The sequence below is a fragment of the Coptis chinensis genome, chromosome 7, assembly GCF_015680905.1.
Source record: "Coptis chinensis isolate HL-2020 chromosome 7, ASM1568090v1, whole genome shotgun sequence".
Classification (NCBI taxonomy): Eukaryota; Viridiplantae; Streptophyta; class Magnoliopsida; order Ranunculales; family Ranunculaceae; genus Coptis; species Coptis chinensis.
Window position 1 is genome coordinate 42,377,817 of NC_141462.1, and position 72,089 is coordinate 42,449,905.

General features: G+C 37.7%; 2 protein-coding genes and 1 long non-coding RNA gene across 6 annotated transcripts; 1 reads left to right on the plus strand and 2 right to left on the minus strand.

Moving 5' to 3' along the window:
- The first annotated feature begins 24,510 nt into the window (after positions 1-24,510).
- Positions 24,511-39,029, plus strand: LOC147487598 (F-box protein At3g03040-like). 4 transcript variants are annotated; one of them, XM_086574896.1, is made up of 8 exons: positions 24,511-25,103; positions 25,155-25,715; positions 33,013-33,198; positions 37,273-37,320; positions 37,434-37,612; positions 38,332-38,639; positions 38,719-38,814; positions 38,929-39,029. In XM_086574896.1, the coding sequence occupies exons 1-3, from the start codon at positions 24,813-24,815 to the stop codon at positions 33,100-33,102; spliced, it is 942 nt and encodes a 313-aa protein (XP_086431022.1). In that variant the 5' UTR covers positions 24,511-24,812; the 3' UTR covers positions 33,103-33,198; positions 37,273-37,320; positions 37,434-37,612; positions 38,332-38,639; positions 38,719-38,814; positions 38,929-39,029. The 4 variants fall into 4 exon arrangements, with proteins under 4 accessions (XP_086431022.1, XP_086431020.1, XP_086431021.1 ...); XM_086574894.1 differs by lacking the exons at positions 37,273-37,320; positions 37,434-37,612; positions 38,332-38,639; positions 38,719-38,814; positions 38,929-39,029 and adding an exon at positions 36,258-36,338 and having other exon boundaries at positions 24,511-25,715; XM_086574895.1 differs by lacking the exons at positions 37,273-37,320; positions 37,434-37,612; positions 38,332-38,639; positions 38,719-38,814; positions 38,929-39,029 and adding an exon at positions 34,945-35,206 and having other exon boundaries at positions 24,511-25,715.
- Positions 39,030-48,835: 9,806 nt separating this feature from the next.
- On the minus strand, positions 48,836-49,342 carry LOC147487599 (uncharacterized). The gene is made up of 2 exons (XR_015202897.1): positions 49,224-49,342; positions 48,836-49,107 (listed from the first exon to the last, which is right to left on the minus strand). It is a non-coding gene; the product is annotated as an uncharacterized LOC147487599 (long non-coding RNA).
- Positions 49,343-52,119: 2,777 nt separating this feature from the next.
- Positions 52,120-52,614, minus strand: LOC147487600 (LEAF RUST 10 DISEASE-RESISTANCE LOCUS RECEPTOR-LIKE PROTEIN KINASE-like 2.1). The gene has a single exon (XM_086574074.1). The coding sequence runs from the start codon at positions 52,612-52,614 to the stop codon at positions 52,120-52,122; it is 495 nt and encodes a 164-aa protein (XP_086430200.1).
- Between the last annotated feature and the right edge of the window lie 19,475 nt (positions 52,615-72,089).

Here is a 72,089-nt window from a genome sequence, read left to right on the forward strand (position 1 = left end):
ACCGCAACACGAACATTATTGAGTCACAAAGGGTAACCGTGAATTTCTTTTCGTTTATTTCCCTCGTATACCAAGCCTTCTGCAACAATATTTGTTCGGCTAACCGCAGCCAAATAACATTCTTTTTCCTATATAAATGTCTAAGTATCATAATAAGCACACAACATTATATTTTAATAACATATTACGTGTAAACTACAATTTACCTCCCCTAGACCAAATGTTTGACCCCGTGTTTTCTTATTTGCCTTGTTCACATGATCAAATTGAGCCAAATTACACTCTAGGCCCTACAATTGAAGTATAAATCTTAAAACCATTTTAAAATTATATATATAACGTGTAAAACACTACTTACCTCTCCTAGACTAGATGTTGGACCCTGAAATGATGTTTGACCCCGTGTTTTATTCTTATTTACCTTGTTCACACAATCAGATTGAGCCAAATTACACTCTAGGCCCTACAATTGAAGTATAAATCTTAGAACCACACAACATTATTAAAATTATATATATCACGTGTAAAATGCTACTTGCCTATCCTAGACCAGATGTTGGCCTCGAAAATGGTGTTTGACCTTCTTGTGTTTTCTTATTTGCTTTGTTACCATGATCTGCCTTGGGCTTTGATGGAGGTTGGGCTGCCTTCCCATTTTTTTTAACTATTAGTCAAAAAATAAAATTTGTAGTTAGAAGGTCGGAATGCATAAAATGGTTGGGTCAAACTGTTGTTGCACAAACACTAGATGCAACGATGAATGATGCACAAATAGATGGCAGGTTACCAATAAAAAAAAATAAAAGAAACATTCACAGTAGTAACTTACTTGCTGAGCATTTTTTACTAGTCTACCAGATTGATGTTTGCCAGATGAGTGTATCGTCTGATCAATATTAACACTCGCATTGCTGTTTGAAGAGATTTTTTCAGATGGTAAGGAGTTATCTTTGTCCTCCAACCTTTTGACTCTATCTAACAGCAACCTAACGTCTTCCTGAAGACGATAGGTTTGGTCCCGTTGCTCTTGAATTGTTGATTCCAACTTTGTAACATGTTCCTTTGAGCCACGTTTGTTAATGGGGATCCCCTTTCCAACTGCTTGAGTGCGACCAGGATGCTCAGGTGTGCCCAATGCTAGAGTTAAGATGTCTTTACTTCCTTCAATAACTACCTTTCCCTCCTCTACTTCCTTAGTCAGCACATCCTTCAATTAAGTTTTGAAGTAAACAAGGATTTAGCAAATCCAAATCACAACAAGCATTCATGTCTAACATTAAAACATAATAATAAACGATTAGAAAACTTACAATCTTTTCAGCCACTCTTTCCATAGCTACTTCAATATATTTTCCTTTTTGTGAGTAAGCTCTTTTCCATATTAAAGGCATTCGATTTTTTCCATTAAAGGATGGTCCCAACTCTTTTTTCTATGGTTACAAAATAATCATGCAAACGACAGGGTTAATACGATGCATGTCTTCGAAACTCTTGGTTGAAGGTTTATCATGCCCAAACAAATTAACAAAGTGCCTACATGTATAAATGTTGAGACAGACAATGTACTCACCAATTGTTCTCCAATATCAGCAAATCCCATCTTGCCCGTCCTGTGGTTATATACTTTTGCTGCTCGCCATTGTGAATTAAGTTTGCTAATTTCCTGGAAAACATGGAATTAGTCGTCTTTAGGAATAAAAAAACAATATATGGGTTTAATGTGATTGGATGCCTTTAATAGTCAAGGAATTAATTATCACAGCACACGTCAAAGGCAATTTGGGGAGGTCACATTCCTATTAACAACCTAGGTTGGCACACAATCCTAGACTATCAAAGGGGGCTGCCCGAGTTCAGATGTGCGAAAATACCGCTTGTAGATGACATCCTATGACAGCAGGAATTTGGGGAGGTCACATTCCTATTAACAGACAAGTAATGAATTTTTAGAGGACCAACTATTTAAAGGTGCTTACTGTGGTTCATGGGTTTGTGCGTACAGTGATTGCCATGTTGTTAGGGCCTATATTGACAACATTCATTGTGTTGACTGGATAACAAAAGAGTGAATGAGACATTTCGAGGCTTAGTCACATGATTTTCATGACTTAATGTTAGCGGCATATGCATTTTCTTTGGTGTAAGCAGTAGTGAAATATGGAGGACACCACTTTTTCGTTTCTGCCTTTTGTTCCGAGTCTATATTTTGCGTGTAACTCTGTTCCCTTCCCCTGTAAGTGTTGTCAGAGGCTAGACACATATAGGAACTCTCCTTAGCGGCTTCCTTATAAGAGGGGAACTTCCCATTTGGTCAACTTTAGTGTAGTTTCTGATTTGATGTCACTGTTAAGATTTTCTCTCGCGTAAGACCTGGAAAAGACAAGAAAGAAAGAACACATAATCAGACTAAAAGGCAGCAAATTAGCCTATATAGTCTGACCAGTTTGATTAATGGAACTAACCGATGCAGGAAGTCACTACTTAGCACTAGCAGCAGAAGGTTCTATTTACATAGCAGTAGTAGCTACCCTACAAGGAATGCATATATAAAGATAGCAGTCACTATCCATAGCTCCAACTCTAGCTCATCACTCAAGCTCTGACAAGACCTCAGCTTTAGCTTTGTTATCCTTGTTCCGAACATTTCCTGAAAGTCGACTACAAGTTATAAATCAGAGGGGGAAGGCAGGTGAAGTCCTTTCCTCTGAAACTGGCAATTCCTTGGATTTCATTGGAACTGGAAGGAGAATCAAAGGTAAGCCAAAGCTTTTCGCATAACGTCACTACCCGTTCCCTATAAGCCATAGCTCCTCACTCTTCACTGACGCAACTATAGCTCCTAACTCTCCTCTACCGAGCTCCAACTCTCACTCGTCATAATAGTTTCATTTCGTTCTCTGTTGTAAACAAAATTTTAGTGAGTTACACTTGGGGCCCTGTAGCTAATTAAAGCTTAGAATATAATGGAAGAGCGACTTCAGGGAAAAACATTACTGGAAGTAGCTGTAAACAGATGAGACCTACTAAAGTTCTAATTTTAAGGAAATATTTTGTACAACTTATATTTAACAACAGTTAGCAACATGAGTAATTCATGACTGATTTCAGGATGGAAGAGCGGTTTTCAAGGAAAATAATTTACTGAAAAGTGGTCGTAGACCAAATTAAACCTAAAATGTTCTCTATGAAAGGGAAATACTTACCCATGTAATTTAACAGTTAACTGACAGAGCCCTTAATAGCTAGGCATATCTGCACCTAGAGCTAAGATGATTTGGCCCAGACAGGATCATGAATTACTGAATTCTACTAGGTAGCATGAAAAGAGAGGTCTTAAAGGGCAATAAAGTTTCTAGTTGGCTATCCAAGGGTAGGATGCACACCGCCACGACAAACTTAAGAATACTAAGAAGACTTGATGTTGAATGGAAGGGCAGACTAAGAAGACTTGATGTTGAATGGACTTAAGGATACTAAGAAGACTTGATGTTGAGTAACGGACTTGATACTAAGAAGACTTCCTTTGGGTAATGTCATTAAATGCAAACCGATGGGTTGGCCCACGAGTCCTCGTGAGAAGGGTCTTTGGTATCATGTGAAAGGAAAGAAATTTGGCAGTGGTGGGAGTCTCGGTGACTAGACTTGGGCCGGGTTACTTCCTTTCAAGACGAAGTGTATTGCTATTGTTTTGGCGGTGAGAAATCTTGAGATGCTTTGGAATAGAATTTGGATAGAGGCAGATTCACATCAGTGATCAAAGCTTTTAATGGAAATGCCATTCCATGGACACTAAGAGCTAGATAGATGCAAGCAATTAGGAACATACAGGACTGGAAGTTATTTACTCGGCTTTTCTATAACTTTGCCCCTGTCATGTTCTCCATTTTGATTGTCTATAAAATTGCAGGCAAATCATTGTCACTTAAGTAGTACCATCCCTTCCACATCAACAAGAGCCTCTACTACCTTTACAAAGACTCTCTTTCTCTTTGGTCCATCTGGCCTGAAAGAGTGAAGGCCATTCTGAGCGACTCGAAGGATCACTCTGCTTGTCACGAAGGCTAACATCATCAACCCGACTCCACGAGGCTTAATTGTTCTTGAGCGATAAGTAGCTCTAGACCACGACCAAGAAGTTGTAATCAATCCAACTTTTAGCTGATGTCATAGTAGAAGAATTGGAGTTTATCCTTCATTCATGACATCCACTTTTGCATAAATGACCATTAAAAACACGAAAAGCTAAGTTTATTTGCATCTTCAATAGGAATTTCTGTTGTAGAACCACCTACCAAGTCCCTCAACTAACCCCTCGTTCTAGTACCAAACAAATATTCCAAATATGTAGTATACCAAAAAGGTAAACATAGCCCTAACAGGATTCTATTCTTCTCACTTTTTCCAATTGTAGGTTAAGAACTCAACCTCAGGAAAAGGAAGACTAAGAAAAAACAGAGTAGAGGTTCCACTACATTTTTAATTTCCTTTTTAGATAGAAAATTATTGGGTGATGTTCACAGCCGTCACAAGTTACACATACCAGCAGCGCCAAGAGCATTGACACTATCTGGATGAGTTTTTCAAGTAAACCCATTGCTATTAGGTTAATTAGCATAGACAAGTATCTGAGCCTCCGCTAAATGGTGTATGTGAACTGATACTAAAAGTACCACTACGCTTTGGCAGACTCGACTTGAATGGGAAGTTCTTCACAAAGAGCTTCTCATGTTAACCTATTCAGGAGTACAAACGTCAATGTCATTGCCGTATACGATGAAAATATCAAACATCAACGGCTTCTACAAATCAATCAGTCCAACTTCGGAAACTCCTATTGGTGGACTTAAAAGAAAATAACATTTAATGAAAGTCACAAGAAAGACCGCTTGACTTATACCAGAGTATGGTAGCAATTAGAATCCATTGCTCTAATACGACTTAAGAATCCAACTGAACTATTTCTTCTTCCTACCACTATAGCTTTTGATTTCCAGAATATTTAGCCCCATATTCTTTCTTGAGCGACTCCGAAATAGTAGGTCGGATACGGAATCTATTATATTTGGAACGAAGAGACAGAATATAAAAACTACTAATCATTAGTATGAAAATGAGAATGAAAAAAGCAAAAATGAATACCAAATTACTAAAGAAACTACCAAATTACTATGACTAAAGAGACTACCAAATTACTATGAATATCTGGCAAGCGTCTAGACTCGTGAGACTCGCCCCCAGACTATGACTAAAGAGACTACCAAATTACTACCCACACCCGCACCCAGTAGAAAATCAAGTAGAAAGTAAGAGCACATGGGCTGAGGTTTTAGGGAAGAAGGCAGTAGGAAGTATCCGAAGATAGAATGCTTGTTAACCATAAATGAATATAGTTATCCAAAACCAATCAAACTAACAAAAATAAGTTATCCTAACCTGAAATTTTGGTGTCAGTCTTGACTTCACAAATCTTTCCCAATCTTCCTGTCTAATATTTTTCTCGTGTTTTTTAGGCGGCTTCAAAAGCTTTTCAGGTTGGTCTTTGTATGGCACATAGTACCTAGTCAACCGACTCTTGAATTCTTTACATATCTCACCAATATCTGAGACAACACCCTTCTTTTCGTCTTCTGTCAAGTTGAATTTGGCCTATAAAAAAAAGAATAAGATATAAAGTTACAATAACCTAAGACTAATTAGACAATTAATAGTACAACTGGAGCTATTTACCTTTATAGTGTCCCATAACAAGTCTCTCACTTCATCTCCGACAGCATGCCAATTTTCATAATCAACAATAGAGATTCGGGACTCCACTAACAAACCTGAGTAGCTTGCCAAATCCTTTCCACCTTCCCCTATACGTTAACCATCTTCATTGTATTGAACATTCAATAGTTCACCCTCTCTCATTTTTGTTATCCTTTTGCATTGAACTGCTCCTCTTCTTATCCTTTCTATACTTGAATCTTGTGTATTGTTAACTTCTATTGGTGTATCGGAAGTCTCGTCAACTCCCATATCTGAATCAGAATCAGAATTCTCTCCTGGATCCATGCTGATTTCCTATATACCGAGTATAGACATGAAGACTTTAACCAATAACAACATATGAAATAAGCTAGGTATCAATAACTTGGACAATATTAATTAAACAATAATAAGACAAATGATCATCCATAACATGAATTAAAGTATTAAGGCAAATATAAATATCAAAGTAGGTATGAATTCACATTTAATAACAATATTCAATTGTCAAATAATAAAGGAACAAACTTGTTCAAACGTCCCCATAGAAAGAAAAAAAATCATAACATGCTCTAACTTAATCGTTAGAGGTAGGGTCGACATAAGTCCCCTCACAATCTACACGCATTAAGATGATTGATGCTTTTGAACTAAGGAAGTCGACATCTGGAAAGACTTTACTACTTGTATGATCTAGCCCATCCTCATTCCCTTCCTCAAGGTGGTCTCTTTCAGGAGTCCTCAAAGCTATTGACCATTTTGGATTGAGTTGGTCAGGTACATAAAAGACTTGCTTGGCCTGAGAGGCCACAACAAAAAGTGAAACCCAAATCGTCTACTTTGATGCCATTTCTGTTGTCAACCCAATCACACTTAAATCTTTGGGACTTTGAGTACCGGATAGTCGGCGACTATATCTCAGGTTATAACACCGTAGTAACCCATTTAAAACAACGGGGTTCTTATCCTTGGCACTAGAATTTTTGCTTTGTTGTCGCCATTAAACCCACACCACTGTTTTGGTTTACTAGTGAAGCTTCATGATCCTTCCAGATGAAAAGCGGTATCCACCAATAACATAGCCTGAACACTTTAGAGCGTCGGGCCGAGGTCCTTGAGCTATAACTTTCGTGGTGTTTGAAAGTTTGTTACCGTAACTTCTTTGCCTCCTCCTTAACACGATTATCCAAGTTATCCAAGAATCTTAGTCGAATTTAGAAAAGTTGTATTAGATGTAAAATAATTTCAGATAATCTTACCCTTTGACGAATCCAATAAATAAATGTGCGAGTGTACTCATCTTGATACCATTTGGCTGACTTACGAGGATAAGTAAGCTTTAGGTGTTCCATATGCTTCCTATCAAGTTGAGAAAAAAGCTTGGTCACCATTATCTGTCTAGGTGAAATAAGGAAAAACAAAATCCTATACTAACGTACTCGATATAAGGTTAAACGTCATTAGTGTTTGCCAAAACACATTGATGAGCTTGCTCCCAAGTCTTCTCGTCGACTTCAACAACATTCATACCACCAAGAAGCTTTCCCTTAGAAATTGTATTTACTTTCTCCGTATCATTAGTATCCATGTTTCTAACTGATGGGACTCCCACTGCATTCACTCCAGATAAGTACTCGCTAAGAAACTCAACAACTTCTTCAAGGATATAATTTTCAACAATGCATCCTTCTGGACGATTTCAATTCCGCACATAGCCCTTTAGTATTTTCATGAACCTAATATTCAAAAAGTAACAAAAAAAGAGAAAATACAAACAAACAAACAAACAAACAAACAAACAAACAAACAATCAAATTGATGAAGCTTTACTGAATTATTGAAAGTAGTTAATTCAATTTTCTGTGTACTTGCCTCTCAAATGGATACATCCAACGAAAGAATCTTTGGCCCACAAAGCTCAACCTCCCTTATAAGATGAGCAGGATAGATGCACCATGGCGTCAAAGAATGATGGTGGAAAGTACATTTCGATGAAACATAAAGTGAGGACCAAATTGTCTTGAATTTCCTTTAATTTGGACACATCCACTACTTTGGTGCAAAGAGAGTTGAAAAAGAAACACAACCGAGTGATGGTATACCTCCGTGCTTTGGCAACACCGATCATATTGCCCACGGGGAAGAAGTTGTTGCATCAATATGTGACAGTCATGAGACTTGAGACCATACACTTTTAGATCTTGCATCGACGCGGTGTCTAAAATGTGAAGAATATCCATCGGCACTTTGAGTTCCGCAAAGTGTTGAAAACTCATTACTTTATCAGCTCTAGATAGCGTATGACATCTTTGGTGGAAGATAAGTCCTATTTCCCCTTTTCTGCGGTGCTAGTTCCTTCCTCATGTCCATTTCTAAGAGGTCTAGGCGACTTTTGAGGTCATCTTTTGTCTTGTACTTAATGTTAAGTAGTGTGCCAATGATGCTATCACAAATATTTTCTCAATATGCATGACATCCAAGTTATGTCGCACAAGCAAGAATTCCCAATATTCAAGCTCAAAAAATATGGATCTCTTCTTCCAATATTTACCACTTTCATTCTCATCAGAAGTGCTAGGCTGCTTCTCTCGTGTTTGTGACTCTTCATTGGATGCCTTTGACTTCTTTCTTGATGTTTTTGGCTTTGGAATCACCAGCTTTGGTTTCCCCCATCTAACTTTCATCCCTTTGAGCTTTTCTGAAATCACCTCTCCAATTAACGGGTCTAGATGTGATCTTAACTCTTGCTGACCATTAAATGCCTTCCTTTGCCTTCGATAATGATGATTTTTTGGAAGGAACTTTCTATGGGACTGATATATGTTTTTATTCGAGTGTTTCAATCTTGTAGAATCAGTTTTCTCACCACATATTGGACAAGCAAGATATCCCTTGACACTACACCCGACTAAATTTCCAAGAGCGGGGAAAATCATTGACGCGCCCACGATTAGAACAGACCCTTAATGTAAAAGATTATTGCTTGTAGGCATCATAAACCTCCACACCAGGATTCCAAAGAGCCTGTAAATCTTCAATTAAAGGTTTAAGGTAAACATCAATATCATTACCAGGTTGCCTGGGACCTGATATCAACATTGTCAGCATCAGAAATTTTCTCTTCATACATAACCATGGCGGAAGATTGTAAGTGATCAACATAACCGGCCAGCAACTATGCCTAGAGCTGAGATTACTATGTGGATTGATCCCATCTATCGAAAGAGCAAGTCGCAGATTTCTTGGATCTTCAGCGAACTCTGGCCACCTTTTATCAACCTCTTTCCATCTTTGTAGAATCTCTTTGGATGACGATTTGACCATCAACTTCTACTCTTCTATCTGCATGCCATACCAAATCCTTTGATGTCCGAGCGGATTGAAACATCTTTGCAAACCTTGGGAGGCGAGAAAGTACCACAAAACTTTCGCGGTAGCTTTACCCTTCTTTTCACGATATCTCGGCGTTCCCAAGTTGGACAACTAGTTAAATCCTTGTACTCATCTCCTCTCGTAAAGTATGCAATCATTGGGACATGCATGTATTTTTTGAACTTCCATTCCAAAGGTAGACAAAATATTTCTAGCTTTGGTCATGGATTATGGCACTTCGTTATTATCCGGCAACATTTTTCCCAACACCTTCAATAGCTTGGTAAAACTCGTATCTGACCACCCACTACTGGCTTTCAAGTTGAACAATTCCACAAGGGATGATAACTTTGTATAGCTTTTGCAACCTTTGTACAAAGGTTTCTCAACATCTTCAAGCAATTTACAAAGCTTTTCAGGATTCCCCGTGAAACTCTCATATGCATCATTAACCATTCTAACCATGTCCCCAAAATCACATGGGGTTTCCATATCAAAGTCTTGACATGGAGGTTCATGCGTGTCAACACTTTGGGACTTTCCACTGTGAGGCTTTTCCCCATGCCATATCCACGTTCTGTAACTTTTTTCAAAACCAACATGAAACAGATGATCCCTGATATCGTCCAAACTCTAATGCAAATGGTTCCCACAATTAAGGCATGGGCATCTTATGAAATTAAGATTGTCTGGGCCTGCATGCTCTCCAGCACATTTTATAAAATACTTGACCCCTTCCTCGTATTCATCAGAAAGTCTATCCACAGTCATCCAAGGCTTATCCATACTCAATGTCAGAAATTCAATACACAAGTACTACATACACATGAAAAAAAAAGTGATTAAGCAAGATAAAATCATGCAATTCATAGATTTTGGCTCAATCTGGTGGTTGAAGCAAATACAAACATACAATATAACCTTGTACTAATCAACCTAAGGTGCCAAAAGTGTAGCGTGGGAATGGATTTAGGCGTATGAATGGGGAAATTCTTACTTTCCTTACATGTGCCCGGCCAGCCACCTAGATACTTGGTAGACTAAAATGAAATAGTTAAGTGTCCCATTAAGATTAGGGTCTTGATATTAGAAATTCCTAGCAATCATAATATTTAGTACCCTAACTTTGCAAAAGAAACACACACACACAATCAACAAATTGAAAGCTAGTAATTTTTTTACCGTTGAGTACGTGTTTATCTATTTGTCAGCTCAAATCACAATCAGCCAGGCGTTCCTGCCTAATATATCAATCAACAATAAGCAAACTTGCAAACTAATAGTAAAACAACAGGCATAAGAGCTTCTAAAATCAGTTTATGTACGAGAACAGTCTCCATCTCTTACTCATTCAGTCAAACACCTTAAGCCACTAACAAAAACCGTAAACATGAACTGCCAAGCCACTATACAAGCAACTACATGCCATCACTAGGCCAATATATCAATTAACAATAAGCAAACTTGCAAACTAAAAATAAAACAATAGGCATAAGTTTCTAAAACCAGTTTATGTACGAGAACAGTCTCCATATCTTATTCTTTTAGTCAAACACCGTAAGCCACTAAGAAAAATTGTAACTACCAGGCCACTATATAAGCAACTACATGCCATCACCAGGCCATTACAAGTTTTACCAGGCTACTAAAAGGCAAGTATTTGATGAGAGCTAAAACCTTGCTAAACCTTTCATTGGACCACATTTTGACGCATCGAGATAGTCTATAGGATTTCATATAATTTTGGGACCTCACATGGAATTCAATGAAAAATATCCCCAAGCAGTTCAGTGAATTATAATTTGAGGAATGCAAACACCTGATCAATGCACCTACTATATTGGGGGAAGAAAAGCACTAAACACACGGCAGGCAGTGTGATACAAAATCTATTCGAATGATTCGCTCAAATCCTTCTGGAGTTCTGACAAACAGTAACAATTTTCTTAAGGTGATTCAATTGAAAGTACTAGCCTACTAGGAATAACTTAGTGATTCTAATAGCTGAGTATATTTACATTCCCCCCACCCCACCTCTTTTACAAGTTTAGTATCAACCAAAGGATTTTTTGGTTAGCAAGATCCCCTAATTGTACAAGTTTTATCAGGCTCTGGTAAGAAGGAAAACAATGTCCGCTTTCATCTATCTGCTCAAGGCGATTACATGGGATGATGCTTGTTGTAGACCGATAATGATTTTGGTATAACCAAATGAGCACAAAGGTGGAAAATAGATAGAACAAATGGACTAGGCCATCAGTTCATCTACATTATATTCACAAGACTATACGTCCATTTAAGCCAAGTTACTCCTTCCGTACTTAGGTCTTTGATTATATTTTGAGTACTTGACCTACTGATGTTGGTAGACACACCTGTGAACTGTATGTAGTAATTTGGTGAGTATAGGTGGTCGTTACTGTACATTGTCATTGACTATCAAAAGAATCACCAGTTTATCATCTTCTTTGCATACCAAGTTACCTACATTCTACAAATGCTTTGAAGCCTTCATCTTTTCAACTAGAAAATTGGTGTAGCATACTGCATCCTGCATATAACCTCAAAACCACTGGGTTTATGTTTCACTTTTCAGTGCGTATAGAGACGACACATTACACATCTACTTAGTTAGATCCAGGTAAGTAGGTAACCACCATTGTATTCTGTTATACTTGCCATGAAAATTTAGAATGAAGCTCAGGAAGGCAAGACATGGGCTTTAGTCCAACAGTTATTGTTAAGGCTTGTTATTTCGGTTTGGGCTACACATTGGTTTTCAGTGAAATCCGAATGCTGTAAATATTTAGGTTACTTGTATGGATATGGGCTGAGAACTAAACTATGGACCTAGTCAAGTCTGTGAGACTGTGAGTACTGGGTAAGTACTAAGTGGAATTCAGCACCTCTAGAAAGACAATCCCTCGTAACCCATGTAAAGGGGATCGTGCCATGGCAGAGTGATCCGCACAAGCCCTCTGGGGATCAGCTATTCAAAGCATCAAAAAAGCTAGGACTACCACAAAAATCCTTTTCTTTGTATGTAGGATTCTTGGCCTCTAATAGAAGGGTCGAATATTGTCAGAAAAGCACATATATTGGAACCATTAAGACCATTCACTAGAGAAGTGCGGGGCTGGTCACTTAAGTTTTTCTCAGGTTTTGTACTGTTATCTGCAAGAAGAATTAAAAATTTCCTATAATAAAAGCATTGTCCTTTGAATTTTTGTTTTGATTTTGTGAAGCCTAGAAAACACTAAACAACTGGGAAAAGGCATTGCCACATAGACATTCCATCTTGGGGAAATCCTGTACAACACTCCCGAAACAATGGCTATCTCTTGACGATTGTCCAAGACAAGTCCATATATGCGGATCGCAAAACAATCTGGTATTATGATCTCCACGACTCCATCTAGACTAAATCACCCCCTACAACCCTTGTTTGATATCAACATGCATTTGTTGACGCTAGAAATACCGTGCAAAAAATATAACTAGGAACTTTAAACACCGTCCACAGTAAAGCGTTAAAGGTTAAATGATTCGATATACACGTAACCATATAAGAAATGAATGTCAAAAAGTATGTATAGGTTCTTATGGACATGATTTTGTTTTTGTTTGTTGTGTTTTTTTTTACAGTACTAGGATTCTGAGACACGATCGAACATACCCCTCTCCCCCTACGATCATGCTCCCTCTTTACAACATAAATAAAATTAAAAATATAAAATAAACATCAACTAAACAGGTGAAGAACAATAGCGAGGGAAATCTTTTTTTTTTAAAACATCAAAAGAAAAGATTAAGCAAAGTTAAACCTAAACCACAACAGAACATAACCTATCTACTGTCCGATTTTTTTCAAGTCCCATAACAAGTCTGCAATGTTTACACTAAAATCCCCAAATTTTAGAGTCCAAATTTTGCAAAGAAAAATTGGAAAGAAATATTTTTGTGAACCCTATCAACAGCTACCAATGATATAAAGCAAAAACAATTACTTTACAGCCAAAATTGAATTTAAATAGAGCAGAAAGCAATTACCTGATAGCTGAAATTGGAGAGAGCTATAGAATAAAATCACTACTATTCTGCTGCTTTACTGGCGATAGAAGTTGAAGAAGAACCCTAGTGGACGATAGAAAGTAAAGAAAAAAGAGAGATCGATAGAATTTTAGATAGAGTCTCGGAAGTTAGAAGTTTTGAGAGTCTTGGAAGTTGAAAAGAGTAAGTTTTAGCGCCAGACGGTTTTTGGCCACTTTTTAAATATTAATTTTTCTTTGGGCGTGGGGTTTTGGTAGACCGACTTTGTCCACGGTATGCTTATATTTTTGCACAACATTAGCCACTTTTTTGTTGAAATGGTGGGGTATATGAACATCAAAATACTTCCGTGGTATATGAGATACTATATACCACTGTTTTACAAGATTAGTGACATTTGCTTTGATCGTAATTAGAAAAGGTATTCCTACCGTGGCATATGACTATTAGCCACTGTTATTAGGGAAACAGTATTATATACGCTTTGACCTACCGTGGTTAATGAGCATTTATGTTGTAGTGCTACAACCTAATTGGGTTACCCCTTACACCCCATCCGACCAAGTGACAATTAACAAGTTAGCAAAGGTAGATGATAAATGGCGTAAGGCCTGACAAATTGTCATGGTGTGGCAGGATGCAAAGGAACCTCTCTTCTTCATAGAAGAGGAGGACAACGCTTAAATGAGGGATATGAGGTAAGTTTTACTTTTTGTTAGTGTTTGCTTATGTCCCAAGCAATTTAATTTTTGTTATTCCCATAACGAGTGAAACTCATATAGAGTTGTGTCTATTTTTATTTATCTATATTAGTATGTTCTAAATTTGTTTTGCAGGTGTTCTTAAATTTTCAAGCGTTTCCATGGTATTTCCTATCCTTTTTATTTCTATACTTTGAAGACAAAGCATTTTTTTTGTTTGGGGGTGGCATAGAAACACGTGTAATTTAAGGTACCTATTAAGATATATATATGTATAATATGCACTTGTTTTATAGTAAAAAAAATAAAAATATATATAAATAATAAGTATTTATACTATACACTTAGAAATATTTATATTGTTTCTTTCTCCATGATGATATTAATCTAGAAGTTTCATATTAGCTCTTAAATTAGAATAGTTTTTAGAAATTTAGGCTAATATGTAGGTAATAATCATTGCATCTTTTCATAAATATGTTGCATGAGCATCTATGTTTGTATTGGCAGTAAGTTTTTGAAATCTACGCTAAAGTATTTATTCTACAAATCCTGTAAGAATATAGCCTTAAAGTATTATATGAGTGAAATATTTGAGAAATGATACAAGAAAGAAGTAAATTCCAAATAGAGAAATCACGCGTCTACTTGCTTGATCACTATACCATATCCTAAGCGAGAATTTAGGCCCTTTTTGGATCGATATAGCCAGAAATCCAAACCTATATGAAATTATTTTTACTTATTCCTAGCATAATTAGTTAAGAGTAGGTAAAACATTAGTTTTTATAGTTATCACCTCTAAATCCCATTTTAATCGTGGAAATTTTTTATGTTTGGGGCATTGATTTTATGGGACCCTTCCCTATTTCTCAAGGTTTTCTCTACATTCTAGTCGCTGTGGACTATGTGTTTAAATGGATTGAGGCATTCGCATGTCGCTCAAATGACCATAAGACTGTCGTGAAATTTGTTAAAAAAAAAACATTTTCTCTCGTTTTGGTGTCCCCAAAGCTGTCATCAGTGATGGGGGTACACATTTTTGTAATAAAAATTTTGGGTTTTTAATGAAGAAATATGGAATTACTCACAAAGTTGCTACTCTGTATCACCCACAAGCGAGTGGCCAAGTGGAAGTCTCCAACAGAGAGATAAAGTCTATTCTGGAGAAAACTGTCAATCCCTTAAGGAAAGACTGGTCTCTCCGCTTATCGGATGCCTTGTGGGCATACCGAATGGCCTTTAAAACACTTATAGGGATGTCTCCTTACCGCATCATTTTTAGAAAACCTTGTCATCTGTCGGTTGAACTTGAGCATCGTGCTCTATGAGCCAGCAAAAGCCTCAATTATAATATCAACACAGCAGGCAAGAAGCAAAAACTACAATTAAATGAGCTTGAGGAAATTCAAAGTGATGGATATGATCTCTCGAAATCCTACAAAGCTAATATGAAAAGAGTGCACGACAATCACATTTTGCATAAAAAGTTCAAAATTGGCCAAAAAGTTTTACTTTACAACTCCATATTACACATTTTTCCAGGTAAATTGAAAACACGATGGTCTTGTGTCCTTTCATTGTGTCAGCTGGGACCCATTATGGGGCAATCTCTTTACTTAATCCACAAGATAACAATAAATTTCAAGTAAATGGCCAATGCCTCAAACATTACCACGATTTACGCTCCCCAACTGTTGATCAGACTCTTCTTTAGGATCTAGTCTACATAGACTAGATGTTTTGTTTGGTGTACTCAATCTTGTTTTTCTGTAGAGGGTACGTCATTTTGGTAGCCAAGGCCATCTTCTATTTTATGATCTCAAAATTACTTTGAAGTGTGTAATTGCAAGTGCCGGAGTCGTAGTCCACAAAAACTCTATTTTAGAAATGAGTATAAATGTCTTCTGAAATGTGAGCAAACGTTCCTACTTGGGAACAATGGGTTCTAAAAATTTCTCCTCCTTCTTTCTCCACTCTTTTCTACTCTCTTCATGCCCACGTTCAAATTGTCATTTGGACAAAGTCTCACCCCTCTCGAATTGGACAAGGTCGTAGTACTTTTGCTCGTCGATGACGTGCGCGCATAATGGGGTGGTGTATGCATTGTCAAACCCCTAACTGCCCTGGTCTTCAACTGCTTGGTGAAGGAGTTTATTATAATGTATACACTTGTTTGACACCAGCAGCTCGAGATCAACTTCGCCAGGTCGTTCCTCCCATAGGTTAGGATTCATCCTGAGGATCTGACGTTAGAAGACTCACCTTATATATATAAATATGTTGAGATCTTTTAAAATTCCCCTTGTATTAATACTGTGCACAAAGAGATTCATATTCAACCTCGGATGTTGCCTACTTGGCACACGAGCAATGGATTCCACCAGGCCAACCCCTAGATATTGGTTACTTTGAGTTCCCTTTGGGGCAGTTTGAGGCTAGCCATATGTAATAAGGGTAATATTATTAGACCGTAGTGCGCACGGTCAAGGATGGTATCATCCTGCACCCTAGACCCATAATACATAAAGATGAAGCCACAGTCTGGCTGGATTGGGTTCGCTCCAGAGCCGACATGACAGTTGCCTGAGAGTTTAGATGGAGAGTCTTTTGGCCATCCAGTATTGTTTACATTAATCTCCCTTGTATAGAAATAAAACCATATAAAAAAAACAAAAAAAATAAAAACAATTGTTTATAAATAAAACATCCCTCTTTCTTTTCAAAAATTCCTTTGGCCTTTGAGCATTCCACATCAAATTGGATGGCATTTTTCATGTCGTTCACTTCAATAGCTCATTTATCCAATTTGGAGTTCGAACGAGTCATGTGTGCGCGTTTAAATATTTTAGGTTTGATTTGGGCTTGAGAAAAAAATTGGGCCCGACCAAATCTCGTGATTCTCGACCCATTTATAACTCGAGACACCTCACCATGCGTCACCACTACCTCATTTCTTCTCCCACAAAAACCGGATCTCGTCCCCTCCCATTCGAGTCTTGCACGAGATAACCCCTAGTTCAAATCCAGTCTCCATAACCCAGTTTCGATTTATGTTCCACCACCAACTTCAAATTCTTCCTCTCATCTCAAAACAATCGCCATCCTCTCTTCCTCCGATCCTTAAATGGCTGGAAACAGACAAATTTTAGTAGAACGGAATTTTGGATCACTCTTTGAAAGTTGGATGTTTTCCCCATTTTTTGATACTGAAATTCAATCTAGAGGTTGGGAGTATATGTTGTATGCCAATGGCAGTCTGTATTCGACTGATTTGGTGTCGAAGTTCTACAACAATTGCAGTTTTAATGGCGACCATTTATGGGTCACCATCGACGACGTGCTCCACCAAGTCACACCTGCCTTGATCTCTGGGATTATTGGCATACCTTTGATCGACCATGTGCTGACTCAGCAGCAATCCGTGTATCCACAGACTTATGACCTCATGCTCAACACGCTAATCGAGGGTGATTATAATCTGGATGGGAAATGCGCTTATCAACATTCTCTATGTCGGAACCAACTTGTCGTGACTCAATGGCTGGGTCAGAATGTCATTGGCACCTCTAAGCCATCGACATTAACAAGACATTTCTCTACCTACTCTGGGTCCTCCAGGAGCGAAAGGGAAACTTCTGCATTGTGACCTTTCTATTCGACATCATTACTCATGCCACACTCATGTCAACTCCTCTTGTCGTTCTTGTCACGCAAGTTATGATAAATTTGGGTTTCCTGTCTGCTACACCTTTAGTCCTATGCTGCAATATGAGAATATACATGTTTTCAAGAAGTGCATACAATCCCCATGGGAACCCACATCTCGCATGACAGTGGAACACGATAACGTGACTCCACCTCCCCCATCCCCTCCACCTTTCTTTGATGAGGCTACTATGAGCCAGATGAGCCGTACTATAGATGCCCTATGCACTATGAACAGTGGCATGTGAGACATGTATACTCGCCAAGTATCGATGGAACATTACATGGGCGAATTTAGGGAGGATATGAGCACTCGCAACGATTCACTGACCGACACCATGGGCGAATTTCAACAAGAAATGTGCACTTCCATGAATGCATTTCAAGATCAGTTGACTACTCGCTAGAAATAGTTCTAGCGAATGCTCATGCCAAACCAGCACCAGGTTCAAGCCCAAGTGATGGATACTCTAGGCGATATCCAGGAGCAGTTAGTCTCCATGGGAGCTCGTACTGCACGTCGTCACAGGACTCCTAGTTCTTCTTCTGCAACCCCTGAGGATTCCCAATAGACGTTTTATTTTCCTGACCTTGTATTTTATTTATGTCGGATATTTTATTTACGTGTTTCCATTTTAATTTTCTACCTACGTATGTCTTATATTTCCTACATTTTCACAATATTCTACTTTGTCAAGTATTATATTAGGTCTTATATATCTCCAATATCTATGCTATAATATATATATATATATATAACAGTTGACGTCACACATAACGGCAAATTTTACCGTCAACTAACGATCTGGAACGGTCAGAAAATGATCATAAAATCGCCACCACAACAGTCAGAAAATGGTCATAAAACCGCCACCACAACGGTCAGAAAATGGCTCCATTTCCTTTCTATAAATAGAAAGTTCACCACATCCTTCACATTTACTCCTTTCATCTTCTTCCCTCTACATTTTTTCTTTAATTCCAATTACACTTTTTAAGTTCTTACCAATCTTCAGCTTCATGGATGCACTAGAAAAGTTTGAGCAGCAGCAAATTGAATATATTACTCATGTTTTCATGCTCGTTAGTTTTATTATCGTAATATTGTTGATGTGGCATATAGTCCTATCTAATATCTAGATCTGTATTTTGTTTTCCCATTATCATTATGGTGTGTTTTCACATCCCTGTACGTTGTTACAACTTATTGTGAGATTCTATTTACGTATTCCTTACACTACGTCTAGAGATCTTGTTAAAACAAAAATAGGGAAGAGTGCGCCACTCCTTGTAGTCGCATGCCCTATTCTTTCCCCACCACACTACATCCACTTTTGCACCTTGTTTAATTGATTTATGAATGTACAAGTTGGTCAAACTACCCTGTGCAACCTTCTCTCGTATATTCTATCTCTTCCCACGTCTGAGTCACAGTCTCAGGGATCTGACTTTAAACAATCTTTTGGGCAAGTACCTTGATAGAATTATTTTAGAAGATACACGTGGTCTAACTACCCTGTGACACCTCGATCCGTATTTTCTGAACTTTCGGATTGGTGCCTATTTATAGCTAGGCTAGACACCTCTAAAATCTAGTCATCCCTTTTTCATTGAATTATCATCAACACTCCATTCCTTCCATCTTCAATGGCCCTCACTCGAATTTCGTGCCCGAGCAAAACTTTATGGAAAATTTTCAGATCAATCTATTTCAACCATATTTTGACATTGAAATTTTACATCAAGGATGGTTCCCTCTATTACATCATAAGGAGGCACTTTATTCCAGAGAATTGGTTCTACATTTCTATACACACAGTTATTTCCAAAACGGGAAATTATTTGTCCGTCCAACAGATGCGAGAGCGAATTGAATCTGGAAATCATCTCCGAAGTCCTTCAAATTCCCATAACGAACCCTGGGGTACTCCTTCAGGATTCACCATTCGACAATATAAGGCATCATCTAATGTTTGCAACTATCTTTTATGGCAAATACAACCAGAAAAACCGCATTGTTTATCAGCGATCCTTGCAAAATAACCAATTATCTGTGATCCAATGGCTAGCCCATAATGTGCTCGGCACATCTAAGACTTCCAAAATAACAAAACCCCTCCTCCATCTACTCTGGGTCCTATAGACTAAAATCAATGATTTTTGCATAATTCAATTTCTCTGAAAGCGATCGCACGTGCCAGGAAAAAGTCAGCTCCTTTACCAACCATTGTGACACTTATTATGGTGCGTTGGGGTTTTCCTATTACTGCTCCTACTAGCTATCTCAAAATAGCTAACATTCTCACCATTCACTCAGTCTATATGAACGGTTTTTGAACTCCCGACATTGCAAAGAACCATGTCGATGCAGAAACCGGCGAAGCTTTTTCCTCTGCCAACATCTTCGCTGACAATGCAATACACAATGTATTTAATCCTATGGAAGGCCTTCATTTAATTCACCAAGGACTAATGACATTATACAAACATCACAACATTATCATCACTAATCTTCCTGAATTTTACGACCTTTAGACAATGCACGACGAGGAACAAGCACAATTCTTGCACAGCCACAACCAGTTATTGGCAAATCACAATCTTATAATGGACAACCAATCCGAGATTACCAGACACAGAGTGCCTTGTTGCACGGATTGACTTCATCAAGAATCTTATAAATGGATTTCTCCCACCTAAGGATTCTCGCCGTTACCTGGGCCATGACACAAATTAAATTTTGAAAATTTCCGTTAGAATTTTTGTTCTTTTTCGTTTTCCATTTTTTAGTTTTTCCTTTAGTAACCCTAATTAAGTGTAGTGTAATTTTCCTGTTGTAATCAATGTCATTTGTTTTTACTCAATCAGTTCCATCATATTCTAAAAATTGGTTTATCTTTGTCTACAGGTGGTGTCTTTCATCACACGTCTTCTGCATCTCCAATAATGGAACCTCCAAAGATCATCCCTGAACAAACCTTCCAGGCTTTGTTGGATTCTCCTTCGTATGGACTTCATTTCAGAGACTTTATCACCCAAGCCGGTTGGTCCTCCCTCGTTCTGCAACCTGAGCAGACATACTCTCCACGTTTAGCAGCTTATTTTTATGATCATATGGAGGATACAACAACATTTAATGGTGCACGTGGTTTCATTTTGAACGGATTTGTAATCCGTATGGGTAACACCAGACATCTCTTTTACGAGCCAACAGTTTCTATGACTTTGGACCTTCCCTATCACGAGCCCACCCCCACCATTCAATACATCATACATAACTCCTTTAACTACTTTTGGGAAGATTTCGCCGGCCTCTACGGCGATGGCCTCACACGTGTCTTTGAATGTAAAGAACCTGGCCGATGGCCGGACAAAATAATTCCCCTAGCAAGTATGACAATGAATGTTGGGACTACCATGTTGTTTATCCTGTATGCACAAAAATGTGTACCTATGTCTATGCAATTGATTTTAGAGTCGCCACTAACTTTATTAAGAAAAAGTTGAGTAAAACCTGTGTGAAGGACTATCCCTCAAAACTAGATGATTATTGGGTTTGGGAGTCAAGGTACGATGTGAGAAGGTGTTAGGCACCCACGCTCACCTGGTAAAACCAGCCTTTACTTCTATTGAGATGTAATGTTTGAGATAGGTGAATAAAGAAAGCTTGAAATTTTATTACCATGTTGGATGATCTTCGCTAAATTATTTAAAGCTAATAACTATATACTATAATAAGACTAAAAAATAATTCTAATATGCAATGCTAAATGAAGATAAAAGAGAGATATCACCTTGTTTGGAATGTTGCCTCATACTTGATTGTAGATTGATTGATTGCTTGTTGATGGATGATGATGATGAACTTGATCTTGAATTGACAACTTTGATGATTGAAACAGGTGATTTGGGAGAAGAAACAACTTTTGGTGAAATGGGGTTCCTACTCAGGATTGAACTAGGAGAAAATATGGCTAAAATGAAGAACTAGAAAGAAAAATGAAGAACATTGAAGAAAAGAAGACTACTATGCTATTAACTCTGAATAACTAGATGAAGATCTTTAGCTCTGAATAACTAGTTCCAAATTATTAGCTCTGAATAACTAGCTCTAGATCCTGAGCTCTGAAAAACTAGTTCCAGATTATTAGCTCCGAATAACTATCTCCAGATGTTTTTTTATGGGTGAATGAGACCCCTATTTATAGTGTTTGGGTGTGGATTTCAATATGGTAATGAGTTTGATCCAATGGCTGAGTATTGATCAAGAAAAATTTAATGGCTTGATATCTTTCTGGATGCACCTCCTAAATCTTGCCCTTGATTCAAGAGGTGGAAAGAGAGGTGTGATCTTGGCCCTTGATTTCTAGGTTTTGTAGATGGATTAGGGGAAAAAAACAAACCCTAGACGTCCTCAATATTCCCACAGTCTTGAGTTTCCAAACATGGCTCCAAAATGGCATATTCTCTAAAATATTTTTGATTTTAAGGATCAAATCAAACAAATAAGGAAGGTTCTCTAGGGTTTTGGAGGCTTGAGAATAGTCTAGAAACCTTAATGAAAAGTTCCAACACGAGCTTGATCCACAGCCCATGAGCACATGTCCAAATCCAACCAAAAAGGCCCATTTTGACCATTTTTTCAATGCTGCAAATTCCCTTTGACCGGGTCAAAATTAGGCAAACTCTTCTTCACAGAAATTGATCTTTAATCCATTAGGAAGGCCCATGAACTCTTAAAAATACCCTTGGGTAAAATATTACTCCAAATATATATTGCACTGAACAGTGCGCACAACGAGCTAAAACAGGATAAGCAAGATTAGGGTTTTTTAAATCCAAAAGAGATCTAGGCAAGCTTGTACTCATTTCGAAGGATTTTTCATGGGAAATTCAAATATGAAATAATCTCATCCAAAAAAAGAGTGGAAAATTTTAAATTTTGGCTCCAAAGGGTTATAGGGGCATTTTGGTCATTTTCAGCTTGAAATTCAGAATGCAACAAAACTTCATCCATAGCTAGAACATGATGAAAAGAGTCTAGAGACGCTAATAGAAGATGAAAAGAAAGAAGTTTGATGTAGAAATGAAGACTCTAGAATGCAAATTACCTTATATAATCAAATTTAATTCAAGGCAAAATCGTAAATGAATCATGCCTAGGGTGTAAAAATGGGGTGTCTACAATTACTTAAAAAAACCAAAAAAAACAAAAACAAAAACAACTTGTTAAAGTTAAGTGTAATGGTAAACGAAAATAACATGCAAAAATACAATGACATACATCAATTGACAAACAAATATATTAATATAGTCACATTAGGTCAACATTCAGTGCCAATTAAAGAATTAGTCTCAATTTCTAGGGTTTCCTTGTAAACAATTAGGGTTCGGTCCCACCACATAAATTAAAAATTAGACTCAAAATTTGAAGTGTAATGCATGCCTTTAAAAACAAGTTTTCAACATGCACAAACATGCAGAAGAAGGATGCAAACAATTAAACTTCATTAAACAATTAGAGTACTTACATAACAACATAATACAAGGTGAGATTTGTTTGCATCGTATCTTCGTCGTATTCTGCTTCCAAGAGGTAGCATTCACTTTATTTAGTAAAACCCGATCATGTTCAATTCGTAATAATTTAATAAAATAGAGATTGTGGGAGTGAAGTGACGTGAACGAAGGAAAACGCTAATTAGATCCATCAATTTCTTGTGTTTGTGTTAGATTTCTCAAGATATGTGTGAGATAGACGGCATGAGATTAAAGCACTAGAAGCATGACACGTGTGGAACCAAATACTAATTCTAAATGCTCACGTGCAATGCACACTGAAGGGTATCATGGGAATTTGAGAAATATATTGAGACTCCTCACGACCAAACTTGTCTATAGACGGAATTATGACCAATCCCTAATTACACATTATTTAGTCCTGAATGTCTAATTCCCTATTATCAACTAGGACCAATACCTAAAAAACCCATAAGATAATCTTACTGACAGTAACAAAGGTGGTCTTCCATATTGTTGAAGATTTGAACTGCCCTTGGAGAATCTGAGTCTAGTCCAACTTGTTTGTAGTTCATCCGAATACATCCCTGCATACGCACATGGATGGCTTTGGTTTTGTCTAACGGGTCGGATTTGGTTTTGGTGGGTGGTTACCCATCTAGGGGTGATAAAAGGGTTGGGCAGGTTGGGCTAGCCCGGCACTCAAACCATAAAAGCCCTCATGATTGAGGGTCGGGTCAGCCAGCCCCAATTTTGTATTGAGGGCCGGGTCGAGTAGGGTCAAGCATGAAAACTCAAGCCCTTAACCCGCCCCTCGACCCTCATTTTTTAGGGCCAAATGAGGGCCAGGTTGGGCCTGGTCTAATTATATTTTACTAGTTTATTTTATTTTTGTGATTTTTTATTTATTTTTATCATACTTTGATTATGTATATCAATTTTAACTAAGTGTACAAAACTAATTCTTATGCTTTTAGAAAAACAACAAAAAAAAGATAGAGATGGTGGAAGAGATGATACTCTTAAAACATTTATATTTTTAAAACATTTATATTTTTGATTGATATACCTATCATTCAATCAATTATGATATGTTATGTTATGTTCTAATTTATCCCCTTAAAAACTAATGGTGGAAGATAATTATGTATAATACCCAAAATATAAAACAGCATGAGGGCTTAATCGGGCCGGGGCCTCACCAAATCTCTCAATGAACCTAAGGTCTAACCCACCCCTTATAAGCATGAGGGTCGGGCCGGCCGGCCTCTCAAATCTATGAGGGCCAACTTTTGAAGGCTTGAGTATACAATTTTGAGGGCTGGGTCAGGACGGGTTGAAGGCCTGACTGCCTTAGGGCCATATTATCACCCCTACCGGCCCCATCATGCCATCACCCAGTTTGGAATCCAACCCATTGCCAAGGCAAACTACCGCCGTGTCCCACAGTCACAGTCCCATAGGCCATATTCCTCCCAAACCCCAACATCCAACACTGAGGAATACGAAGAGATGATCAACATAAATGAAAAGAAGCATTCATAGGATTTCTACTTTCTAGAGAGAAGAGAGATTGTCAGCATTAATTGTGTAGGGGCGAAACAGGTATGGATTTTAAGAATTCGAACTTTTGCCACTCAAGAAAACAATCTATGTAATTTTAAGTTATTTGAAGATGAAGAGCTTAAAGTCATCCAATTTAAGACAAAGAAGATGTACCGTTGTTGCAGTGGAGTTGACAGACTTAGTACTTTACCAGATGCACTAGTCCATCACATTCTCTCTTTCTTCGACATGAAAGTCATTGTTCAAACTAGCCTTCTCTGTAAAAGATGGAAGAATCTGTGGAATTCAGTTCCCAATCTGAACTTCCATCTTGGTTTCCTCCCTAGAATTGGGAAGAAAAAGAAACTAATCCACTTTATGAATTTTGTGGATCGTGTTTTTATTCTCCGCGATTCTAATATAGACATGTTTAATCTCGAATGTCGCGAGATTCTTGATGTAAATCGTATAACGTCATGGATAATTGGGGCCGTAGGGCAACATGCTCAGGAACTTAATGCAAAATCAAATACTAGTGAGCCTCTGGAATTGCCATACAACCTATTTACTTCAAATATTAAGGCTATGAAGCTTAGAAGTTATGGCAATATGCGGTTGCCAAGTTCCATGTCTACATCTGAGCGGATTCAAAGTTTGTATTTGTATGGAGTTCAACTTCCGAATGGGAATTCCAATGGAGAGCTTGTATTGAGTTGCTTAGTATTGGAGACTTTGGTTATGAGCAGCTGTGATCTTAAAGATATTAAGGTTCTCACTGTATCTGCTCCTCTACTTGAGAATTTGGAACTAAGCTATCTACGAACTAATAAAGATGGCTCTTCTAAATTTAACACCTGTAACCCAAATCTTAAATCATTCACGTTTGTAAGTACCGAGTACATGGATTGTTGTTTGGAGAACCTATCCTCTCTAGTTAGTGCAAACATTGATATATGTGTGGAAGGATTAAAGCACCACATGGGAAAAGAAGCGTGTGCCAAGTTTTTTATTGAAGTCCTAAGTGGGATTACGAATGTGAAATCTCTGACGCTGCAGACTTTATCTGTTGAGGTATGTTTGTTTTCTGCATTTTAGTTTTTGTCATAATTTTATTTTCCATGTGGTAGCTTTTTGGCATTGGCCAAGATCTGGTTAAGGAGAAAACCCAAGCATGCTCCTCATACTGAATCCATATTGGTTGTGCTAGTTTGCATGTAAAGGTTTCCATGTAAACTTGAGTTAGATTCTAGTGGTTTCGAATAAAATTGTGTGTTGTTGTGTAGTTTGTAGGTGTTTCCCCGCTAAAAAGATAACGAAAAGGTCGCAAATGTGGAGAAAACCTTGAAACAACCATGTTCTTCTTCAAAACCGTTCTTATACTAGCTAAAGTTTACATGGAACTTTTTACCTGCAAACAAGCACAGCCATTACGTACAAAAGACGTGGTTTATTCTTTATTGTTCAAATAGCTCCTTATGTTTCCCAAATCCAAAAAACATTATGCAAAATGGATGTTAAAAATCAAAACTTGGCATCTCCTACGTGTTTGGTGCAAACAATGAGTTTGTGAAAAATGATTCTATTGTGTCCCTCCCTTCTTTTAAAGTTATTATGTTTCTATTGGAAAGAGTAGGAGAGTGTGATGGTCATTACTCTTATTATTACTAGTATAACTTCTAACAGTGGGGAGTGAGTGGAGAAGGGGGAAAGTGGAGAGTGAGCGAGGGAGAGGGAGAGGAGGCAGAGAGGGAGTGAAGGGAAGAGATATTTGAGGACAGTCAAACGAAAACCGGGTCATTTGACATTTTGGGGCACTTGGAAAAAGTTGAGCCAAGATCGTTCGCTCCGCTCACTCCATTATAACTAGTATACTGCATGGCAGTGGGGAGTGAGCGGAGCTGCGGGGGGAGAGAGAGTTGGGTGATGCGGGGGAGAGAGAGAGATGGGGTGAAGGAGAAAGGGTATTGGGGCTTAAGAAAAATGAGAGAGAAGGTGAGGACAGATGATTTAAACCAACCAAGTTGGTTTTGTCCCATAGCTCCTTTTTACTTAAGATCGTTAAGCTCCGCTCACTCGATTATTATAATTATTATTTTTGTTATTAAGTTAGTTAGTTTTGAATTGGAATGCCTTGTAAATATTAAGGAGAAAAACCGGAGTTAAGCTCTTGGTCATAGTATGATTTGGGTGAACCTTGCAATCAAGTAATAGCTATAAGGTTGACTTTGAAAACTCTCTGTGATGCGCAAAATATGGTGCAGAGTGCTGATTTATTGTTTCTGAACATTCCATTTGTCAATTTTCAGTTCTGTTATTCAGTTCCCTTTATTTCGTTTTTGGTTATAGGCATAAAAATTGCTTGTAAATAGCATGTGAATAATTTAATCCAGCAATAAAGTTTGTGTCTCTTTCATCAACAAGTATATGCTTGCCAATTGTTATTTTTCGCGTGATTATTATTGGACTTTGTATAGACCCCCCACTTTGTGGCTCATTAAGCCCACGGATCCAGCCCAAGGGTTTAATCCTAGCTACACCCAATAACTGGTCTATGTAAGAATATGTCCAGGTTCATTATTGTAGAAAGATAAGGATAGAAGTTCAAAGAGATAACAATTTTTTTGACAAACAAATATAGTTCTCTGAGGACTCAGTCTCTACCAATTCATAAAAAACATTATCTCTCACAATAAGGAACTACGTTGAAACTTGATATCTAGAGAAGAGATCTGGGGTACATAGGCAACCATTCTTTGGTTCTGTTTCATCTCCCCCAACATCAAATTTCTCTGTTTCTTAGTGCGTTCTTTACCATTGTTCTCGTTGTGTTGAAGCAGATTACTGCCGAAACATAATTGGCGCCGTCTGTGGATTTTTTAGAATCTATTATCACGTAAAGCAATCAAGATAGTAAGCACAAGAAGCAAACCGAACTATCAACATATTCCTCCTGCCAATAGGAATCGCAACTCTCGAAATTTAACTCGGCCAATGCAAGAACCGTTGAACAATCAAGTTACTCCTAGTGGTAGGATTAATTTTCAGCATCCAACTGCAGCACCGCCGCCGCCACCGCCACCACCCCTAACAGTCTTGCAATAAGAAAACCTACAAGTAGGTAATTCTCTACGTGGTCCGCCGTCCGTATATGTTGATCCTTCAGTTGATATGGATATGGACGTGGACATTACTCTCACACCAACTAACGGGCGGTGATGGTAATGACCAATACACCCGAATACTGATTTGGCGTGAGTTATGACGAGTCAACATTTTGAATAGAAACTTGAGAAGGAAGCTCACAAAGAGACAAAGGCCGGTGGACCATGTTGTCAATTCAACTACATCAAGGCAACCACGCAGGGATGTAGGCTATTCCAACGTATGGGACTGTCTTGAAGATCTACTTCTAGTCCCTAGCAACGTGCTACTTCTCAAGCACAATCAACAGTGCACGCTCTAAGATTAATAACCCTATTACCCAAACTTATGGGGAGATTCAGATTGGTAGGGATAACTACTACTCTAGACATGTCTCATCGTAGACAAGAGCAACAAAACATGGAGGAGCGGTATAATTATATCGACCATCCTGCCAAGGGTGACTACTGGCCTAGACAGGTTGGTTACAGGAATAGAGAAAGACAATCAACGGTCGGAGCTAATTGTGCGTACCGCCAAAGATCTCTAACTCCAATAAGAGACAATGGAAGGCATCTTTCTCCACATGGGCACGACCAAGGGCATCTAGCTATTCGAGCAAATACTTTAACTCTGATGGAACAACAATTGAAATAATTGATTGCAAAAGAACTTAATGATAGAGAGTCAAGGGATGTCAGAATTTAAAATTTGATGGTCAAGGAAGGGTACTTGATAAGTTATGAAAAAACGTCATCCCAGACAGATTTGACCTGACAAGGAAGACCGACATCCCAGACAAGTCCGACCTGACAGGGAAGGCCGACCTCGCTGATTTGAGGAAAATCGTCATCCTAGACAGATCCGACCAGACAGGGAAAGAAGGTGTCACAAAAGAAAGTATAAAGAAGACCATCAACCTAAACCAAATGGACCTGACAGGGAAGGCCGACCTCGCAGATTTGAGAAAAATCGTCATCCTAGAAAGGTCCGACCAGACAGGGAAAGAAGGTGTCACGGAAGAAAGTATAAGAAAGACCGTCATCCCAAACCGGACCGACCTGACAGGGAAGGCCGACCTCGCAGATTTGAGAAAAATTGTCATTCCCGACAGGTCTGACCAGACAGGGAAAGAAGGCGTCACGGAAAAAAAATATAAGGAAGTCCAATATCCCAAACGAGACCGACTTGACAGGGAAGGACGACCTCGTTGACCTGAGAAAAATTGCCATCCTAGACAGGTCTGATCCGATAGGGAAGGAAGGTGTCACAGAAGCAACTAGAGGGAAAACCACGAACCCAGACAAGCTATCGGCTTAGATAGGCTGGTTACACACAAAGAAAAAGACAATCTCCAGTCGGATCTGAAAATGTGTACCACCTAAAATCTCCAACTCTTGTAAGAGATAATGACAGGTGTCATCCTCCACATAGGCTCGACCGGGGGCGTCTGTTTGTTTAAATCTTCTTGATGAAATGGATTTCACTCCACTTAACACAAAGTCCCTTTGATGTAATTTCCCCAAATAATGGTCACGGGCATGAAGAGCTTTGTCGTTTCTCAAGGGGAATTGAGTAAAGGAGTTACTGTAATTTTGCAGGCTTATAGTACAACGCCAAAGTATTTAACTGCGTTATCACCTTTCAACCTTGAATATGGTGCTGAATCAATTTCATCCACATAGCTGATTTCCAGTACATCTCGATGGTTGCTATTGAAACAGACTCAAACAACATTTTTTACCATACCGTTACAAAGTTCTTTTACATTTTTACATGTTATCCATCAATAAAGACATTCAATTTCCATTCTCATATGTTTGGTTGTCATTTATTACATTACTCTATTCTTCTGTACTCCTCCTTTCAACAATATTGTTATTCATTAGCATTAATTCCAAAGAGGTCATCCATATTATGCCTTCTTCAGTCCAAGTATGTCGCATTCATGCCTGCTGGAAGGAAATCCGAGTCAATAAGATGGTTATTCTTGCTCGGTGCGGTTATTGGAATACTCTCAAATTTTAATATCCGTGTGAATTCCACTACTAAGGCAACGGCGTTGTGTTTGGTCCAAGTGCAAGAATGACAACCTTGCACCTACAGAAAATTCCAGACCTTGCCTAACGTTCGGTACAAATATTTTGACACCTAAATAGCTAGGTTCATTGAGGGCGATCATGACCCTTTTGCCTTTCAATCACACTTTCTCCAATGGATTTTATATTGGGGGCATCTGCTTTCCCCTTATTATATCGCTATCATATTTTTCTATACATACTACGTATCGAAATGCAGCAAAGAACGCAAGATCAAAAGTAAGATGATATATTATTATCAAATTATTGCCGACAATGCATGTTCATTCAAGGTTGGTATTATTTTTACTATATTTATTTCAAAATCAACTGTCTATTAAGTTTCCTCTGGAAAAGGCACACCTTTCGGAGCAACTTTAACAATTTCCATATACATTAGATATAATTTATTATAGGTATTCTTTCTCTCTTTATTTTCTTCCAGAACATCTGCCTTTTGCATAACTGCTTGCATCCTCTCCATCTCCTTATTTCCTATCTCTAGGGAAGCTTGTGTTAACAATTTCTTGTTTTCCACATTCTCTTTCTTAGCAGCACTTAATTATTTTTCTAACTCCAACACTTTTGCAGTCATCTTTTTATTTTCTTCTTCCGGCGTTTTCACCTGGGCTTTCAAATCTTCTAATTCTTCGGTCCTTACAGTGACATTCCGCTCCTGTTCTTCCATCTCATTTAATTCTTCCATTATTCTCACTACCTGAAACATTAACATAACCTTAAAACGCATGTTACAGTTAAATAAATAAACAAATAGAACAAATAGAACAAATAATTTACCTTGTTTCTTTTCTCCCGTTGCATGCTAGTTGTCACTTGGATTAAATTGTTGGATTCACCTTACGTTTTGTGATTTTCCTTCAGTGCTAAAATGCCAACTCCAACCTGTACAGTATCATCTTTCTTCTCTAAATTTTTAGCCACAGTTTTCTCCTTTTCTTTTATGCTCTCTTCTCTCCCATAACCATCTTCTAAAAATTTATAGGTTTCACCATCGTCCTTCAACGGTAACTCATAATCTTTTCTTCTTAACGTTCTCATCTTTTTTGAAGTATTCACCCCTTCCTCTGTATCACTATTACTAGCTTCATCTTCTACGATTATTCTCTTATTCCTAATAATATTGTTTTGGTCTTTGATCTTATTTTGTCTAATTAATTGTCTACTCATAACTTCAAATTCTTTAGTTTGCTTTTTCTCCACACTTTTTTTATTATTTTTCCTCCCTACAACTTTACAACTCTTATCTTCATCATCTCCTTCAACACTTCCTTCTTCTTCTCCCTCATCACTTTTTCTTCACTCTCTTACCCTTCACTCTCATCCTCTTTTTCCGCCTCTTCCTCCACCTCACATAGGAAATCCACAATATCATCTAGGAAACTTAGGTCAAATACTTCAGATGGTATTTTCCCATGGAAGTAAAATTTTAAGTTATCCTATGTTTTGCTATCCATGTCTACCATATCAATCGGTGGATTTTCCTCTACAAATACCACCAACAACAGAAACACAATTAGTAATGAAGTTATTGCAAAATCTTCCTTTCTTAACACAAACATAGTATCACCTATACGTAAACACAATACAGTTTTTTACCAGTAAAATTGTTTGGAACGTCCCTTCCTGTCGTGTTCCACTTCCCTCGTATGGGATTCGGATAATCTTCCGATCCCAATGCTTGTAGCTATCTAGAAGACCACTAAACCTCACCCTTCTATTTTTAAAGTGCACGCCGAGCATTATGAAATTGTCTTTCGGAGTGACACGAGGCCTTGCAATTGCGTAAAGCTCTTGACACCCAAATCTTCGTTTGTACCGTAATTGTAATCTTCGCATCCTTGAGACTATTAACCAAAACAGAACTGACATCTGTGCAGGTATAACATGCCACCATTCTAAGATCCTTGCAACAGTATTATCTAAGGGAAATTTCAAACCATATGATAATTGGTGCCATGTTGCTACTACTTCCACTACACCAGATTTTTAAAAAAAAGACAAAGCTACCGATACTTTTGTTTTGTCTTTTTGTGAGTACGCCCACGACGTGTCGTTGAACTCCCCTAAGCGTCGGATCACATTATCACAACCCATAGAAAATAACCTGTTTCATTCTCTCTCACCAAAATAAGAAAAAACTTGTTTCGTTCTCTCTAACCTATTTTTCACTCTCAAAATAAGAAAAATCACTCTCAAAAACCACTCTCAAAATCTTCATAATATTTGATCGATCTTCAAATCGCTATCTTCAGCAAATCTACAATCTCTTCAGGTAATTTCAATTATTTTTTTATCAAATCTACAATCTCTTTATCAGATCTAAAGCGATTTCGTTTAGATTTTAAGGTTTTTTAAAGATTAATTCATATAATCTTTAAACATGTAATCAGATTCGAAATTAGTTAAACAGAGTAGTATTGTAATCAGGTTCAAAATTAGTGCTTTAATTAGTGATTCATATTCTGTTTAACGGGGCTGGAGAATTGTGACATTATGGAAATATCGACAAGCATTTGTCCAGAGAACACTATAAAGGTTTGTACAAGTGATTTGGTGAAAGAGCTAAAGATTGACAATTATGAAAAGTCAAAGGCAGCATCAATTGTTGTTGGTAGTTCAAATAGAACGGAAGGAGTTGATGGTTTAGGCGTAGGTGGCAAAATATATACAATATATCGGTGGATCTCGGAAATATGAATTCATGATAAAAATGTGTTACATACAAAGAGAAGCCCGATTGAAGCGATTCGCACATCCGGTTTTCTCGGCTTTTTTTCAAGAATTCGATATTTGAGAAGGGGTCGATTGTGATAGGTTTGGCCCCACATCCATGCGACAGAACGATGGGAAGGAAGCTTGTGTCACTGTGCAGTCTGTGAATTGCAATGTTGAGAATGTTTCTGGATCTTGTCCGGTTACTCCAGTAATCCATGTAGTAATTACTAAACTTGCAACTTTACGAGGTCAAGCGCCCTTTTTATATATCATATTTACTAAAAACAGTTGTAATCTACAACCATTAATGTAGGTTTACCAAATTTCATTTTATTTCATACTGTTCTAAAGTACTTTATTTTTTTGCATTCTATAACAAATAGTGTTCATTTTGATTGTTTTTTTTTTCCCAGCAAAAATTTTGGCCAGAGATTGTACTGGACATTTGGAATCAGAATGAAATTAATTTTGACAATGTAAAGTACCTGAAGTTGAGCAAATAGGGTAAAAAAACAAAAGGCGATATTGGTGCAGCGGCTAAGTTGTTAGAGAGCTTCCCTAATCTAGAAACTCTTGCCTTTGACAAGACATTGACTGAGGTATTTTACTCAATATCTGTATATATATATATATATATATATATATATATATATAACTTTCATTACATGGAATAAGTATGGTACCATATGGCATGATATACTAAATCCTGAAGCCATTATTGGTGTCATTGATTTCAATGATGTTAAATTTGAAATGAACAAGCGATTTATGTTCTTATTTGTATTGTTCTTATGTATGATCGGCGGTCGGTAGCCTACATAGCTTCTTTAATTGGCTGAAAATTGCTGCGTAAAATTGGTTTTGTTATTGTTCCTGGTTAAATATGTAAATCTTGCATATTGAACTAATTCACGTACAACTTGGATCTTAGGAGGTCATGAACAACTTGGATTTGTTTTTCGTTTTACGCCAAAGATTTGGCGGAACTAGAAATGGAACTCTTCAACCGGGATCCATGTAAAACTCACAATGTAAAAGTACACGAAGTTCAACAATTTGCATATGAGAATGAAATGTGATATTAGCGGAGTGGCGAAGTTATTAAAGAGCTTTCATTATTTAGGCATTCTTAGCTCTGACAGGACATGGACTAAGGTAATTATTAAAAGGGCGCTTTATTTGTCACAAATTAGTAATCCATGGAGCACCATTTCCTCATTTGTGACAGCTAGGAGAACTTTCAGTAATTACTATTTCTGTAGCTTAGTCTTCTTTCCTAATGAAGAGGCCATTAGATATCTTTGCTGGAAAACGAAAGAAAATTGATCGGGTTAATGAAAAATGAATGAAAATCCTTATCCTTTACCAGTAAAGATTTCCACCATAATCAAGTCTCAATGACACGAGACTTGACGGGTTTGAGTCGTGTTTTTCTAGGTCAGTTGTCTAAGTTATGTTCTCTAGTACTCACTCTGTCTAAAATAGATACAATTTGTGAAGAAAAGGAAAATGATAACTTGCTGATAATGTCAGTTCTACCTTACCGTAAAGTAAAGTTCGTAGATGTTGAAAAATTGTTAGTGTAACTATTTTGTTTGTCGTGTATTTTCAGAATAGGTAATGGCATATGCTGTTTAGCCGACTTGGGTTTACTTTATTTTGATGTTTTGACATGTTTTATTAGTTTCCATGCACTTAACTGAGGATTTTTGAATGAGCATGCGAAAATTTCATGAGTTTTTGTGAGTTTAAATGGATAATGAAGACTTATTATTTTGTTTTTAGTTATTGATTGTTCATAATGTTGTGAAATAATATGTACTTATCTACATATTGCATTAAGTAGGGATGAGTTTGTCACGCCCGCATTGAGAGAGTGGATGAAGGAATCAGTGGGGAGTGATGCATATCTAGATGGAATCGAATCATTCCTTGAATTCATGAGGGATAGTTTAGGAAAAGGAACTTGGTCTTCTTGAATTCATGAGTAATGTGCAATACGAACAAGTACATAGATGGGTGTTGTAGTGCTCAAAACTTTCTATTCCATGGCAAAAGTAAGTCTACTCTTGTCATGTTTATAATATTATATATGAGACTGTGAAACTCTAAAGACCTATTTAACTTGTCTCTTATGTCATTTCATTGTAGGAAATACCAAATATACTTGCAAAGATTTAAACCGAGTGGTCGTAAGAGAAAAGGAAACACCGAAACACCAATGAGTTTTATTCCTTGGTTAAGGGAACAAGTATAATTTCAGTACCTTAGTAATCACTTAGAGTAACACGTAGGATCATGTAGTTCTTGCAGAATAATATTAGCTTTTGTGGATTTTTTGACAGCTACAAAATGAAGAGGTTTCTCCCATCAAGAGACTTCTTTGATGGTCCCAAATTCCAAACGATTTAGGTATAACACATACCAAGCCAATGGATATGTGTTTTCTACTGCTGAATGGGACACTAACAAGACAATTCAGAATTCTGGAATTAAAATGAATGCGATGACTAACTTTCATGCAAGTGCAAAGGATAAGAAGCTCGTGTCTGATGATACTACTTATTATGGGATCATTAGACAAATTCTCGAACTCGACTACTTTGATTTCACTATAAGCTGTTTTTGTTGTGATTGGGTTCGTGTGGAAGATAAAGTGAATGGATGTTACAACGATCCGGATATTAATTTAACATTCGTGGATTTGAGCAAGTTTAAAGGAAGTTGAAGATTGTAGATGAGCCTTTTATTCTTGCTTCACAAGCATCCACGTGTTTTTTATTGCAAAAAGACCTAACGAGGGAGTGGTTGGAATGTCGTGTTACATGCTCCAAAGAGAATGACTAGAGACATGGATCGTATGAAAACCCTTTAGTTTTGAGTCAAGATTGTAACGAGACACTTTTGAGTTCATTAGTGTAAGAAGATAAATTATTGATGTTCACTAAGGTACTTGGTCTACTGATCCCGTTCATGGACCCGCTGTAATGGTTCTTTTTTACTATTTATTTATTGAATGGGTAATTGTTTTTATATTTCTATTGTTTGTTTTCCATGAGAAACCCAACTACTCACAATACACTTTCACCTAAATATTTATGTGCATTTGCTAATTCCAGATATGTACTTCTTATGTCTAAAATCTTAGTGACTTGATTTGTCACATGCTGATTTGGTTTTTTATATCAGCTTGTCTGAGGCAGAATTTGGCAGTGTTATTGAAGCGTCTGTTACTTTATATTTGTTCCATACGCTACAATTTGCATTCTAAGTTTTGGATTGCGTATCTGGGGCCTTTGTATGCTTTTGTATTGGCAGTGTATTAGGTGTTAATATTGTTTTATGTTCGTATGTTCGGCACTGCTTGTGTATGTATAATTCTTGACTATGTGTATGTACCATATTGAGATATGGTATTGTTTATCGCGGTGTTTTGCCTGATAATAGTATAGTTGCTATGAAGAATTTGCTAAATAATAGGTACTTCTGCTTGAATTATATGCATTTATATTTGGTGTTTTGATAAGAATTTGAGCTGTAGTGTAATTTTGAAGAAAACCCAAGTTGGTATTGGGAATGGATATATTGGCATTGACTGTTATTGGAGTTTTTAGCATGAACTTATAATTCAGTTGATTGGGGTTTTGTTTTGATCAAGGGGGCAAGCTGAGAGAGAGTTTAAGGTTGAAGTTGAAGCAATTGAAGTGTTAGGCATAAGAATCTAGTGAGGTTACTTGGCTCTTGTCTTTGAAGGAGCTCCTAGGTACATTATTATGTTACTCAATGTCATTGCAGATCTCACATTTTCAGATCTTGGTAGTGTGCTAGGTAGAGTAGTTTGTTTCTTTTGTTTTTGATGCATCGTGCTCAAAGAGAGCTAGTCATAATGTTAGATTGGCTTCAACCGCAACGAGAAAGGGCATTATTTGATGTACTTGTTTGATTCTCTCTTAGGATGCTTGTTTATGAGTATGTAGACAATGGAAATTTGTACTCATATTATAGGTGTTTATAAGTAATACATACTGCTTGTGTATGTATAATTCTTGACGAGTTCTGGTAAGTCGGGTGTGGCTTAACTAATAAAGTTCTTCTTAGTTAAATCTGATTGCATGTATGTTATGGATGATATACTTAAATTTGATTGCATGTATGGCATTATTTGCAGGTCAAGTATAGTGCTTTTCTTCCAGCTGTGTTGGGGTTTCTGCTATGTGTGTATTTGTTGAAATCCATAGGATCGGATATGTTGAGACAAGAGAGCACAGAGGTACTTTCTTTTACATACATAAAATTTTAGTTTGTTAATGGTTTTCGCCTCTTGATCTATCTTTTATCCTATTAAGAGCTCAAAGCAAGCGGGAAAAGAGGGCTAGGAAGACAATGTTATCGCGTGAGGTGTGATGGCTAGAGATCTCAACGGTGGCATACATATTTCTGATTCAGGTACAAAGTTTAAATCTAATGAAGGGTTGGCAATTATAGGCACTCTATTTACTCAATACTAAGTTCTCTAGTCCTTTTATACTTGCAGACTCGAGGCCTTCCTTAGTATCCCGTTTTTTTTAGCATCTTGGGCGTAGGGATTTCCTTGCAACACAAATAAGAAAAACATTATAATCTATTAAATGTATTGCACTTGTACCTGATATCATAACTTTTCTTGATTCCAGGATCATCATCTAGTGATTCCCAAGTTTCTGGAGGTGGAGGTTCTTGTGGTACATATAGTATTTGTTCAGTAATTTTATTTGTTGATAGTTATTCTTTTATATATTCCCATTGACATATTTTTGCCTTTTCAGTAATTTTATTATTTATTTTTATTTTATAGTCTCTTCCAAGGGAAAGAAGAAAGTTGAATTTGACTCTGACGGACAGCCTGTTGGAGACGGTTCAGAAGGATTTTCTAGTTTGCTTGGTGGGACAACAAAGACACATTGTCCTATCTCTTATGAGAGTTTCAAAAATGTGCCTTGTCTAACAAAAAACATAATCTGGAGCAGCGTTGTGGTTAGTCTTATGCTCTTATCCATTATGGTTCTTTCTCTCTTTTTTTAGTATGAGTCATGCATGGCTTGAAAGACCCTGGATATCTAGTGTATTCTTTGGATACAATTCTTCGATGTATGAACGTAAGTACAATTGTGTTGAACTGTTGACGACCCAAGTGTGCAAGTTTGATGCTGAGTTTTTTTGGGTTTTTAGCAATTGATATTGCACACTGCGCCTGCTTTTTAAAGAGCCTAAAACTTTGAGTAGTTTATGCAGTTATGCAAACTACGCAAGACACCTAGAAGCCGTTTTCCATGATTTTTGGCACGAAGTTCACTGGTTTCTTGTGCAATTGCATACTCTGTATGTATCATTTTAGCCTTTTAGGTGTAGTATCGATGTCTATTTAAGACCCACTGTTACCCAAAATATTTGTACACCATGTATGATCCACATGCCACTAAATATCCACATTCCACTGAATATTTAAGGTCAGGTGCGATTAGGTACTAACTCGCCTCGGTCTCGTCCATATTCATTGTTAGTCATATTTTATAATGAACTAACACTTAATAACTCTTTAAGAGATTAAAATATCCATATTAGGTTATGTTTGAGCATTCATTTGAATTGGTTGCAGACCTGATCTAATGCAATTGATATAAATTCTCATTTTATCAATTGTGAAATATTCTGTTCAGTATTATGTATTGTGGATTGTCTTTTATTAATATTAGATTCTTATACATAAAGAATACAATGTGGATGATGCATACAAAAAGATAAATCTGAAGAAGGTCGCCAAAAGCTTTAGGGAGTTTAAGCATCGTCTCCGCGTGAAGTACTATGACAAGTATGACAATGACGTCGATAGGAAAAGGGCGCCCTAACAGGAGTGAAATTGGAAGAATGGGAAAAATTCGTGGATAATGAATCTAAACCTTTGAGAAAACTCATGCGGACAAAGGGCAAGGTGGCTAGAGAAGCTGTGAAGGCTTTACATACATCAGGTAGAAGGGGAGCAGCAAGGACAGTCCATGATATGGTACTAATCTACCTTTTCAATTGTTAATTTTATTCATAACACCATATTTACTTCTAACAGAGTTGGTAATGTTTTGTAGAAATCAAAAAATCCGAATGTTAAAGTGACTAGAACGGATTCATATATGGCTATCCATACTCACAAGGATGGCTCTTTTATTGTGCCAGAAAGGATGGTGAGTTTGACTGCCTATTTTCATGAATGAAGAATCTGACCGCCGCCTATTTTCTGTTCTCTTTTATATACTGCTTCTGAAATTTATTAAATGTCTAATATGTTGTCATGATAGGAAAGAATCAAGGCTATAATTGAGGATGACCCTGCTAGCGTAAACTTGGACCTAGACCATGATCCAGTTGCTCTCAAGTGTGTGGCCCCGATAAATTTGGTCGAGTCTTTGGGTATGAGTGTTGGCATATCAAAGACAGCCCTTGCATCATCAGCTCCTGCTAAAGAGCAGCTTTGCCAACAAAAGCAACAACACTCAATGCTCGAAGAGCGGTTTGGAAGTTTGGAGCGACAAATGGTCACCCTCACCAAGATCTTGCTAGAGACAAGAGAAGAAGTGGCAGGTCAACAATCACATAAAAGGATCGTTGCAAATTCATCAGCGACGTCAAATGTATGATTTGAATGTGAGACATTGTGCCTAGGGGATTAAGCTAATTTATGAGATAACTAAATGGTGGTTTTGTCTTTGTTAACTTATTGCTTGTAGGCGAGGGATCCAACACGCTCACAATCACATGGTGATTCTTCTAGAGGGATGGAATTATGTGAATTGATTAACATGCATCGAGAAGTTGTTGCCAAGGGAAGGGCAACAAGGGCAAATATCATTCTTGATGCAACTCTGGATACCCCAATGGACATTTACAACGTCCGTGTATGCCTTGCCATTGACCGCACTGAGCGCTTATTTGGATCCAAAAGAACATTCGGGGAGCTACACCTTCCTACAAAAAATCAAATGGCGAAGGATTTTACTCGTTTTTCTTTAGGTACGGTATTCTATTTGTCTGTGTTATCATTTCTTTACTTCTTGTCTTTACTTCTTGTGTTTGTGTGCGTATGACTTGGCTTTATTTCTTGTGTGTGAGTATGACTTGTCTTTAGAAAAGTGATGATTTTAGGATAAGTGTGATTTTCGGCCAAGTATATATACTTGCTTAGAATGACTAGTTATGGCCAAGTCTATATACTGCTTCTAGTTTAGCTTTTTTTTTTTAAGTTGAATATAATGGCATACATTTTTTATGGTACGGAAGGTTTTTATGGTATGAATATAATCAGCTCAATTTCCACTCCAATTGACTTCATTTATGTAATGCTGGTTTCTTTCTCAGCAAAAAACCATACTTTCTAAGCTCAATTCTACTAACAAATACCTCACATTTGGTACTAAAGCGATTACTGCAGTTGTGGGAACTTAGTTTTTTTTTCAAGAAATTAGAGTTTGGGCAGTGAGATTTTTTAGTTTTAAGACTTGGGGTTTGATAAAGTTTGGATATTTATCTGAGAATCAGTGGTAGTGTTATGAGAATATCGAACATTTATGGTCTCGTTCCAGGGGAGGACAGTTTGTTTGCAAATCGCGGTTCTTCGTCGTCTTTGGATGCATTTAAGTCCGGAGACAAACATACCCGGCTATGTATCCTAAAACCTTTTCTTTTTAGAGACAAGGCAAGCGTAAGAAATATGTAGGTATTCGGCTAAGGAGAGGATTGCAAATTATGAACAACTTCTTAAAAGAGTGAAGATAGTTTTCGGAGGAGGGATGTTGAATCGAGCAATTACTTTATGCTTCCTTGGTTGTTGGTCTGATTTTGCAAAAAAAGATCTTTGAAATACGCCACATGGTCTTGTCAAGTTTAGGATCGTGCCATGTTTTGGAGGTATTGTTACTATCTCATGCAAGAGGTTTATGGCTTTTAGAGTAGCAGACGTTAACACAAAATAGTAGAATAAAATATGTCGTAAAGTAAAAAACGCTGAGTTTGCATATTCTGTTTCAAATATAAGTAAATTACAAGATGCATGATACTAAGAAATACATCTTGGTGCGCTATTTCGTTCGAATTTGTTGATTCTACTCTTCTGTATTCATCAATGGTATCTGCATTAGAGTAATCTACTTTTAGTTGAGCTGAAATTCATTATGGTTATTAGAAGTATTTGACAAGTCCTTGATCACTGCACAATATTGACTAAGAACTTTTCTTAATCTATTTGATGTCTATCGGGTAAAAGCATCAATTTTCACTGCTGGGCTGCTTTTCGAGTTATGCGTGGATTTTGCATATATATCTTTTGGAGGTGCTTATCAACATGGTGTCCTCTTCAAAAACTTCTATAACTGTCAAGCTAGCATGTGTGAAAGCTTTTGCTAAACCTGGGAATCTCGTTTACCCTTGCTAAAGTTTGGATAAAGTTTGGAATATCCTCAACTTGAATATGTTATGAGAATCAGTGGTAGTGTTAGTGGGTTGTAAAAGTACTAAAAAGAAGGCTGCGATTGTTTGTTAGTAGGAATTTGAGTAACTTCTTGATGGGAACCTTTACTGTTGCTATTAGGTTGAAAACGAGCTGAGTAGGCTATAAAATTGTTTCTATTAGCCATTTGATGATGGATGAGGACTGGGCTTTGTCTATTCGCACACTTCAAAAGGCACAAGTATCACATTTATTATTGATGCTATTAATGCTACTAACTGTAGGGGCATTTTTTGGCCCTGATTCAGCCTTTAAAAAAAAAAAAAAAAAAAAAAAAACACTTGTCAAGTGCTGTAGAAAAAAAAAGACTGCAAAAAAAACGGGTCACCTTACGACACCCAAAAGTGTCTTTTTTCAACAGATATGGTGTAGTGTTCATCTTTTTTGGTCTTTTGTAAAACACTTTTCACACTGTCCAGATTGAGTTCTTGTAATGCATAACGTTTCTTCATCTCCATTATTGGAGTCTTCCTTGGTTGACCTCGTATGTATAGAGTACCCTTTGTCTTGATCCATCTTCGTTGAAGTTGAAATTTCGCCATTACTATTTCAAATTTTCGCTTCCAACAGATAATACTAATAATCTTTCTCACCGGTTTTGTTCTCAGTTTTATTCTCTTTCTTTCTATTTTATTTGTTTCTCCAACCCCATCTGTAAGGGTAGAGTTTGAGCCAAGGGCTCGGAGCTCGGCTTGGGCTTGGCTCATTTAAGCTCGGCTCGAGCTCGCTTATTTAACTATATGAGCTGAGCTCGAGCTCAAATTAAAGCTCGTGTAACAAATGAGCTTGATGAAGCTCGGCTCGTTTAGCTCAAATAGCATATTTATAGTGTAAAATAACGGGCGGTTCGGGCTCGGCTCGTTTAAACTCGGTTCGAGCTCGCTTGTTTACTATATGAGCCGAGCTCGAGCTCAATTTAAAACTCGTGTAATTAGCGAGCCAAGCTTGAGCACGATAAAACTCGGCTTGTTTAGCTCAAATTCCACCCTTACCCATCTGGCGCGTTGTATTTATTGTGGCTTTTGGTTTTTCTGTTTAACAAGGATTCTAATTACAATTCCCTTGTGCATTAGGATTCTTGACGTTGAACACCGCCTATCATAAGTTTCCAACCTTGTTTTAATTGCCCTTCCACAATGTTTTGACTCGGCATGGATATATGGATAGGTGATTCCATTGGGCACTCATCAAATTGGATTGGGCAACCCCTCAAAAAAAAGAAATTTTACAAATTTTCCATATTACAAGTTTGCCATCAAAGCCCAAGCCCAGCAACCAATTCAACCGGTATCGCCAAAACGAACCCTCCGGGTCATTTCTATTTACACTCAAACGACACGACCATGTCGTCTGAGTGTACACTCAAACGACTTGTCCAAGTCATTTCTGTTTACACTCAAACGACACGTAAACAGAAACGACATGACCATGTCGTTTGAGTGTGTAAAAACGACTTGGCCAAGTCGTTTGAGTGTACACTTTCACGCGACATGACCATGTCGTTTGAGTGTTACTTTGAGTTTGAGTTACACTCAAACTACATGGCCAAGTCGTTTGAGTGTATACTCAAGCGATATGGACAAGTCGTTTGAGTGTTACTCACACTAACACTTGAAACTTCGTGTCCATGTCGTTTGAGTTTACACTCAAACTTCACATGCCATGTCGTTTGAGTGTGCACTCAAACTACATGACCAAGTCGTTTGAGTGTATACTCAAGCGACATGGCGGCGTAGTTTCGAGTGTTACTCAGTGTTACTCTGGCGGCCATGTCGTTTGAGTAACACTCAAACTCTCTGGCGGTCATGTAGTTTGAGTGTATATACTCAAAACTAGACGGCGTGGTTAGTGTACACTCAAACGACATGGCGGCGTAGTTTGAGTACACTCAAACAACATGGTGAGTAACAGTGTTAGTCAAACACTCAAACGGGTTCATGTAGTTTGAGTATACACTCAAACGACATGGGCGCAGTAGTTTGAGTTAATGCGGCTCAAAGCGACATGGCGTAGTTTGAGTGTACACTCAAACTATATGGCAGCGTAGTTTGAGTGTACACTCAAAGCGACATGGCCAGCGAACGATATGGCGGCGTAGTTTGTGTGTTAGTGTGAGTAACACTCAAGCGACTTGTCCATGTAGGTTTTGAGTATACACTCAAGCGACTTGGACATGTAATTTGAGTATACACTCAAGCGACTTGGTCGCGTGTTTGAGTGTACACTCAAACGGCGATGGACATCGCACTCAAAGCGATTTCAATTGAATTAGAAAAATTGAAATCCGATTTAAAAATTGGGTTAGAAACAACACAATTACATCAATAAAACTACATGCACTCTGCACTCTTTTATCTGTTATGACATAGTATCTTTATAACCAAGTTAAAACATGTAATCAAACATGCTATAAAATCTAAAATAATAATTTGTTTTATATCTAAACTTGTTATTATTATTATTTTTCAATTGTGAATCATAAACTAGTTTGGGGTTTAGAGTTCAGGAGTTCAAGGTTTAGAAATTTCGTACCAACATATTTCACTTAATTATTTGAAATAATAATTTGTTTTATATCTAAACTTGTTATTTTTTATTTTATTTTTAAAATTGTGAATCATAAACTAGGTTGAGATTTAGGGTTTAGAGTTGTTTACAAATTTCGTGCTAACATATTTTACTTAATTATTCAAAATAATAATTTGTTTTATTTATAAACTTATTATTTATTATTTTCTTTTTCAAATTTTGAATCATAAACTAGTTTGGGGGTTTAGGGTTTCGGGTTTAGGGTTTACAAATTTCGTACCGACATAAAAAAAAATTTAATTTCAAACATATTTCACTAAATTATCCAAATCTAAAATAATAATTTGTTTTATATCTAAACTTGTTATTTTCCATTTTTTTTTTTTATTCAATTGTAAATAATAAACTAGTTTGGGGGTTTACAAATATATTTCACTCAATTATTGAAATATATCAAAATTTCAAATATATATAGAATACTCATTCACTTTCGGTTTAGAGTTTAGGGTTTATATAGAATACTCAAGTTTCTCTACATACTCAAGTTTTCTACACACTCAAGTTTCTCTAAATGGAACATGAAGATGAAGAAGAAGTATTTGAGGTAATGTTTGAGGTACAACAACAAATTAGAGAAGAACAACAAATTAGAGAAGGAGAAAATAGAAGATATGTTGAAAGTGAAGAAGTGGAACAAAATGTTGAAGGTCAAGGTGAAGAATTTGAAGATCGACAAAGTCGAGCAAATGATATTCGAGAAATGCGTCGACGACAAAATGCAAACCTAAATAATGAGGTAACACTTGATTAAAATGAATACAAAACACTTGATTGATTGAATGAATGAATGAATGGATGCAAAATGAATGAATGCAAAACCCGAGCCCAAACGACATGGGGGTCGTTTGGGAACACTATCAAAAGCGACATAGGCACATAGTTTGAGAACACTACCGAACGACATGGCGGTGTAGTTTGAGAACACTACTGAGCGACATGGCGGGTCGTTTCATTACACTATAGCACTACATGGCGGATTCGTTTCATTACACTTTATAGAACTACATGGCGGGTCGTTTGGACTCTTGATGAAACTACATGGTGGGTCGTTTGGACTAAATGTAATTAAAAGTTTTTTTTTTTGTGACTTTGAAACTAAATGCAAATTGTTTGAGACTCTTGTTTTATTCTTCTATATGTAGAATTCTTTGCGCTATCCGGGAACCGATCTTACGCAAACTTCGAATGATGTGGATTGTCAACCGATTTTAAGTGATACAACAGAAATTTTTACTCGGAAGAGGTATGATTGAGTAGGCATTGATTTCATTTTTTTTTTAAATTTTCTAAATATAATTTTATTAGTGTATTAATAATAGTTGTTGTTTTTATGTGTTTAGGTCTTTCATACACGTGGCGAGGCAATCGATTGGGCAACGCTAGAGGAAGACAAGTTAATGTTGTTGTGGTCATTTAAAAGTCGAGTGTGCCAAAGGAAACCCGAGTAGCAAGATTGAATTTGGCTTGCGAGTGCTCGGGTGTGTATTGGTCACACAAGAAGGAAGAAGAAGAAGGCTAATAAGAGAAGGTCGGGAACCAAGAAATCGGGATGTCCATTTAAGTTAAAAGGTGTTTTCAACGCCGCCTTTGTCGATAGTTGGAAAAATTGTCGATTCTTAATGGTGTTCACAACCATCCATTGGCGAAGACCCTTGAAAGACATGCATTTGCTACTTTCGACTAACCGTTCGAGTTAAAGTATTTGTCGAGATGAGTAAGTGTGGAATAAAACCTAAACAAATATTGGATTCCATCAAGAATAGGTATCATGATAACATCTCTAGTATATCCCAAGTCTACACTGCAAGGCAGAAGGTGAGGAAATTGGATATGAACGGTCTCACACAATTACAGAGATTGCGTGAGTTGTTAGCAAAAGAACATTATTTTGAGGAGTTGAGACAGGATGAGAATACCGAGGAGATAACGGGATTGTTATGGGCCCATCGAGGAAGGTGTTAAGTTGGCTCGGACTTTTCAACAGTTTTTCATGTTAGATGCCACCTACAAAACTAACAGGTATCGGTGGCCTTTCGTACAGTTTGTTGGGGTGACTTCAACGTGGAAATCTTTCACCGTGTGTCAGGTGCTGCTTCAGTCTGAAACAACAGTCGACTATGAGTGGGCCCTGCATCATTTTAGTGGCTTGCTTGGTGACATAAGCCCATTTGTGATGGGTAATGTCGGCGGGGACTTATACGATGAGTGCGTGGCCGAGTTTTTCCTAACGCACACACAAGCATCTATGTAGATGGCATATCGCTTCGTGAGTCCTTTCAAAATGTTACGATATTTTTCCAACTCTGAGAACTTGTAGAGAAGGCCGGTTCTCGTGGAACAACTTTGTAGTCAAATCGAAAACGAGAGGTTATTTTCAGCGTAGATGGGATGATTTGGAAAAATATTACGGGGTTGAAGTACTCAATTTTGTTTGTTATTTGCGAGAGACTTGGTTTCCTCGAGGGGATCGATTCGTATGTTGTTGGACTGACCAACACATTCACTTTGGGAGTACAACGACCAATAGAGTTGAAGGGTCTCATCATGCTCGGTGAAGCGTGTACTAGGAAATGCAAAGCTGTCATGATTTTTGAGTATGTTTAGCTTAATCCACCCGATTCTAGAGATCCGGATGTCGAGATTAGAGCTACCCCGAGAGAAGTATGATTGTAACTCACCACCACCACGGATTCCTTTGTTTCGTGAACTTCGGAGGCCTTGTTTCACGCAAGTGTTTAGACTTGTTATTTGAAGAAATAGATACCAGCGTAAAGCATGTTAAAGATGGAGAGATAAGGTGTTGGTGCTATTTGCACGAGCCATGGACTGCCATGTGCTCATGAATTAATTGAGTTTGAAGAGCAAAAGCGGTCCATCCCTTTGATCGCTATCGACCCCTTTTGGAAAACATTATGCGCTTCTCCCAATGTGTGGCCGTGGGTGTTGGTCCCGATGTTGCACCTTCCGATGGACTTGTTCATGAATAGGTTTGCAATGGTTTTGAAGAAGAGCAAAGGGTTATGATTAGGAAGCTTATGGAGATTGCCGTACCAGAAAGTACATGGCTAGTACCGCCTTGTGAGGAAGCAAAAACCAAAGGTCGGCCGAAGGTAGCTGCGCGAGAAAGCTTCAAACTGGAGATGATAACTCTTCAAAGCGAGATCCATCTCATTTTGAACATTCTCAGCGTGACCATGAAGAGTGGGTCTCGTCCACAAACAAACATTACGCCCACCCAAAAACACCCACACTACACCAAGAAAGAAGTCTTCTCCAAAACTACCAACCCAAAACATCCACACCACACCAACAAATAAGCCTTCTCCAAAAACACCAAAAACAACCACACCAAGAAATAAACCTTCTCCCAAAACACCAAAAACAACCACACCACGAAATAAGCCTTCTCCAAAAGCAGTCACACCCACGAAATGTGAGAGATGGCTTAGACTTTGGAAAGGCGAGGGGGTCCTAAGGATTCGGGTTGGATATTCTGAAGAAATGCATAAATACATTGTTAGAGTCCATGACCACGTTGGCGATAGCAAGCTGCGGTTATAGAGCTTTCTGCATTGCATTAGGAAGAAGTCAAGAAGAATGGCCACGGATGAGAAGGGAGTTGTGCGAAGAGCTTATCGACAACCTCCCCTTTATTGTACTTTGTACAATCAAAGTGAGGTTTTTATTCGATGAAGGAAATCCTACATGAAGAAGGTTCACACACCTTAAATAAGTGGATGAGCATGCCTTTTCTTTGGATACTTATTTGCTTCAAGATTTAATGTTGTCCTTATGCATTTAGGAGCTCGTCGGTGCTTCCTTCTCATGCGCTGAGAACCCAAGCAAATCTTGAGAGAGTGACCCAAGTGTTGGGTAGCGCACATGTTGGTGGAAATCATTTTGTCAATGTTGAACTTGTTGAAGATTGTCCGGTTCCTCGATGTCGCCAATGGCTTAGAGCTTCGATATGATATTGCTGAAAGTTGGAATTTGGCCTTGACAGTAAGGCAATTGCAATTTATGGCATTGAACATTCCCAATTTAATATGGGAAAATGAGCTCGTTGAAGACCCAACAGTACATGTTATCGACTAAGTTGTTTGTATGTTGTCGATATGATATTTTGATGTAATTTGTATTTTGATGTAATTTGGAACAAGTGTAATTTGATTTGATTTTTATGTTATCAATGTTAGGGCTTTTATTTGATTTGATTTGGAAATCGAGTAATCGACTAAGTTGATTCGGACGACAATCGAGTGATTTTGAAATCGAGCGATCGACTAAGTGATATATTGATGTAATTTGATATTTTGATGTAATTTGGAACAAATGTAATTTTATTTTATTTTTTGTTATTTGGAAATAATGTTAGGGCTTTTATTTGATTTGATTTGGAAATCGAGTGATCGATTAAGTTGATTCGGACGGCAATCGAGTGATTTGGAAATAGAGCGATCGACTAAGTTGATTCGGACGTCAATCGAGTGATTTTGAAATCGAATGATCGACTAAGTTGATTCGGATGGCAATCGAGTGATCGACTAGTTGATTCGGACCGCAATCGAGTGATTTGAAATAATGTTCGTATGTTGTCAATAATGGCCGAAACTACACGGTGAAGTCGTTTGGCTTTAATACAAAACGATCCAGCCAGATCGTTTGGTCTAAAGGCCAAACGACCTTTAGACCAAACGATGTGGTCATGTCGTTTGGCCTTTAGACCAAACGATGTGTCCATGTCGTTTGGCCTTTAGACCAAATGATCTGGCTGGGTCGTTTGAGATTAAAAGCGAACGATCTGCCGTGGTCGTTTAGTATAAAGGAAAAACGATCTGCTGAGGTCATTTGGCCTTTATGCCAAACAATGCGGCTGGGTCGTTTGGAAGAAAAATTTTTCAAAATTCGTTTTGTTTTTACAACACTTTCATATTCATCAAATTCCACTTTTCCATTCAAACATCAAATATCAAACACTCTCATTCATCAAATTCCACTTTTCCATTCAAACATCAGATATCAAACACTCTCATTCATCAAATTCATCCATACATAAAATTCCATTCAAACATTAAACCCTAAACTGAAACAAATTACATTCAAACATTAAACCCTAAACCCTAAACATTAAATTCCATTCAAACATTCATGCAAACATCATATCCATCAATTCATTCGAAGTTAACAAAATTACAAACCCTAAACTGAAACAAATTACATCCATCAAACTAAATTACAAAGTTACAAACCCTAAACTGAAACAAATCAACTATAGCGCCCACCAATGTACTTGCACCTAATCAAGTTGTATGCATGTTCGAAGGAGGACCTTGCTTCCTCTGGCATATCATTCCCAGCCAATTGCAGACCTCTCTCTAGCAAACGACTGGTTTCATCGATGGCGATGGATTTACGTGAAAAAAAGAAAAATCAAGATAAGTTACCAATCGAATGCAAAAAATCACAGTTAGAGAAAACTCAATTAAAAATCACAATACTTACAATCGGTGAATAGTTAGGCAGTGTCTCCAAGGAGGGATGAATAGGAAGAAGCTCAGGGTTCACCAAAACTACATGAGAATTCCTCGCATACCAAGTCATGTAGTTTTGATGACACTCCCATGGATAAGGCGAAATAGGTTTCGGTTGCAGAGTTGGATCACGTGATTACGCCACGACTCGATAAAAAGTGGCCCAATATTGGTCCAGCTCACCTCATACCCGCGTCCTACCACAGTTCTTGTTCTCCAATTTGGCATTGGAGGATCTTTAGGTACAAGTTGCACGTGACCCAACTGACGCACCACCCTTGCGGCAGTAAAGCTCGACAATGTTGAAAAACATAGCAATCCCTCAAAAATGCAATGTCATCGATCGGGTTTGTATCTCGATATTTTTGTAGGGATGCTAAACTACTGAAACAAAATCAAATATGTCATTAACAACTCTAATGATCAATTACTAAAAATAAATATAAACAAACTTAAATACCAAATTGTCATTGAATTTAATACTTACATTGAACTCATTCAAATCATCAATTATCGCCGATAAAACTGCAATGCATACGTTATGTCGTAATAGTGTGGCGGCGGGGGATGTGTCTATGAGCACTTGGCTGAGGCGAGATATAGTTGAAGTTTGGGACTGTCATGAATACCGGAAAATACTCATAGATCCATGCCTAGATATACACAAATAGTTAACATATTGATAGAGTAATAAAATTAACATTAAAAAAAAAATAAACTCTAAAATACTCAAGTTTTACGTAGAAGAGTCATATAGCCTGTAACCCCTTTCACCTTAGCGCATGTGGCAGCCGAGACCTCTATATAAAAGCGCCAAAATTGTTGCACCCCATGCATACTCTTCTATCTCACTGAATTTCAACAACGGCCTCAGATAACATATAGGCACTCCAGTCCCAGACTTGTCAGTAAAAACGGCACACCCAAAGAAAAACAGAATAAACGCTCTAATAGTCCGTTGAACATCCTGGAAACTCGAGGCCTTCTCTACCACATTCCCAGCAGCGTCACATATAGGGCTATCATGAACCTTGTTCGCAAAATGCTTTCGGATGAATTCTAGCCTTACTTTTGAAGTGAACTTGCTAGCTTCCATCTCCGCCCTAATCAAATCAATAGGGAGCTCCAGACCAAGATGTAAGAGATTTATCGATTGTTGTAAGTTCAGCTCACTGTCCCCTTGCACCGCTCTTCCTCTAACTGTGACTCCACAGATTTAGACAACATCGTCCAAAGTCACAGTCATCTCCCCAACTGGCATATGGAAGGTGTTGGTCTCCGGATGCCATCTCTCCACAAACGCAGAGATCAATGGTGGATCCATATGCTCGTGATAACCTTCCACGAGATCAAACAACCCAGTCCTTCTCAACTGCACGGCAAATCTCGGAGACCTTTCACATTCATTTTTGAAATTCCATTGGGATAACTTCGCTAAGTGTGAAACACACTTCAACGCGCTCCGCGATCCTCTGAAACAACCGAGCACGCATTAGATATATATGAAGCGAAACAAAAGATTTTTGTAAAAAGAAAATCAAAGTACACAAGAAAAACAAAATATTACCCTTCTCTCCCCAAACATCGCGGCGACATGCACCGCATAGTCATACAACAACTCGACTCATACGGGCCTCCCCATACACCTCTTTGAAACTCCAAATCATCATTGGATTTTCTTCACGAAATCAATACCGGAGGTGCTTCTTCCCACTGGTGGTACATCTTCTACCACATATTCTTCAACATCATCATCCTGCTCATCCTCCTCCTCACTCTCCTCCTCACTCTCTTCCTCACTCTCCTCACTCTCCTCTTCTACTATACTCTTCCCTTTGTCTAAACCTACATCTAAACCTACATTACATTAGTATCACTATCTACACTATCTTCACTAAAGCGAATCAATCAACCTCAGGAACCTCTTTTTCCAAATGGTCCCCTCTACGCGCTGATGTCGTTAAGCTGTCTGCCCTATGTCTTTTTCTTCCAACTGCATCACCGCTAGAGGAACCACCACCAAACAATTTCTTAACACCCTTGAATGTAGTTTTCGCTACATTCTTCACATTCTTTGATCGAGGACCCATCGCTACAAAGAAAAATAAAACAAGTATTAGTAAACCATATTTAAATAAACAATGTACAAAGAAAACCACTAGAAAAAAGAGATCATCCCAGTCGTAAAACTAATAGACTTATAAGCTTGCTATGATAACTCCAAGTATATATGAAGAAATAGAATGCGTTCGCTATCAAATTCTATCGAATTTTGGGCAGAGTTTCCTTTGTTTGGTCAACATTTCGTATACTTAAACCTGTCATAACCTGGAAATCAATAATGACATCCTTCCAACAACCATATGTACATATAACCTAACTTTTACACGACAGTGCAAAATGTATATATATACAAGACTGTTTCTGTATGAACCGTCATTTATGTACATCAAGTATTACAACAAAATAACTGGACTCTCTCTACAACAAAATGAACTTGACTCTGTCCCTCGTCAAGCATAGGGGAAACCACCCAAAAAAACCACCTTGATAACATACATTCAGTAAGTTTGAAAACCAAAGAAAGCTTCTCACCTATAATGCTTTACCGCTTTAGTTTTGTTCCCCTGTATCCAGACCTTAAGCAAGTACTCGTAAAAGTTGCATGTGATCAAGGTCATTACTCATTAGTCAAGACTCAAGAACATAAGCGATTATGAAAGGTGAGTAAAAAGAATGTACGTAAAACACTAATCATAAAATGGTAAAAGTATCTTCTCTTATAACATCAGCCCTAAAGGAAAATACTAGGTATGAAAGATGAGCACTACTCCTAACTCTTAGTCTTTACGCCAATAAGCACATTATCAAGCTTTTACGTTGTAGTGAATTATTGGTGGCTCACAATGCTCATGCAGAAAAGAGAGCCCAATTGCAATCTGAATTGCAATCTCATACAACTTCCCCCATTCTATGTTAAGGTGATTCTTGAACAAAATTTTATCTAATGATCCGTTTTCCACGTATTCGTAAACAAGTGCTTTCATGTTAGTATCAAAGCAATACCCATATAGTTTGATCAGGTTTTGATGGGAAGTTTTGCCCATGGTGCCCACTTCAGCTTCAAATTGTTTCCTCATAATTTCCTTTGTGTTATTGTTGTCTTTTAGTACCTTCACTACTAGTTTGACACCATTAGGGAATTCGCCTGTGTAGACATCTCCAAACCCACCAGCACCTACATTCTTCTCGAGATTTGACGTAAATCTCTTAAGTTCATCAAGTGAAAATGATTTTGGTTTCTCGTTTGTTAGTTTATACAAGAAATCTTCGATTGGTTGTGAACCGTCATCGTGTTCCATCAGTTTATCTCACAAAATATAGGTTGTAGTCCAACAAAAAGTAGAGTATGAAAAAGAGTGATAACGACAACTTCGGAAAAGAAAAGATGACAATGAGCTAGACATGAATTTCTATAGATTAGAGAATAGAAAATAGACACCGATGATATATCATTTATCCAATAAACAACTAGTTAGTTTTGTGGAGATATTTCATTCAAGGATATCTTGGAGGAGCAATAGAATAAAAGTTCTAGGATTTTTTTAGTGCAACATTCGGTGCATATATTTTGGTATATTATCCTAAAACTCTGAGATGTTCCAAAATGGGGTTTTCAATAAACTTTGGTGAATAATTACTAAATTTTGTATTTTGGTGGTCTACTGAGGTTCTCTAAATTCAGCATTTGGAATAGGTTGACAAAAAAAAAAAAAAAAACAAAAACAAATCAAAAAAAAAAAAAAAAAAAAACTATCTTTGGGAATGACTTGATCAAATTTAAGTTCCAGTGCACTCCGATTTCTTACGTGTCAAATAATGAGGTGATTTTCGGGGAGCATGTTGTATATTGTATTATTTCATAATGAAGGCTTCGATACATACCAAAATGAATGGAGTCTGTGTTTTAGATAGAAGTTGTTCTTCTCAAATTTGTTGGACGAGACTAAGAGTTAGGAGTAGATACTTTGTTGGATTGAAGGATCGCAAAGAGGATTTTGTCGAGGGTTTTGGGTGAGAAATCATAAGAGAGATGACCGGTTACAACAAGTTTTCCGGTTTTAGCGATTAGGTGGGGGTGTACATGGGCTTTTTGTTGGGCTTTGTGATTTGGGCTTGGGCTGGAGGTTGCCCAATCCAATTCTGGTGGCGTCCAATACTGGTGATGTGGATGTTGAATTTTTTGTTGTTGCAGGTCTCTTTCTCTTCTTATGCTCATACCCTCTAGCTTTAGCTTGACCATCTTTACTTTCCTCAAATACATACTCACGGATCTTGAAGCAAACAAATTCGTTTGAAGGCTTCTTCCACCATTCTCCTCATAAGCAAAGACTCAATCGTCCAATCATAGAATCAACACTACCCTAGTAGTTGAAATGGACAATGACAAGGCCCTGGTGGATTCGGATTGCCATAATAATGACAGTCCAACAAATGCACCCTAGTATTACCAAACTGATTTAAATTGTTCAAAAAGTCAATAACTTGACCATCACTACATCTTTCCAAAACTAAAAGGGGGTTGATGGTTTTCAAATACTTCAAAAAGTATTCAGTCTCTCTTCTTTTGTGTCTAGAATAGCGACTTAGTGGAACTAGTAATGAGTCTTGTGTGGATTCTATACATAATGTAGGTGAAGGTTCTAATGTTGAGTCCAAGTAACTTAAAAAACTGCAAACACAAATGCCACATATTAAGAAACCAAATTTCTACAAGATATTGGGCTTAATGTTAAAGTTGCAACCGCAATTCAAATCACTGAACTAATTTAAATCATGAACCCATATAAGTTGCGGGTGATTCCAAATCACGTTTCTTGTTATTATTGAACCTTTTCCATAACTTGGTTTTCTTGAATCTCCTTTTTAACACCATTCTTATGCTCATACAAGTTTGATCTTTGCAATAATATCTTGTTCTTGCATATACCTTTGTAGGGTTCTTTTCCTTATTTTCATCTTTCATGTAGTTTCCTAGCTAGCTGCACTTGAATATTGCTACTTTAGCATTGAAGTTCATAGCATAAACGTTTTGTTTCTTCTATTGGTACTTCAATGATCATTTAACTCTTAAAGCTTATTCTATAACAACAAAGAGTCTCAGCCCTTCTTCCTCTAGTCCATTCTCCCCAAACCCACCAATTAATGAGCTCCAAGACACCAAATCAGACCTCGGAATACCATTAAAAACTCTCACCGAATCCCAAACACACCCACAACTTGCATACATACTCAACTCATAATACACTCAAACGACCCTCTCTAAACACTCCACATTAGATTTTTCATGTTATGATATTTTTCATCATGAAACATGAACAAGAATTAGATCACTGCCTGTCCGAAAACTAGTCACGCGACCCTCTAAACACTCCACATTATTAAAAAAAAGTAGGTAAATCCTATCCAACGTTCTTTGTGTTTCAAAGGATCCTTCAAGTTTTGGATGAGACCGACTTAATCCCCTGTTCAATCATCATCATATAAGAATGCTAATATGACAACTTGAGTACTTGACAAGACAAATATTCATTTATGAATTACTGATGAGTTCGTTGCCATAGAAAAAACTCGGCACTAGTACAATCAAACTAAGATTATTCAAGAAGTACAAATTATTGGTTTAGTATTAATTTTCCACATTGTTAACTAGCTTATTGTGTATATGTTCTACTTAGGTCTTTGGCGGTGATGGCTTTATTGCTCGAGACATATCCTTTGTCAATCTTGCCGGTCCATCTAAGGGTCAAGCGATCGCTCTTGTAGTCACTGCAGATAAAAATGTGTTTTATCGATGTTCCATTATTGGTTACCAAGACACTTTGTACACCCTCTCGAATCGACAATTTTAGAGAGAGACCGATATCTATGGAACTAAAACCTAGTACACTTTACACTTTAGTTCACACAATAATCGACACTTAGTACACTTTGTACCCTTAAAAAAATCTTTTGTTGTTCACTTTCAATGCATTGATTCTCTTTTTCGGTTTTCTCGAAGAAAATATATAGGAAATTCGAGCTCATTTTCTCATACTATATAAAGATGAACAAGACAAACATCACATTCCCATAACTCATCAAATTAAAATTAAGAATAACTAACTTTGAATTAATTAAAACATCACATTCCCATAAGGAGAGACTTCGGTCGGGTGTTCGACGATCGTGGTTTCTGTAGGCGAGCAACTGGAGCCAAAAAACGTGAGCTCCCCTTTCCGCTTCTTTTTTCTTTCTGCAGCCACTCAAAGTAAAGCAAGCACTGAAATTGGGTAAGAGTGCTCTATTGGGTTGCAAGGTTACATGAAAGATGTCCGATTTTGGATTTTTTTGGTTAGGTTTCGCGATAATTGGTCGAAGGGTTTTGGCGAGAGAGATGACCGAAGGAATAGGTTTTTCCGGTTTGCGATTTGGTGGGGGGGTGTACTGGGCTTTCTTGTTTGGACTTTGTTGTTTGGGCTGGGCTGGAGGCTGCCCGATCTAATTTCAGTGGCGCCCAATACAGCACTATGGATATAGTGTAAAGCTGGTTTTTCAACATCACTCCGTTATTTATTACCGTATCCCAGTACGCCTCCACTTTAGACTGACACCAAAACTTTATCACGTTTGAATTGCGATATTTACCGTCCTTACCTAGTAGGCCGGCCCTACATATTCACATGAGCTATATATGACCACCTCAAAGCCGGCCCTACATATTCACTAGAGTTTTCCGTATTCACATGCCCAGCTCAAGAATCTTGTCCCAACGCAAACTCACCAAAGCCAATCTTTTATTCACATAAACCAAGTCCCAAAACAAACTCTATTATCGACTTTTAGCCGGTCCAACTTTGTCACCAATCCATGTTATTACTTTTATTTCTCTATTATTTTTAGCCGATTTCAAACAATTAATAGTTTCCGCCAATAAATTTCTGCTAATAACTTTCGCCAATACTTTTCGCCAATAATTTCCGCCAATAATTTTCACTAAAAAATTTTCCACCAATAATTTCTGCCAATGATTTTCACCAAAAATATTTCCGCCAAAAAAATTCCACCAATAATTTATGCCAATGATTTTCACCAATAACTTACTCCAAAAAAATTCGCCAATTATTTCCGCTAATTATTTTCGCCTATTTCGCCAATATCTTCTGCCAAAAAAATTCACTAATTATTTCCGCTAATAATTTTCGCTAATTATTTTTACTAATTATCTTCGCCAAAAATAATTTCACTAATTATTGTAGTCTTTGACAATGAGAATAATTTTAAGTAACATTTTTTTTTTTTTATTTTTATCTTCGATGTTCTTCCATTTTTTTTTTTCACCAATAATTCCACCAAAAGAGGTATGATATTGTCGTCTTTTTTGACAATGAGAATTCAATCAATTAACACCAATCCTAACTTGGTAAGTATTTTTTTCTATTTTATTTTTTTATTTAGAAAGATCGATGTTCTTCCATAACAATTTTTTCAAACAAACCATAAGGAACTATGTTTCATAAAAACATTGATCTCACCATAAGGAACTATGTTGAAACTTGATCCGTAGAGAAGAAATCTGGGATACGTAGCCAGTCATTCTTTGGTTCAGTTTCATCTCCCCCAACATCAAATTTCTCTATTTCTTAGTGTGCTATTTACCATTGCTCTCGTTGTATTGAAACAGGTTACTGCCGAAATAGCCTTGTTTTGTCTCCTTTTATGTTGTAAGATCTTAACAGATTTTCCAGAACTATGTGGAAGGCTTCCTCACTTTCATAATGTAATATACATGGTCTTGAGTGATTGGTTTCGGGGTTCTTATATCCATGCAGCAGTAAATTTTCTTGGGAGATTCCCCCATGTAGAAACTCTTGTCTTGGAAGATCTTAAGGTATTTGTAACGCCCGTATTTTTAAATACGTATTTTTCTATTTAATCAATTAATTAAATTATTTATTTTTAAAAAATTCATTCGGATTGGACTCGGGATCGTGGGCTGGGTTTTGGGCAGAAGTGCGTGTTGAGCTTGGGTTTGGGACCCAAGTATATAAACACATTTTTCTAGAAAAATAGGGTTATATAAAAGAATAAAATAATGAAAATGGAGGAGATGAAAATTTGGATTTACGGAGGGTGGAGCCTTTGACGGCTCGGACTCGGAGAAATTCGTAGGAGCTGTTCATACAAGTGAGTAGTTAGTTTTTACTTCACCGGTATACAGTAATAGCTTACTGCTCATCATTCTTCGTCATATCGCGTTATTTATTAAACTGGTTAGTTAGTAGTTTATTGTTTTGGTTATCTTTGGATTTAGCTTTATGGGGGGCTATTTGATGTTGAATGTCAAAGCTTCGACATGAGCATCAATGGCGCCAAGGCTCGACAAGATATCGGCAAGATTACCACTTTTGAATTTGTTTATTTGTTGTTTATGTTCGAGTATGTGAGGGCGTCGGGACGGATATGTGGGTACTGTTGGAAGCTTTAAACGTCGACAGACAGTCGGTAATAGAGGCAGCTCGAGTTGGTACTGCTCTATATTGTTTGTTTTGGTTTGGAGATTTGTGGGTTGGATGGATTGTTGGTGAGGAGTAGTGTAGTAGCGTGAGGGGGATCGAGTGGTCGGTTTCTTGAAAAACGTTAGAAGCTTTGAACCATCTTGTGTTAATGGCGCCGAAATCGCCCTTGTTTGTTGTTTAGGTTTTGGTTGGTATTTGAATGGGTTGTTGGTGATGGGATTAGGAGTATTGATTGAGGGAGGATCTTTGCGATTGAGTTTGTCAGTGAAGGTTGGGGAAGCCATTAATGGCGGTTTAATTTCTAGATCTAGTTTGGAAGAATTGGGATTGAATGATTAGGGGATTTTGTGTTTGACAAAGTTGTAGGGGTTTTGCAAGGATTAAAACCGATTAGTTTAATTAGGTGGTCGATTTGAATTGTGGTGGCCTGATTTTTGGGTGGTTGGTGGTTGGAGGAAGGAGATGACCTACCGGGCTTGGGCCCTGGTCGGTTTCTCATGGGCTTTGCTTGTTGGTTTTGTTTGGGCGGTTTAGATTGTTGGGCGAAATGTTTAAGTGTTTGGTTTGGGCCCAAATTCTATTAGTGGCTTGGCGAAATTTGATGGTAGTTAAATTTCGGACCACATTAATTATGTTGGGCAGTTCTCTTTGTTTTATTTTTGGGGCGAACCCATTTGTATTTTTGGACCAAACTCAATTGTGTTTTGGGCTTTTTCAAGATAAGTTTTGGGCCCGTTTTAATATTCTTTGGGGCGGTCCATGGACTTAAAATAGATCTACTTGGGTTTTTAAACGTGTAGACTTCCGGGTTCTAAGGTTTGGGCTCCGCCTGTTGGGTCCGAACCATTACCTTTGGTCATGAGCCCATGAGCCATGCACTTTGACCTTAGCCATGAACCATGGCTATGACCCTGAACCTGTCGGATCCGGAAACGACAGTTTGACTTTGACCATGATATGTTGACTTTGACTTTGACTTTGACCAGGACATGTTGACTTTGACCATGACATGTTGACTTTGACTTTGACCATGATGTGTTGACCTTTGACCTTTGACTGTTGACCTTGACCGTTGACCTTTGACCGTTGACTTTGACTGTGGAATGTTGACTTTTCTAGTTTTTTCACATATTTGATTATATAAAATATTGTTGATATTATATAACTTGGTTGGTCATTATCTAATTTAGATTTGACGTGAGTAGTGTGTAAAACATATATATATTGGGCTTTGATTGTGGGGATTTGTTTATTTGTCTTCACGTTTTATGTGTATATTATATGGACACATATAGTAATAAAGTCTTTGTGGGAAGCTTGTATAATTTGGTGGTCATTATCTAAGAAAGATTTGACCTTGATGATGTTGTGTATTTTGACCGTGACGATATTGAGATATTATGAGATATTATATTCCTAATAACGTTATAATAAAAATGTATGTGATACGTTGAAGCATTGTGACATGAGATAATATCTTTGGGATATTTATATTAATACAATATCTTGGAGAAATGTATATACACTCCATTATTATATATGTGAGATGCTACTTATGAGGGTAGCATAGTATTGGTGAATATTTGCTCACCGGAGTGTGGTGTAGTGCAATAATATATTGGCACGTGAAAGCACGAAAAAGTAACTATGAGATATAATTGAGATGTTTCTAGATATTGTGGCTTAGTGCAATAAGGCAATTGACCGCACGTGATATAGTAGATATGATTATGAGTCATTAATGTATGACACTGAATAAATTTAGAATTTAAAAATCCTAGAACCCGACTACCACAACTCATGTGATTGGTCCTTTCGGCGTTTGAGTTAATCCGAATGGCCTTCGGGCTGCCCCTCCGGCGTTTGGTTAATTTGAATGGTTCTTCGGGTGACCCTTCCGGGCGTTTGATAAAATTTGAATGGCCCTCCTGGCGAGCCGAATAGTGGCTTGATTATTCCGTTCGCAAAATAGAGCGATGATCTATAATATTTTATCTAAGAATAGTGGCGGTGCTTACATAGATTTGGCTTACGTGGTGAGGATTTACCTTTGTGCGGCATCCCGCCAGGTGGTTGGTTCGCACGGAGTGGCTCATTATGTAAGGGAGGCATGTGGATGTACATGTTCGGCGTTGGGTAGCGATTGTGGTAGCCAGGGAAACTAGGTAAGACATAGATACGACGTGATTTTAGGGACACACAAAGAAAGTCTAAACTAATATAATTATGGTAATATGTTGGTAAATAATATATCTCTAGATAGATGATTGTATATGTTTGGCTGGTTAGTAGTTTAGTTATAACCTAAGGCGCCTCGTGGAGGAACTAAATGCCTTATTTATGATGTGTATAGTTTGTTGTGTGGTTAGCGGGAAGTTAAGGCGCCTCAGTGGAGGAACTACCTGCCTAGATTATTGTACTTAAGGATGTTGTATTAGTCGTTGAAAGTTAAGGCGCCTCGGTGGAGGAACTAACTGCCTTGTGGATTGTGTTTATATTTGTATAAGTATATGTTGTTTTTAGGGTTACTTACACCAGCATTGTTTATAATCTTGACCGATTTGCATGTTTGCTTATCGGGTGTGTTCATTCAATGAACATAGTTGATAAGTTTTGACGAGGTTTAGTGATGAAGAAGATTGGTTCTTTGCTTGTGGTTTTGCGTTAGCATTGCATCTCGGGATAAGTTTTGTTTTCCTTGAGGTGATATAGATTTTTAGTTGAGATAAGGTTATTTGCATTTTCATTTGTAAATTGTTTTGGTAATGAAGATGGTATTGTTTAAGTTAAAATTTTTATTGGTTTTAATTATCCGCATATTTTAAAACTGTTTATGGGTTTTGGGAGTAGAGAGTCGTCACACCTCGAAATCAAGAGTCGGGGGACAAATAATGTTTTCAATGCATCGAAATTGAGGTGTGAATATTAACCATGATTGTAGTTTATTGTTTTAAGAGACTTTAATATCTCCTGCTAATATCAATTCACTATTTTTCTTTTTATTATGTGTTATCAAGTTGAGGTATTTGTACATCCCTAGTTGAGTTAGTTGAGCGCAATTTCATGTTTGTTTTTTTCCATCTTAATAGATTGACATGAATCCAGAAAAGAAGAAGAATATTGGATAGACATCATGTCATTGCAGAGCATATTTGATTATCATGTCAGTTATGGTTGTTGAGCAGTGTTTCCTTTGCCCAACCAAGTGATTTCTTTTTTGTTTTGTTTTGTGTTGCGGATCAGTTTAGAAATAGTGCGTGGCAAGTCCCCTACATTTTTATTAATTAACAGAATCTTAGGTAGTGTTTGTGAGAGGCACTTTCCTCTACACTTGCATGTAAATCAAAATCTAGAGGCGAACCAAAGTATAGAAGGCCGTTAATCTCGTTACTGCCGAAATGTCACGAACACGTTTGGATGTAGTGCGTGCGGTGTAGCGCTTGGGCGTAACTTAATTTGTCTCAAGCAAGTCTGTTATTTGATTGAGCAGTGCGAGCTAGTGGTGTTTGAGTAAACAGTAATTAGATCACAATTGCACGTGGTGAGCGAAAACAGTGAGTAAGCAACTCATAAGAAAGTAACAGTTCATAAAAAGGTATCAAATAACTTTCATTCGAGTAATCAACAGTACAATTGTGGCAGGCGAAGGCAACAGTCTTGGTTGTAGAGGATGTTTGCTATTCCCCTACATATATATCAAAAGTATTTTTCCCGTACAATCAAAAGGGAACATTGAACCAAGTTGAAACTTCAATCAAACATAACTCCTAACTCGATACTCCGATTTGTACGTTGGACCACTCTATTTGGGGTGTCTCGAAACGTACTAAAAGATGGAAATGAATTTGAGAGCATGCAAGAATGTTTGAACCTTCAAAATGGCATATATCTGCCTAATGTCATTTGGAATGGTTCAGTCTCTAGTTTTGACATATAGTTGACATATCTACTCATTACATGACTATTACAATTGTGCATTTGTTACACTCTCCTCCACTTAATGCGCAGACGTCATCGTTGCGCTGTTGTTTTTGAATTCTTCAATCTTATGCTTGAATGAGGTGAGAGTTGAAATTAGTTCCCAACTAGCTTCTGAAAGTGGCAAATCTTTCCACTTGACAAAATACTCCAACTGCGGCTGATCTCCTGATGATGGGGTGATTGTTCTGTCCGCTAGAATCTCCCCGACCTTTTTGTCTGGCTTGATGGTGGCATACTTGAATTTTCTGGTGGTGCTGCAAGATAATCTGCATCTCTATTACATTCTCCAAAGACATGTGAGAGAACAATATACAAAATCTTATTTGAGTCTATGATTAGCTTTGACTAGGTCCAAACAGTACCAAAGGGGCTCTTCCATATTGCTGAGGACTTGAACTGCCCTTGGAGAATCTGAGTCCAGTTCAAATTGTTCGTAGTTCATCTGTCGACATCCCTGCAAACGCACTTTGATGACTTTGAGCTCTTGGAATAGCACAAACTGCATTCCTCCACTACCAGTAAAGGACTTGAACACCTCACTTGCATGGTTTCTGAGCACACCACCATGACCAACACCATTGATATTCGTGGAGCCATGTTGAGTCTATGTTGAGCTTGGCTATTGCAAGATTTGTGGGGACCAGTTACACAACTTAAATCACTGGGGCTATGAATCGAGTTTGAAAGCTGAGTGCGTTGCACAGAGTTCTTGCTTCAGTAGAATCTACCTAGGGAGTCGTACTGAGTACCCTAGGAGTATCTTCTGATCTTATTTTCTTTGCCAAGGTTCTAATGTTCTAGTAATACTTTCAGCACGTAAGAAAAAAGAAAAAGTCATCTACATTGCCCGACTGTAGGCAGTCCTATCCCAACCGTGGAAGGATGGATTCCCAAATTGCCACATTATTTTGAATACGGGATACCACATTTCTTCATACAACTTTAATACTGAGGACTACGAAGAGATAATCAACGGAGAGCATTCATAGGATTTCTACAGAGATTGTCAGCATTAATTATGTAAGGGCAAAACAGGTATGAATTTTAATTCCGCGGCTCAATTAAGAATTCAAACTTTTGCCCCTGTTTATATTTTGAATCATTCAGAGGCTTTCTCCTAGAGAGACTCAAGAAAGGAACACACCATCTGCAATTTTAAGTTATTTGAAGATGAAGAGCTTAAAGTCATCTAATAAGAAAAAGAAGATGAAACATTTTTTGCAGTGGAGTTGACAGACTCCTAGTTGGACTTTGCCAGATGCACTAGTCCACCACATTCTCTCCTAGTTGGACATGAAACTGGTTGGTCAAACTAGCCTTCTCTCAAAAAGATGGAAGCATTTGTGGTAGTCTGTCCCCGATCTCAACTTCGATCTAGCTCCTCTTCCCATAATAGGCAGGAAAAAGAAACTAAACCACTTTATGAATTTTGTGGATCGTGTTTTCATTCTTCGTGATTCTAATATAGACGTGTTTAATCTCGAATGTCGCCAGGTACTTGATGGAAATCGTATAACGACATGGATAATTGGGGCGTTAGGCCGACATGCTGAGGAACTTTATGTAAAGTCAAGGACTAATGAAGCTCTGGAATTTCCATACAACCTTTTTACTTCAAATATTAAGGCTGTGGATCTTAGTTTTTTTCCCACAACGCTGTAGCCAAGTTCCATGTCTACAGCTGCACACATTCAGAGTTTGTATTTGCATAGAGTTCAGCTTCCGAATGGGAATTTATTGTGTTATTTTTTGAATAAAACAAGAGGTGAATTTGGGCTTGGGTTTGGATTCTTTGATCCTTTATTTTTTGTTCCTGATAAGGTTGGAAACAGAATTAGATATGGATTGGGAAATAGAAAAGTAGTAGATTTGTAGAATCCAATCCTTAAGCAGTTCCTATAAAAGTGGATCTACTAGTGCTCCACGTTTCTTGTCTCTCCATACATACTCCTCTATCAGCAGCCTATAGTATAAGCGAAAAACTATTTTCTACACTAGGTATTGGGCAATCATAAGATGAGTATCATGGTTCTTTCTTTTCTTCTTTGGTTTATCTGCAGTAAACAAAAGAGAGTATAACTGGTTGTTGTATCCTGGAGATTGACGTGTTTTGTCTACATAAAGAGAAACAGACGCGAAACAACTTTAAAGAAAGTGTTTGACCCGTGCCTCAGTCAGCCTTCTTTATATTCATAGTTTGTTCTTGTTGCAGAAATTGTTACCAACAATTTTAAAGTTGTTTGACAGTGAATACGAAAAAAGGTTAAGGTTTGTTTCCTAGTTTTCATTTATGGGATTACGAGGTATTACAGTACAGGAGTTTCTATGAACGGAGCTCTTCATTGGATGAACGAGAAACTTTTCTATTGTTGGCGGTTGCTACCATCAGAAAATTATTGCGTTCGACTTTGACGAGTGAAGAATTTCGAGTGGTTCGATTGCCACCTTGTTTCAAACCTGGCAGAAAGAATGCTAATTTAGCGCTGTTAGGAGGGTGCCTTTGCGTGACTCTACATTCTGGTGGATGTCCTAAAATTTGGATGATGAAGGACTACATGAGTAAGGCTCGTGGATTAAGGAATACAGCATACAGTGAGAAGCCCAATACAGGTTCAAAGTTTTTGCTCTTACCAAAGGGCAAAGGTGGTGGACTTTTACTATGGCACAATAAGGTGGTTCTTGTTTCTTATGACCCCAAAACTGAAAGTTTAAAGGACATCAGATGTCATGAAAAATTAAGAGCACATGTAGAAGTAGCCAATAAGAAGTGATGTGTAAGCACATGTCGCACGTCAGATGGAAAATCTAGTGAGCTTGTTTGAACTTTGAATATATAGGTTGTTCGATATGAAACCAAATTCGGGCATGCTTGTGCTGCCCTTGTTCATTGAGTATCTTGTTCCTTGCTTTCATACTGGTACCAGACAAGTGATTGATCCGGCCAGCAGACCATAAGTCTTTGAGAATATGGGTTAAGTGATTACAAGATTAACGGAAAAGAAAAACAGTTTGAAATTCGGAATAGAAGGACACTTCTCACGAAAATAGATGTAACTTTCTACTCGGTGATCGGTTTTGCAATCTACTTTTTGCGTTAGAAAGCTAACTCAGAGATGTTTCTAACGGTGTAGAGATGTTTCCAACGGTGTATGGCTCGAAGCAAAATTCATCTAGAGCTGATTCAGTTTTACAGTTCTTTATGAGCCAATTTTCAGCCGAATAGCAAAACGTGCGTGATAATCCGATTTTTCAATCGGATTAGGTATCGTATTTCTTACCAAATCTATGCAATTCTTTGTTTTATATTGTGAGATGGATTAAAACATAGAATTACATGCTAGGGTTTTAATTTAAGGAAATGTAAAACCTAAGTCTATATATTCTAGTTATTTATCTAGTCAATATGTTGTGGCACTGGGTGTTGGTTAACATGCATTGAAAGTTTTTTCATTGACTAGATATAATTGTTTGAGATTAATTTCTCTTTTGTACATATATGATCACCAAGGTTTGTGTCTTTGTTGGTAAAGGATATGCATGTAAGGAGATTTTAAAGTTTGTTGATCCCACATCTAGTAGTAATGGAGCTATACTTCTATTGATATAGAACCCCACACCTTAGATGAGGTCCAACTGAGGATTGGGCCAAGTGATGGCTAAGGTTGGGGACAGTATCAGTCTTGGGTGAGACATCTGTGATGGTACCATGGATGGTCCCTAGACTTGGCCCTGGTCATGCCTGACTGGTGGGACAAAGCTGATGGTTCGGTTGGACCAATTTCGGTCCAAGGTAGAGATTGTTAGGTGTATGGACCAAATTGGATGTTGTTGATCTTAATAATCTTTTACATACACTTAAAGGGATTAATTGTTGCTATGTTGCTTAGTTCTAGAGCACCCTCAAATTTGTGGATGAAGCTGTTTTGATTATTAGCTATATATATGTTGGATAGAATTGCTAATTCTAATACAAAAGTTACACTTTATGAGCTATTGAAAAATAGGAAGCCTGATTTGAGTTGCTATAGAACATGGGGATATATGGCTTTTGTAAGGAAGCATGATCCTAAGATCTCAAAGCTTGAGAGGAAAGCTTATGAGTGTGTCTTTCTAGGCTATGCTATGAAGCCTACAGGTTTCTAGATATGAAGATTAATGTTTTTGTTGATCATCTTATGCTGAGTTTCTTGAAGATAGATTTCCATATTTATTTATAAATAGTGGGGGTGCTAGTGGGGGTAGCATCCTCCAAGGCCCCTAATATTGATGTTTCTGACTCTAACATATCTAGATTGCATGATAGGATCATGGACACGGAAGATGAACCTAGAAGATATAAAAGAGCTTAGGGTCACTAAGGTTTTGGGACCCGACTTTATCATTGTACTTTGGAAGGAGATCCCTCCTCCATTGAAGAAGCTCTCATATCTTTTGATTTCGAGTTTTGGAGAGAAGTCATTCGAGTGAGATTGATTCTCTCATGGAAAACAAAACTTGGAAACTTGTTGATTTGCCTATTGGTTGTAAAACTATAGGAATCAAATGGGTTTTAAGAAGGAAGTTTAAAACCGATGGTTCAGTGGATAAGTTTAAAGCAAGGCTTGTTATCAAGGGCTTTAGACAGAGAAAGAACTTGGTTTCTTTGACACATATTCACCTGTTACACTGATAACATCCATTAGAGTATTATTTTCTGTTGATGTTGTTCATAATCTTGTTATTCATCAGATGGATGTTAAGACAGCCTTTCTAAATGAGGATTTAGAAGAGGAGATTTACATGGATCAGCCAATAGGTTACATGGAACCAGGTAATGGTAAAAAAGTATGCAGATTACTTCAGTCACTTTATGGGTTGAAACAGGCACCTAAACAGTGACATAAGAAATTTGATAACTTTATCATTACCAGTGGGTTCAAAATAAATGAAAGTGACAAGTGCATTTATTATAAGTATTTTGATGGGATATGTGTTATCATATGCTTATATATTGATGATATACTAATTTGTGGTTCTAACTTACATGTTGTGAAAGAGACCAAGAACCTGTTGTCTTCTAATTTTGTTATGAAAGACTTAGGTAAGGCTGATGTAATATTGGGAATCAAAATTACAAGATCATCTAATGGCATATGGTTGGATCAATCACACTACATTGAAAAAATGTTGAAGAAGTATAACTACTTCGATTGCGTGACTGTGAGTGCTCCTTTTGATCTCTGTGCTAAATTATTTGCGAATAATGGTGAACCTATGAATCAAAAAGAATATGCAAGTATCATTGGTAGTTTGAGATATGCTACAGATTGTATAAGACCTGACATTGTCTATGCAGTAGGTGTTATTTGCAGGTACACTAGCAGGCAATAGATTCGGATTGGAACATCATTTCAAAAAACTCTGAGATTACCAGTGGCTATGTGGTTAGCATTGGTGGAGGTGTTGTATCTTGGAAGTTTAAGAAATAGACCATAGTAGCATGGTATGCTATGGCGTCTGAGATTATTGCTTTGGCTAGTACGAGTAAAGAAGCTAGTTGAATATAAGGTCTTCTTACTCATATACTAATCTGAGATAGACAGTATTAGTTACAATGATACTTTGTTGATAACATTATAGCTATTACTGGGAGAGTCCATATTACTTTGATTTTGTGAGATCTGAAGATAACCTTGCAGATTCACAAACCAAAGCTCTGGCCAGAGATACAATGTGGACTGCTCTATTAGCATGGGACTGAAGCCAATTGAAAGATGAACATCTATGATGGTAACCCAGTCTAGGGACTGGAGATCCCAAGAACTAAGTTCAATGGGAAGAACAAGTTATAGAATGTTGGTTGTGAGACATGCATTGTTACTTATCTGTCTTGTAGTTGGATAGTAAAATGTATGAAATCCTGCAGCGATAAATAAAGGTTGAGGTTTTATGGGAAAAACTCTTAATGAAGTTCTATGGTCCTTATGGGCGGAGTGCATAGCTACAGGAGCACTCTTGATAGACTCACCTAGTGAATGTGAAAGTAGAGGTTGCTTTCTATGAGAATGAGGGCTGATTCTCTAGATCATTCACGAATCCAGGAGAGCACAAGGCCATTAATGTGCAGAACATGAAAGGAGAACACTTGATATGTTGTGCGTGATTATAACTTATTGTATACTTAAGACCTAAGTTTAAGACTTAGTCACTTATGGCTCTTATACTTTGAGTAATTTTCACTACGTAAAGATTTAAGTCTTGGACACCTTCATCTATGCATAACATGTTGATACTGAAATTGATTGCCCTTAAATATATTTTATATTTTTTTTATCAAAAATAAGTGGGGGATTATTGTGTTATTTTTTTAATAAAACAAGAGGTGAACTTGGGCTTGGCCTTGGGTTCTTTGACCCCTTATCTTCTTTTTGGTAAACCTGTACGTTTCCTGATAGGGTTGGAAACAGAATTGGATATGGATTGGGAAATAGAAAAGTAGTGGACTTGTAGAATCCAATCCTTATTGGGAAACTGAAGCAGTTTCCTATAAAAGTGGATATACTAGTGCTCCACGTTTCTTGTCTCAATACATACTCCTCTATCAGCAAACTATAGTATGATTGAAAAACTATTTTCTACACTAGGTTTTGGGCAATCATAAGATCAGTATCGTGGTTCTTTCTTTTTTTCTTTGGTTTATCTGCAGTAAACAAAGGAGAGTATAACTGGCTGTTGTATCCTGGAGGTTGGCGCTTTTATGCAGAAAAGAGAACGATCCTAAAACAACCTTAAAGAAAGAGTTTGATCCGTGCCTCAGCCAGCCTTCTTTATATTCACAGTTTGTTCTTGTTGCAGAAATTGTTACCAACAGAATTGCAAAGGAGAGCTTGTATTGAGTTGCTTAGTCTTGGAAGATTTGGTCGTGAGCGAATGTGATCTTAAACATATTAAGGTTCTCACTGGATCTACTCCTCTACTTGAGGATTTGAGATTGATCTATCTGCGAACTAAGGAAGATGGTTCTTTTAAATTTAACACTTGTAACCCAAATCTTAAATCATTCAGGTGTGTGATATAGAGGCAGATGGACTCGACCACCAAATGGGGAAAGAAGAGTGCCAAGTTTTTTATTTAAGTCTTGGGTGGGATTTTCAATGTGCAATCTTTATTTAGGATGGAAAGAATACTTCAGTTATAGAAAGTAATTTAGGAAAAAGTTAAGTGAATGAGATAGCTCATCACTTATATTTATAGAATCATAATAGAAATCCTAGAAAGGGTAATAAAATAATTATAGAGGTAATATAGGAAAATACAATAATAGCCCTGCTAACACTCCCCCTCAAGCTAAACTATATATATCACACATACCCAGTTTGGACAAAACCTCTGAAAATAGTTTACTACTAAATGCCTTCGTGAGAAAGTCTGCAAGCTGCTGAGACGTAGGAACATATAAAACACAAATATGTCCAGAAGTCACTTTCTCACATAGAAAGTACCGATCAGCCTTTATATGTTTGGTACGATCATGTTGCACAGGATTAGCCAAAATTCTAAGAGCAGACTTGTTGTCATAGTAAAGCGTCATCGGAAGAGAGACATATAGATGAAGGTCTCGTAGAAGACGCTTTAGCCATATCAGCTCACATATACTTTGGGCTATCGCCCTGTACTCTGCTTCGGCACTAGACCTAGAAACAACATCTTGTTTCTTACTCTGCCATGTAACCAAATTACCACCAATAGTGGTATAATACCCAGAAGTAGATCGACGATCAGATCTACAACTTGTATAGTCAGCATCAGTCCACGCCTCGACCCGAGAATGACCATTATCTCGAAACAAGAGGCCATGCCCAAGGACATCCTTTGAGATAACGAAGCACACGAATAGCTGTTTGAAGATGAGGAAGGCGCGACTTGTGCATAAACTGACTGAGAACTCCAACCGCATATGTAATATCAGGATGGGTAAGAGAAAGATAGAGGAGCTTCCCAAGAAGCCGTTGATACTGACCAATGTCTTCCAACAACTCCCCATTATAATCGGCTAGGTGATGGTTTTGTTCAATAGGTGTCTCAGTAGGACGACATGCAAGTTGCCCTGAAGCAGAGAGAAGATCAAGAATATACTTTCTCTGAGAGATAAAAATACCAGAACTAGAACGAGCAACCTCAATCCCAAGGAAGTAACGCAAGGGGCCAAGTTTTTTCACTTGAAAGCAGGTACTGAGATAGGATTTCAGGTCACTAATACCCTGAACATCATCGCCAATAATAAAAATATCATCCACATAAACAAGCAACATAACAATCTTCGTACCTGAGTATCAAAAAAACAAGGTGTGGTCAGCTTGACTCTGAACATATCCATATGCGGTCATAGGTGCAGCAAATGTATCAACCCAAGTGCGAGGAGACTGCTTAAGCCCATAGATAGGCTTCTTCAACTGGCACACCAAGCCCGAAGTAGAAGAAGAACGGAAACCAGGTGGTGGAGACATATAAACCTTTTCCTGTAAAGCCCCATTAAAAAAGACATTTTTCACATCCATCTAAAAAATAACTCAAATCGTATTCATCTTGCCCACAAGAACAAAAGTCTCCTGATAATCAACCACTTGAATCTGTGCATACCCCTTAGCAACCAACCAAGCCTTGTACCTACTAACTATTCCATCTGGGTTTTGTTTCACCATGAAAACCCATTTACACCCGACTACTCTACGCCCAGGCGGAAGAGAAACCAAGGCCCAAGTATTATTGACCTCCAATGCATGTATTTCCTCCAACATCGCAGCCTTCCAATAAGGTTGGGCCAACACCTCTGCCACTGTACGTGGTATATCAACCAATGAGAGAGAAGACTGAAAAGATCTGTAACTAGGAGACAAACGATGATCTGAAGTATAATCAGTGATAGAATAAGCCACAGTATTAGCATATCTAGCTGGCATCCCTACAGTATGCTTCTCTTTCCGAACAGCAATAGGTGGAGTATCAGTTCTATCAACAACCGGTAAATCAACATCAATAGTAACTGGTACAGGAGGGATAAGAGATGGCTCAATACCTGGTAAAGGTGAATCAGGGGCAAGTGGTGAACCTGGAAAACCAGAAGATGTCGGGCAGTCTGGTGGAGAAGGTTGGCGCCCTGGATATTAACTAGTATAGACCTGTAAAGGAGGTGAAACCAAATGTGGAATTGGAAGGGAGACTATATGCTCTGGCTGAACACTCATCGGAAGTCGAAAAGAAATAGGAACCGAATGTGAATCCTCATGAGGAAAAGGGAGAACTGGAAACCACTCCCCCTGAGATAGAACATCACCTAAAAAGAACGGAGCATGTTCAAATAAGGTAACGTTCATGGAGATGAAACAACGACGTGATGAGGGGTGGTAACACCAATAACCCTTCTGAGTATGAGAGTAACCCAGAAACACACATTTCAAGGCACGCGTATCTAGTTTAGAGATAGACCTGGTGACTTGGACGAAACAGATACACCCATATACATGAGGTGAGATTTGAAAAGTAGAACAATCAAGATGAATAATGGAATACGGGGTGCGAAAGCCAAGAGCTCGAGATGGAGAACGGTTAATGAGATACACCGCCATAAGGACATCATCAAACCAGAAACGTGAAGGAACATTCATGCCAATAGACATAGCACGAGCAAGATCAAGAATATGACGGTTTTTTCTTTCTGACTTGCCATTTTGCTATGGAGTCTGAGTGTTAGAGGTTTGATGCAAAATACCATTGGCCTCACAAAACTGTCAAAGACCATGAGACAGAAATTCCCCACCCTGATCGGAACGAAAGACTTTAACTGCTGTACCAAACTGTGTACGAACCATTGCAGTAAAACTCTAGAAAATGGAGGAGACTTCATCCTTGGATTTCAATAAATAAACCCAAGTACACCTAGAGAAATCGTCAATGAATAACACAAAATAATGAAATCCTAAAACAGAAGTGACCGGGGCAGGACCCCAAACATCGAAGTGCACAATATCAAATAAAGACGAAGTTTTATTACTACTTAATGGGTAAGGGCTACAATGACGTTCAGCCAGTTCACATGTCTCACAAGATAGACTTGACATGGACACTTTGGAAAAGAAAGATGGAAACAAATAACGTAGATACTCAAAAGAAATATGACCTAAATGGTGATGCCAACGTAACACCTACTTTACATTTTCACTACCAGACGAATACTCTAACTAGAGGGCATGGGGAGAGGCTAAAGAAACAGGTCCATCCAGTATATATAAGCCACCCTCTTCAAGTCCACTGCCAATCAC

Excerpts from the sequence above, each read along its gene's own strand:
- LOC147487598 (XM_086574894.1), top strand. The coding sequence starts at position 24,813 with ATGTACCGTTGTTGCAGTGGAGTTGACAGACTTAGTACTTTACCAGAT. Across the intron at positions 25,716-33,012 it reads TGCAGACTTTATCTGTTGAG|CAAAAATTTTGGCCAGAGAT; the intron begins GTATGTTTGTTT and ends TTTTTTTCCCAG.
- LOC147487600 (XM_086574074.1), bottom strand. The coding sequence starts at position 52,614 with ATGGAACACGATGACGGTTCACAACCAATCGAAGATTTCTTGTATAAA.